This window comes from Euprymna scolopes, chromosome 12, assembly GCF_053919585.1.
Source record: "Euprymna scolopes isolate OS-2025 chromosome 12, ASM5391958v1, whole genome shotgun sequence".
Taxonomy (NCBI): domain Eukaryota; kingdom Metazoa; phylum Mollusca; class Cephalopoda; order Sepiida; family Sepiolidae; genus Euprymna; species Euprymna scolopes.
The window spans coordinates 111,244,642-111,303,759 of NC_136493.1; the positions used below are offsets into that span (position 1 = coordinate 111,244,642).

Genomic DNA, 59,118 nt, shown 5'->3' on the forward strand with positions numbered 1-59,118 from the left:
ATGAAAGTAAAAATAAAATAGATAAACCCCATAATTTATTATACCATACCTGTTCACACTGAAACATTTATCACAATATTCTGTGGATCTATATTAAAAAAACTTGTTAAACTTTGTGACATATCTCCATTCTATGGAGATCAGGTGCAAACGAACATATTATACCATACTTCTTCAAACTGAAACATAATTATCAAAGTATACTTACGCAGATAGATATGAAAAGTCTTTATTAAAGTTTGTGCCTATTTCCATTCTATGGAGGCCAGGCGTGAACGCAGCCCCCACAATTTTATTATACGATCCCTATTTAAGTTAAAACATACTTATCAAAGTATTCTTATGTACATCTATATCAAAAACACTTGTAAACGTTTTTTTTTTTTTTTTAAATTTTTTATTTCCATACTGTGTGGACCAGGCGCGAACGCAGACCCCACAATTTTAATGAATCATCATTATGCCAGATCAAACATACCCATTCCTGTGTCTTGATACATCTGCTATCATTATATATGATCAGTTTTCTATAATAGTCAACCATATAGGAGCCTATTCCTGACCAGACACACACAGAGACGTTCAGCTTTATATTATAGATAAGTTACTTTGTGTGTGTAAGGTATGAGTTCCTTCCTCATATGTTTCGAAACGGCTGAGGCTATCTTTTGCAAATTTCGCACAAAAAATTATATGTCTGGCAGTGTTCTTAGGTATATTTTGTACAGAAATTCATTCGATAAGTATCGAAAATTGAAAAAAAACGATCTTAAAAATAGGATTTCTTTGCTTATAGACAAAAAAAAAGAAAAAATAAATTTTGCAGTGGAATATTTTACATTAATATGTTACAGCGGCGAGGGAGATAATAAAACTTCAGCAAATCAATATTTCTTTTAAAAAAAATAAAATAAACAGATTAATTATAATCTGGACATATAGCTTAAGTGGTAGAGCATTCAACTACAGCTCGAATGATCCCCCTATTGAATCCCGGGTGTATCTCACCATTTCATTTTAATTTTTTTCTTATTAATGAGTTCAATTTAAGTTAAAAGAAGAGGCACCATTTAAAATCGACGCAAATCATTTCTTCATTTGTATATTTTAAAACTAAATGTTAATTAAAAGTGACTTTTTCAGAGTATTCATCATAAAGGCCAAATATCAGCTGACGTGATATTGTAAACAAACACAGACTGAATTTGATGAACAACATTATCATTATTATTATTTTATTTATTTATTTATTTATTTATTTATTTATTTTGCGAATTAATCCACCGGTCAAATTATTTCTCACAATATATAATAATCAATACAGGATTAATTCTGTAATAATACATACGCAATCTTCATAAATTAAAATATCATGTTTAAACATATTGTACGACCGGACAACGCCGGGCTTTCAGCTAGTTTATACTATTTCATCCTTCGAAGGATGAATAGATGCGTCATAGGATAATTCGAAACTCGTTTAAATCGTCTCCTATTCTTAAGACTGCGTTTGAATCCAGTTTGGCTATTTTCCACCCTGTGTTTTCTCTGGAATTATCGCTGTATGCTAACACGGACACCACGTGACATAAATATAGGTTTTTGCGTCTGTATTTTTAGCTAGTTTGTTCTTTCTACTCATTCCATATATTTTCAATTTCATATCTTTTTTCTATACACATATATAGTTGAGTTTCTTTTTTCTCGTTCTGACATCAAAGCCTATTTTTTCTATTTAAATATCATTAAACGAACTTCATAATATATTCAGTCATTCTTCTTTTTTGTGTATAGGAGAGAAGAGCTAATTTTAAGATTGGAATTAGATATTTTCGATTTTTGAGACTTACCGGATGAATTTATTTACAAAACATATATAAGAACACTGCCAGATATATAAATTAACTCTGTGTGAAATTTGCAAAAGATAGGCCAAAGGCTCAGCAGTTTTGGAAGAACTCACATACACAAAGTGACTTTCATGTAATAGTAAAGATAACTAATTCTGCCGCTTCAGTATTTGTATTTATTTGCTTCCCCATGAAAACAAAATGTGACACAAGGTCGTTTTTAATTTTGGGGAAACCAGCTCCCCAAAAATGGGCTCTCTGAAAGTATGCAAAAAAATAACATTGCCTTAGTATAGAAGAGTTTCCCTTCTATTAGCTAACGACAAATCAAGTTAAATGTAGTATCAGAACAGATACTACACTCAGATCCTGGCCTGTGCCAGGCTGACATTTTTACATGACTTTATTGCAGAACTCAAATTTTGTGCTGAAGTAAGGTGAACGAATAAAATAAACAATGAAAATTATATCAAAAGTATTTTAATGAACTGAACTTCAGTTTAGCTAGGCTAGAATATAATGAAAAAAAAAATAGAATATTCTTAAATGACAACAAAATGTATTTTCGAATTTCGATATAAAATTGGATATTCTTAGCTACTAATTTTTTTCAAACATTTTAGAATCGATAATGTTTAAAGATCGCAATTAGAGAAAAACACGAGAAATAAATTCTGTATAGTTTACAAATGGTTTTATGTTAGTTTTTTGTTGTATAATAAAAGATTAGGAATCATTTTCGTTTAAAATCCAGTTAGTACTATGGATGTAAAATTAAGAAAAGCACACATAAAATGTGTCAATATTATGTGAATAAGCTAAATCAAAACAAAATGGCCACCAAGCTTGTCTTAATTTTATCTAAAAACGAAACTGAATTTTTACTCGAAATCCTTTCTCATTTAATAATACTTAATATTTAACAAAAATAACAATATAAATCTATTTTAATGCATATACATATTTTTTTTCTCGCAATCTTCTCTAACCGCGACCTTTAAAAATTCTATTAAAATCTGATCTGGACAAACATATTTCTGGATGAGGTCACGTCTGTATAAACGCATATCTGCAATAGCAACTAAAATTGAATGCCACTCACATCGAAAATATCCGCATTCTCACAAGTGAACAACATTGGATCTGGAATAAAAAATATCTAAAGATATAATATCAGGACTGCCAAATATTGGGACGACATATTATCCCAACTGTAACATATTAGTATTATTTCAAATATGCAGTGCTACATCCGGCCAACCTCATATTTGAAGGACTTCATATCCAGATTGCCATATAGGATTAATTCATATCCCAATTGCAATATATACAGGCTATTAAACGTTCAGACAACTTCATATACAAATAACTTCATATTCGGACTACAATATATAAGCGTTATCTTATTATAGTAGATACATGCACTTTAATGGCGGAAACTGATAGTAGTACATGATTTTGAATGTCGGTTTATCATAATTTTTTTGTAGGTTTCCGATAATTTTTTCATTGTATTTGAAAGATTAAAGCCTAAATTAAATCTCCAAAAAATTTTACACGTGAAAAAAGTTATAATGAAAAATGTTTTTACGGCGACGGCGGCGGCGGAAACTGAAAAGTTCAACTAAATTTGGAAGTTAAACAAATCTGGTGCAAAAATCCCTTGAAAAAGAAATATTGGTTTTTATGGGACTATTTCAAAGATAATTAGTAAAGTCTTAAGATATTGACTTGAATAAGTGAAAACCGCTTTATTTGTATAAAATATAACTTAATTAGCCTCCAAAAGAGAGAGTTTAGTAATCGATCTAGCTTCACATAATAAAAACATATGAAAAGGCGTTACACATAAGTTCTACAGAAGCCCAAAATGTCAGAAAGTTAATTTTATTTTAAAACTAGCATTTCAGCCCGGCGTTGCCCGGGTGTTTGGAGGTGTATGTTGAGCAAAAAAAAAGAAAACGGTCAATTTTTTTAATTTTGACCCCTATTATGAACCATTAACATTTATTGTTTTGGACTCAAATCAAGTTATTAAGTTAGATCCATGTCCAAGGAACCTATATCTAAAATTTCAAGTTTTTATACCCAAAATTGGCTGAGGAATTTAGTAGACTTCTCAAAGGTCAAATCGTTGAAGTTTGACCCCGTAACAGCGAAATTTCTGGCCGAAAACCGATTACAAATATTTTTCCAAATCTCAGTACCCTGTATATCAAATTTCGAGTCTGTAGACTGAAAATTGACAGAGTTATTGCGTAGGGAAATGTACACAGACAGACACACACACAGACACTTTCACTTTTATAGATATATAGATTTATAAAGAAATTGAAACATTATTGTACCTTAATTTTTGTATTTTTGAGGATTATAAAAACTATTCATTAATTAAGGTGATCCTATTTCTTTTAATAAAAAGGAAGTGCTTATTTAATTAGATTATTTATTTACTTTTTTACATGATGACTCGATTTATTCTCAAACGTGTTGCAACGATAAATTAAATTAATCCTTTTAAAAATAAAATAAAAGTGCATTTTAAAATTGGGAAAAAATCAATTAAAATCACTAATTACACTGACAATTTATTCATTAAAAAATAAGCAAAAACAGATTAATAACAATTACAGAGAACATGGCGGGTAGGATACAAATCATGCCTGTTTTGGGGTTTTTTTTTTTTTTTTTGTCCATCCGTATTTGTCTAAATTTACCGTTATTTAAAACTAGCCATACCCGGCCACGCGTTGCTGTGGCTCAGTTTGAGTAAACAGAAATTCCTCCCAACATAAAAAACAAAATTCATTTTTTTAGAAGGGATGAGTGTGACAAAGTGGGGGGGGGGGTTCATCATAAAAAAATATCCGTAAGTTAATAAAGAAAATAGTTATGTATGTATTTATTTATTTATCTATTTATTTATTTGTGGACTGTTATTCTAATCGGAGTGATAGAAAAGCAAGTGAAAGCGCAAGAGGGTTAAAGAGAGAGAGTGTGTGTGTATGTGAGAGAGAGAGAGAGAGAGAGAGAAGGAGGGTTGAGAAGAATATATACAGAGGGAGAGAGAAATAGAGAGAGGAGATAAAAACTGTTATAGATAGCGTTGACGCCGTAAAATATTTTTTTTTTTTCGGCATAAAAGGAAATGTGCAAGGTGAGCGAGCGAGTGAATAAAAACGGTTGTAGATAATGTTGATGCCGTAAAATGTTGGGGGGTTGCATGAAAAGAAATGTGAAAAGCGAGAAAGTGAGAGAGAGAACGCCAGAGAGCGAGAGGGAGACTCTACCAAACTCCTCCGCCAATTTTGGGTCTAAACACTTGAAATTTTAGATGTAGGTTACCTGGATATGAGTCAACCTTTTTCATATATATATATATATATATATATATATATATATATATATATATATATATATATATGCAAATAAAGTTATGAACAGTACATAGGATCCGATCAAAGCCGGGCTGAACTGCTAGTTATAAAGATAATTGTCTGTAAGGAAAGTTTGCTTTGCAAAAAAAAGATTTTTTTTTTTCATATTGACCGATGAATTCTATCTTTTAAACATTTCCATCTCCAGCCATCAATTAACTCTGAGTAACGGTTCAATGCGCATGTAAAATTTTAGATTTCACACGTCCAAGAACTGGAATGCTTGGCAATCCATTGAATCCTTTTGAAATTGTTAGACAACTTCATGACATGTTGGAATATTGTTATTTCTTCAGTACGCATCAAATCGGTGTCACAAATATCATTTACAAGATTCGTTGAACGCATTCTACACATCATCCTGCCGATCACTTACCTGGAGAAACTCTTTTGGTGAGTAGACGACAATGTGAAAGGGGTAATTAGTTGTGTGTATGCGTGCGCGTTAGTGCCATTGTGCGTATACTTATGACTGCGTGTGTAAGGGAGGTTAAGAAATGCCTCCCTAATGCCCGACAGAGCGGGGATAGAAGTTGACGAAAAGCAGACGTTAGTTCTTTCGCGGAATTTCCCTCAAACTTTCTGTGAATAAAAATCTGGTTTTATTTTAATTATTGTTGTTCTTGGCCCTCGGGCCGGGATCAAAGTGTAGTATTTGTTCCGGCAGATACTGCAGGGAAAGACCATATCTGGGGGCAACCCCACATATAAGACCTTGGTCAATGTAGGGGCAACCCTTCATACCAATTGTCACTATCCGGCTCCCTTACTCCCCGGGGAGTTGGTCCCAATTTCCCCTTCACTCTTCACTTTAAAAATCGGCCTTGTGCCTTATTTGCTCAGTGGGGGGGGGGGCAAATAAATACCTCAAAGTGTAGTATCTGTTCCGACAGATACTGCAAGGAAAGACCATATGTGGGGACGACCCCACATATAAGACCACATGTGGGGGCGACCCCCACATTTAAGACCTTGGTCAATGTAGGGGCAACCCTTCATACCAATTGTCACTATCCAGCTACCCTACTCCCCGGGAAGTTGGTCCCCATTTTCCCTTCACTTTTCACAATTGACCTTATTAATGGCCGCAAATGTCTGCTGAGCGATTTCACCGACAAAGTTCCTTTTTTATTTTTAATACTGGGCGAATTTGCTTTCCTACTGTCTACAGCATGGTCGTCTTCAAGTCCCATGTTCACAAATAATTGTTTAGACGGATTTTTAGATAATTATATTGTCATTTCAACCAATCGCTTCCAATCCTCTATATGTATTGCTTTTCGTGTAACTGACTATCTCTTTAACCGTTATCCTTTAAATACGTTGGTCTTTTTACATACTAACTCATTAGTATAAAAACACTTTATCATAGACATAACTGGAAGTACATTAGAGCGTATGTGGGTCAAACTTAATTATAAAACTATGATTTTCATATGTGTATACGTTTGTGTATACGTGTTTTAGTGTGTGCTTGTGTTACTTGTATTTGTGTACATGACTGTGTAGTGTGTGTGTGCGCCTGTTTTGAAAGTCAATAAAGAAACGTTCTCTCTCTCTCTCATGTTGAATGAAGTGTTTCATTTCTTTTACTATGACGAATTTGTTTTTAATGAACTCAACGAATGTCTGGCATAAATTCGTCACAGGATTCCACCCGACGCAATTATTTTAATCCGTTCTTTCTTAATTTGTTTGGGTTTTATTTTTTGTGTGTCTTTCTTTTTAATTTCGTCTTTCTTTTTTCTTCTTCCTTTCTACATATTTCCTTTTTGTGTTCTTTCCTAAATAATCTTCTTTTGTCTTTCTGGTTTCTCTTTTCTTTCTTTCTTGTCGGCCTTTCTTTGTTTTTTGTTTTATTTTGTTGTTGTTGTTTTGTTTTTTTTTCTGTTTCGTTATTCTTTTAACCTCTCTTCTTCTTCTTGTTTTTTTGTTTGTATTTTTATTTTTTTTTAGGTTTCCCGTATGTCTTTCTTTCTGCTATTATACTTTGTTTTCTTTATTAAATTTATTTTATCAGTATTTTTGAAAACGTGTTTTTCTTTTTTTTTTTTCTTTTTTTCTGTTTTTGTTTTCCATTTTCTATTCCACAAACATGGTTTCATTTTCTTATTTTACTAGGGTAAAATTAATTTTTTAACGTGGCGTACTACCTTACGATTTTAGTCGGCTTCCTCCCAAGGAGGAAGTTTTAGGGAATATAAAAACCACAAGCGGTCACCAGTTGTATGCATGTCAGGGAAGATAGCGGCATAAGGATTATGCATTTTTTTTTTTAATTATTATTGCGGCATTAACTTTGGGTGGGTTATGCCGACTTCCTCCATGGGAGGAAGTTTCTAGGGAATATCAAAATCACGAGCGATCACAAGTTGCATGTATATCACGGTTAGAGGAGATAATATATTATGGTTTTTGTAGGGATTTTTTTTTTTTTTTTTTAGTGGCTGGTATTTCTATAATTATCACTCATCTGGTTCAACGTCATCAACTTCCATGATCTAACGAGAACCGGTTTGTCAACGTGGTTATACCGTACGATAAGGGTTAATGGGATGGATACATATAAATTTTCAGCTAATATAGATAACCTAGTCTAATTTTTTTCTGACATGCTATGAAATAAAACGAAGCGGCATTCACATCAGACGGGTTAATCTGATATCTTCTGAACGAGGAAGTTTCTAGGGAATATTACATCATAAGCAGTCAACCGATCCATGCATATGCCGGTCATTGTTGCAGTTGTAGTTGTGATGCTGTAGTTGTTGCAGTTATTTCTGCAGCAGTGTATCACTATCGTCTCGCATACAGCGCATTGTACTCCCAAATAATCCCCATCAGACACAACGTTGCTTAACTCCAGTAATTTAACGAAGGCCAATGTGTGAACGTGATTATGTCATGTGCTTCGTAATGTGATTCTAAATAAAACTTAGGCCCAATATAAACAATTGATTAAAGTCAAGATTGTCGGCTCTTTTTGATTTCCTGTTTCTGCTGTCCATATGGATGGATAATTAGACATGGTCAAGTGGACAAGAAGGCTATTCTTAACATGAAAAAGAGGTAGGAATTTAACGTTATCTAAGAGGGGAATAATTATTAATCATAAGGGTATATATCTTGTTTGTCACGGTTGTCCCCATTTGCAGAGCAGAAACCGGAAGTCAAAAATAAGCAGACAATGTTAAACATAACCAAATGATTAGATTTTTCGAAGTCATTCTTAAATGTGTGCAGGTGTGAGATAAATAAATGTTCGTCAACGATGTGTGAAGGGTGAGGATAAGAAAGCTACTCACTTTAAAGAAACGCGACACGTAATACCACTTAGAGGTCGGTAAAGAGAAACACTACAAAGGAAATTAGTCTGGCACACAAAGTTAATAAAAATGTATGGTACATGGAAGAATCAGAAACATTTAAACTATAATGAACTCGTAGTAATTTGGAGTCAGATACACGTGTAGTTTGCTATAAATTCATCAAATTCCGTCTGTGCTTGTTTACAATATCACATCAGCTGACGATGAATGCCCTGAAAAAGTCACTTCTGATTAATATTTAGTTTTAAAATATGCAAACGAATTAATGATTTGCGGTGATTTTAAATGATACCTCTTCTTTTATTGTAAATTGAACTCATTAATAAGAAAAAATAAAGATGGTGAGGTACACCTGTGCTATAACAGGGGATCATTCGATCTGTGGTCGAATGCCCTCCCACTGAGCTACATATCCAGATTATAATAAATCGGAGGGGGGGCGGTTAATAAGAAATGATTTGTTGTGATTTTATTATTTCCCTTAGCCAGTGCAACGTAAAATATTCCCCTGAAAAAAATTCTTTTTTTTATCTATAAGAGAGAAAAACTATTTTTAAGATTAAATTTTCTCGATTTTCTCTGATGAATTTCTGTACAAAACATCGAAGAACACTACCAGACATATAAATTAGCTTTGTGTGAAATTTGCAACAGATAAGGTCGCCGTTTCAGAACCTATGTAGAAGGAACTTACACATACACAAAGTGACTTTTATGTAATAGATAGATAGATAGATAAGTGACCTTTCGTGTGTGTGTGTGTGTGTGTGTGTGTGTGTGTGTGTGCGCACGCGCGTGCGTGCATACGGAGTGGTCTCTACTAAACTACTTTGTCAATGTTTGATCTACAGGCTGTAAACTTGATATATAGAGTATTCGGACGAGTGGAACAAATTCAATTTGGTTTTTTGCCGGAAATAATAGCTGGTAAAGGCTTAGAATGGAAAAATTGGAACTTGGTAGGCATAAGTTAACTTAATGTGTATCTTCTATGCATGCGCAAACATACATTTATACGTTTGATTAAGTACTTTTTTAAGTTTTGATATGCGTGTCTTTAGGTCAGATGGTAGCGAATATTGCTGGAGAGCTAAATGCTTTTGTTTCGATTCTAACTGATGACAACCAAGTAATTTTGTCTTTTTTTTTTTAAACTTTTGAAATCATTATAAGCACAATATGATAATCAATATATAATTAGCTATTCTAATGATTAATGCGAAATCTGTACGAATTAAAATATCATATTTGAGCGAATATTACGACCGGGCAATGCTGGGTGGCCTTATTGTAAAATAAATAAACGAAAACATTTTATATATTTATAGATGCGTGTGCCTGATGTGAATGAGATCTAACAATATTATTGTGAACAAAATACCCATTCAAAAATAATATCAATATTCGATTTCTCATAAAATAAAATCTTATATTTACAAGTAAATGATTTTATTATTATTGCTACTTACTTAGTTCAAATAATGACTTTAGAATATCAATATAATATTTAAATATCCGTCTTCTAAAAAAAAAAAGTAATAATAAACAAATACGTTACTCAAGGGAGACCACTCTCAACTAATAACTAGAAATGGTGTCCCTTAGATCAAAGGTTTGGATCAAAAACGTAATAAACGTTATTTTTAATTAGTCTTAATCTGGCGGTTTTGCATCTGAAGTCATTGATATGAAGGAGATAGTTCTAAAACAATCACAACTTCGAAGAATTACAATTCCTCTGCCACAATCGTCAAATTTTCTTTCATATTTTTATCGTTAAAGATCATTTTTATGGCTATTTATGTCATATAAATTTTATTATAAAACATTCGTCGTTACTTTCTTTTCTTTAGTGTTTTCATTCTTTTTGTAATGTTGAAACCGTAACATGATCACATCTTTTAAATTAAAAGTTTTGTTTAATAAAAATTACAAGACAATTCGAAATAACAACTCATTGTTCTAAGGGAGATAACTCTAGTTTACTAAAATAGTTGAAAAAAAAATATCAGTTTTTCTTACAAGTACTGGAATGTTTTCTTTTGTTTTGTTTTGTTTTTTAAGAAAAATTACGATATCATCGCATTTCCCTTTTTATTTTTGTTGTTGTTATTAATGTCAAAAAAAACAAACTTTGTTACATTAACTGAAGTAGTTAAAAAAGAAAAGTATTTTCCTTACATATTTTAGTAAAATAGAATTATCTCCCTTAGAACAATAAGTTGTTATTCTGATTCCTCTGCAATTCCTCCAAGTAATTAGTTTTTTGTTTTTGTTGTTTTTTAGTAAAATGGTATTTTTTTAGATTAGGTTCACCTCCACAATTTTCTTTTAAATGACACCCTTCATAGGTTTTCGACTATGCTGAATACGAAAATCGCATTGAAATTTTTCAGAAATTATTAGTTATCGAGATATAAAAAGTTGTATTATGCATTGTATTCTTTGGCGGCCATCTTTTTTTACGCACGTGCAGTGTCAGTCAAAGATGAGTAGATTTGTTTATGGCGTGCGTAAAAAAGATGGCCGTCAAAGAATACAATGCATAATACAACTTTTTATATCTCGATAACTAATCATTTCTGAAAAAATTCAATGCGATTTTCGTATTCAGCATAGTCGAAAACCTACAAAAGGTGTCATTTAAAAGAAAATTGTGGAGGTGGACCTAATCTGAAAATTTACCGTAATATTAAGGGCATTTACATTGATATTCTTTTTCTTTCTTTTTTTTTTTTTAATAAAAAGTATAATTCTTCGAAGTTGCGTTGGTTTCAGTGTCCCAAGTTATCTCTGGAAAAAAATGGCTCTTCGTCAAACAGGATTATCTCCCTTACACGCAATATGCTGACGCTCATGTCAGTAGGATGTTAAATGCAAGGTCATATTAAGTGAAATAAGCATATATTAAAGAGAAAATTTGAGACTTTTGAAGCGTATGTCACTTATTGATAGTTTGGGTTTGTTTTACAAGAGACAGCAAACCGAAAAAAAATGATAAATAAACAAATATATAATAAATAAATGGTAAAAAGAGTTACTTTTGTATAGGTACCTCCAAAACAATGTGAAACAAGAAAGCATGATTCCGTGACGTCAGATTTATGTTAACTATACGAACTATGGAAAAGCAGAAGCGACTTAATGATTTTTTAAAACCTTTGTTTATCTTCTTCAAACTGCAATTAATAATTAATCTTTGTTAGAATTTTGTTAGGTTTTAAGATTTACACAGTTTAATGATTAATAATATTATAAACATTTGTATATTAAATATGAAATACGGTTTTACTGAATGTTCATTTGGTTAATTACGGCTTCCATATTTTGTTTGGTAAAAAAAGACAAACAAAATATGAGGGGTGGGACTACAAAATGCTTAATATTTGTGCAATAATATTTTCAAATCGGTTTTAATCTGGAGATAAAATAGCAGACAAGAGCCATGTTTATATGAAAACTTAATATTTAAAAAAAAATTAAACACAATTAATTAAAAATCTATGTTGTAACAGAACATTTTGAAATAATGGAATTTTAATCGTTTTAATCTTTTAAAAATTAATTAATGTTTATGAAGTTTCTTTTTCTTGGCAATTCAACTGATTATAGTATATATTAATTCGAAAACGTTATTTAAAAAAAAAAAAACAATATTAAATTTATATCATTTTTTTAAATTGCAACTTCAAGGTAAATTTTTTTCAATACGTGTATTGAAATTTTAAAAAAATAAATATGTTTTACTTATTTGAACTCTTATGTTTCATAATAAATAGAAATTTTGATAGATTTAAATATATTTTGTTCAAATTTCGAAAAAATATATGGGAGGGGGGCACGTACTCAAAAAAATTTCCCCTTGTATATTTTATGAAAACTGCATTTTATATGTAATTTCATTTTAAAATGGATAAGTACCGAAAATTTCACGAAAATCTGACCATTAGTTGATTTTTTTTTTTTTTGTTAGATTTATTAAACACGGTATGTTTTCACATTCGAAATGCTTACTACATGGGAACGTTATTTTAAAGCGCCAATTATGTAAACACGATTTTCGTCTTGCAATTTCATTATTTTCGTACCATGCAAAAAATTTTTATTTATTTATTTCTAGTTTATTTTGCCCTTCTTTTAAATGGTACAAAAGTTATATTGATAATATAAATTTATAATAAAGTTAAATCGTTTCACATATGGAGGGTGGGGGGGGGGGTAATTCTGTGGTGAATTTTGGAGAGTGCCTACTCTTCTACCTAGCTGGATAATTTTTTTTGTTTGTTTTTTTTTTACGTATTTTACATTGTTTTTTCGGTTCGAAAAACAAGTAGTGCCGAGTTGGTAAGTTAAACCGGCAAAACGGATGACAAGAAAGTCGCCTTTATGAGGTGTCAATAATGGCTCAAAACTCAAAAAAAAAATAAATAAATAAGCAAAATACTAACAGAAATGAACCTAATGTGTGTCACTGTGACATTTATTGGGTGCATTTCCATCAGTATTTTGTTTTATATCGTATTTTGTAAATATGTCACTGCTCTTTTATATGACAGGGGTGCATTTGAAAACTTATATTTTCTTGCTAGAGATGAACAATAAACAGTGAACTTTAAGGTTTTAAGCTTCTGACCTGAAATGGGAGACTTTAATCAACTCTGATGCCAGGATCACTGAAAAAAATGGTTGCATTACTCCCAACACAATCCTCTACCTGAATAAGCCCAAATACTTCTTAAAATGAAGGACTGTTCCCACAATCTGTGAAGGAGCTACTAAGAACATGCTATCATGCTCTGGCAGAATTCAAAACAGGCTCAAAACCTAATAGGTGTTGCCCTTTTCACCTCCATTTTTCCCACAGGAGAGACGTTGCTAGACTGTCACTGCTCTATTTTCACGGCAAGTGCTCATCCGAGCTTCAAGCTATGCTTCCCCTGCAAAACTTTTCTAGCTACGGTTGTAGCAACAATTTCCCCCACTCTTTAACTGTGCCTAAATCAAAACACAAAATTCCATAAACAAAGTTTCATTATTAGAACTGCCTGCCTGTGAAACTATGTTTCGCTGGTCATCTTCAAGTCTAATGTAAACAAGTTCTTGTTGAGCCATCCCCTTAAATAATCAAATTCTTCCCAATTTCTTCCACTAACGATTATTACACTGTTGTCTCTGTGACCACTATACACTTATTAACCCTTATCCTCGAGTGGCTTTTGGGCCTTGATAAATGGTGATTTCCTTGTAAAAAAAAACAAAACAAGTGAAGCATGTATTTTCCCGCTGTGAGTGCACAGTGAATGAGGTATAAAAAACTGACTAAGTTCAGCATTGCCCCCACCACCACCACCATTTCGCCCCTAAAGTCCCCAGGGAACGTCAAATCCTGGTGAAAATGAACAAACGGCGCAGTTTTAAGCCTTAACATATACAAATTTGAGTTCAGCACCATGCAAAAGAAAAAGAAATGACTAAGTCCATTATTGGCACACATACCCTATTTAGTCCCAAAAGTCCACAAGGCCTTAACATATTTAAATTTGAGTTCAGCACTATGCAAAACTGCTAAATAGACATACACAGAAAATTTTGGACAAATATGGTAAAATAGTTCCAAAAATGGAGCGTTTTTATTAGCCCTAAAAGAGCCCCTGGGGCACACCCAAGAGTTATTGTGAAGTATAGCTAAATAAAATTATATAGAAATCAGTTAGTTACAACTTTTCAGAAAGTTTTATAAAAATCCAAGACATCAATTTTTTTAAAGAAGCACAAAAGTGTTAATTTAACCATTTTAACTTGAAAGGCACCTCTAGGGGCGGGGGGGGGGGGTTCACCGGAGTTTTCCTGGAAAATCTGTTCAGTTACTTTTTTTTTTTTTACTCATATCACGTTTAATGTTTGTGCAAAATTTCAAAATATTTCAAGGCGTAGTTATTAAGAAAAGTGCGGACAGACAAATGGACGAAGGGACAAGGGTGAATTTACAGGTCCACCCTCCTTTTGTCAGGGGATCAAAAAACTCTACTCTAAAAAGTGAACAGGTATAGTTTTATTATTTTAAAATGTGCTATTCAATGGAAATAGTAGTTTATCTTCGGATTAAAATTAAAATAGAAAATTAATTCATGGTGCAGCTGACAAATGAGTAAATGATGAGATTCTCATTCGAAAGTTTCTTACACACTTGAATAAAAATAATGTATAAACGCTGATATGTTTCTTTTACTTTTTAAGATCATGACATGATGAACATTTAAAATCAATTTAATATTACGCACATTTGAACGGTTTTTACTGTTTTGTGCAATATGAAAAACAATCGTGGCTCCGTGGGCAATACAAATTAATGTCAAAGTACCATAATTTGGGGTGACTCTGGCCACCTGGGGTAACTTTGAGCCATTAGGAAAAATAAAAATAAAGACAATAATGCGTAAATAATAAATGAGATCTGCATTTTTTAACATCATTTTTAGATCCTATACGATTTCATAATTTTATAGACACATTGTGGTGCAGCAGTAAATATTTACTGCTCATCTATTTTCAATTTGAAATGGTCACTTGACTGCACGATTTTCTCTGCTGAAATTTATATCTTCAAACTTCTGTGAGTACAAAGAATATTTTTCATTGTTTTGTTAAGATTTGGTTATATTAAGCAGCAAGAAAGATAAACACTATGAAAACAAGTTAATTAATATGATAAAACACACTATTAGTGAGATTGGGAGGGTGGTCAAGCTCACCCCACAGTATGCGGACATGTGCGAGGTGACTTTGGCCACCACAGTTTTGCATAAAATTTAAAATTGAATATTTTATTTTGACAAGATATTTAATATTTTAATCTTTATTTGCCTGTTAAAAATGACACTAGTGTTTACACAATGATTATTTCTGCATTTTAGCCAGCAAAATGCCAAGATCATATCAACCAGTACAAGGAAGGAGAAAATACAATTCAACTGCACCTGAAATTTTTGAGAAAGCTGTTGCAGGCTTGCAAGATGGCAAAAAGCAGAGGAAGGTCTGCAAAGAGTATGAAATACCAAAGTCATCACTTCAAAACTTCTGGTGACAGACTGTCTAGAGTGGTAGGTGGTCAGACAGTGCTAAGGCCCGATGAAGGAAAATCCATTGTTCAATATTTAGTCCTGCTGTCAGATTGGGGGTTCCATTTTCAGACCATTAACCTTAGTGAAAAAAGTACCTCGATCAGCAGGGCAAAACTGTCGGGCATTTTTTTTTTTTTATTACATTTTCACCCCATACAAGGCACATTGCCACTTTGGTGTAGGGGGCTACTAACAGGGGCAACAACTACTGGGGTACTATGTAGGGATTTGGGCCAGGTGAATACTGGTATTACAGTTTCATGAAGAGACACAAAGACCAAATCAAAAATCGTCTTTGTCAAAATATTTCAAGGAAGAAAACAGAAATAAGCAGAGAAATTGTGCTAAATTATCTTTATGCAAATTGTTGTTTTTGTAACATCCATTTTTTTTTTTTAATTCCATTTTCACCCCAAACAAGACACAGTGCCACTTTGATGTAGAGGGATATTATTGGGGACATATGTTGCAGGGACACTACGTAGGAAGTTGAGCAGCAAGATGTCTGTTCACATTATACTTGAACTTCTGCATGTCAGTACAGTTTGGAAAGCAAGAACCCGGAAGAGAGTTCCAAAGTCTAGCGGTTCTGAGGAAGAAATTATTAGAGTAGAAGTCTTTCTTACACCTAGAGATCTCGACTGTGTAGAGGTAGGATTTTGCTGATTGTCAGGTTTGTCGGAGTATTTACGTGGAGGGGTACAAGGGATTGTAGTTCGTCAGAGCATCCACCATTAAAATACTTGTAGAACAGGCAGAGGAATGCAACATTTCATCGATGGGACAGAGGCTGAAGCTTAGATGACAGTTCAGTACCTATCAGGTTGGCGACTCTCTTTTGAACCCTGTCCAGGAGCGAGAGACTTGTAGCAGATGCACCAGCCCAAATGCGACAACAATACTCCATACATGGGCGAATGGTGGCCTTATAGAGGTACAGGATACTTTCAAGTGTAAGTAACTTTCTAGCATGGTAGAGGGAGCCCACCTTCCTCGCAGCAGCCCTGGCAATGCTCTCAATGTATCTGATCCAATTCATGTTCTCTGTGAACGTTGTAAGGAGTGTGAAAGGAGTACTTTCAGGTAATGTATATTTAGCCATTAAAAAAAGAAAGTTTTTTTTTTTTAATGTAACAAAGTTGATTAACATTAATAATACAAAATGTAGTCTTTACGCGACTATTAAGAGAATCGTTTCTGCTTTCATATCGTTATTTACGATGCTCAAACCAACAAACGATATTTGCATTAGATAAAAACATTTAAAAAAGAAGCTGCGGCAACTTTATTTTTAAATTAAAAAGTAAATGTTATGATAAGGTTTTTAAAAAATATTCTTTAACCTTAAAAACTAATAGGATGAAACTTAAAGATGCAGCAACTTTTTGGTACTTGTACAGTTTAATCAAGACATTAAAAAATTAAAATATAGAAAAAAAAAAAGTTATATTGTACGTATCTGTTCTGGACTGAAGATCTCAAAAAACAAATTTCATTTAATTTGATCGAGTAGTTTTGTTTTTTTTTTACGGTGGAAAAATACGTTTTTATGAGAGCGTATTGAAGTCAACATCCCACAGAGAGATAACTCAATGTAAAGCGCCAACACTCCCTCTCTATCTTTAATACTAGCTTTCCTTCCTAAAAATCGAACCTTTTGCTCGGTATCATGACAAATTGTTTTTTCGCTGTAAAAAAAAAACAACAAAAAAACTGCTTGATTTAGTGAAATTTTAGAAACGCCACGGGAAGATAACTCCAGTTAAAGAGCCGACAGTCCCTCCCCATGTTTAATACTAGCTTTTCTTACTAAAAATCGAACCTTTTGCTCGGTATCATAACAAATTGTTTTTTCGCTTTAAAAAAAAAAAAAAAACACTTGATGAAATTAAGTGAAATATTTTTTTGGAGAACTTTGTTCCATAACAGATACGCACAATATAACCTTTTTTCGATATTTTCATTTTTAATGTCTTCATTAAACTGTGAAAGTACCACTTTTTTTTACTGTAACAATGAAAATGCACTGATAGTTGTAGAAGAATTGTAAACAAAGTTGATAACATTAATGATACAAAATGTAGTCTTTATGAAACTATTAAGAGAAAACCAATGAATCAACAATATTTTCATTAGATAAAAAAAAATTTAGAAAAGAAGCTGCGGCAACTTTTTTTTTAATTAAAAAGTAAATGTTATGGTAAGATTTTTAAAAAATTAGTCTTTAACTTTAAAAAAATACAAAGAATGAAACTGTAATAACTTTTTTTTTACCATAACAAAGCTTATAATATTAATAACACCAACATCTAGTTTTTAACATGACAAACAATGAAAATGCGGTGATAGTTGTAGAGGAATTGTAATATATTTTTAAACAAAACTGCGATTCATTTTATATGAAAATTTTTTTGAAAAATGTAAACAATATATTGCTCCCTGATACAAATTAATATTCTTGGGAATATTTGACCAATTTCTCGTTTCCACCACAAAAACTCCAACAGGTGGAGGTGGAACATTTCCGCTGTTGTACTCAGCAATTTTCTTTGTGTCTCTTTGCAGGAGACCAAAAACCTACATGAAAAAATATGAAAAAATGTTAATAAATTACAAACGTACTTGAAAATTTAATAACGTTAACATATAAATATTATTGTTAATTATTTTTAAACGTTTTAAAATAAAACTAACCTTCAATGGTTTGGTTATGCACCGTGTCATCATCAGGATTAACAAAGTTCTGCTCGTGGACAACTGTGGCATGCTGATAGATTCCATTTTCATAATTATTCTTATTCCTGGCAATATCCAAGAACGAATTATTGGGAACTAGCGGGGGTACCCGGCGTTGCCCGAGTGTTTGTTTCCGGGACGGGGGGGGGGGAGTTTTAAAAAATGTTATGGTAGGTAAGTAGGAAGGATCAAACCCGGAGTCATGAGTAAAAGTAGGAAAATAAAGTGTGAAAAAAAAAACAAAAAAAAAACATCTGCAACGTTAACAGTTCGGCCACCAAGAAAAGTCCATTCCAGTTGTTTAGGAAAAAAAAAAAAAAAAAAACGACTACGGTAGGTCGGCGCGAACGTGAAAATATAATGTGAATTGTCCAGCACGCTAACCACTACGCCACAGAGCACTGCAGCTTAGTTTAGTGATTTTAAATAACTTCACATGAAAGAACTACGAAGCCAAACCGGTGTTCTCTTCTCAACTGTTCCTTGTGAACGATCCCCAAACGGTGTTAAGTGGTGACAGGGGGAGGAGGAATTTATTAGAGAGAAAATATTTTACCACTTCCATTGATCTTAACCGATTTTGGCCGTGATTTCTCAGCAGAAAAAGTATAGAAATCTAAGATTATCGAGGAATTTGAGAAATAATAAGCCTATAACACACCTCAGATATTGTTCTGCCGTTTGTGCATATTATATTTGCATGAAATATCTTGATTTTTAATCCTATTAAGGTCAAAATCAGACGAGAAAAAATGAGTTCATTTTATTTATATAAAGAAGAGATAACATCTCATGGCCCCTCCTTTCTACCACCGTTATGGTGTATCTGTTATTCCCTCTCTTCACTGCTCCAAAAATCCAAACGACATTTCTAATTCTTCTTCTATTATATTTTCTCCTAAAGAAAAAAGACTCATCTATCTCCACTTCCTTGGCAGTACCATCTTCATGCAAGTGACCAAGTAATATTGGGTTGGCTAACAGGTCTTGCTCACAAATTCCCCTTAAATCCAGCCAATCTATAATTGTGTGTGATGATACACCGATTTCCTCTTTAATTGTGTATTGCTTCATGTCAATGCTCCATGAATATAACAACACTATTATCTATACTATTAATAAAATTCTAAATGTTTATTTATGTGTGTGTGTATATATACCAAAATAACTTGCGAACCGATGTACCAAATTGAAAGATTCTTTTTTTTCTCTGAAATGAGCGTGTCCCTAGATTGTCTTTATCTATATATGGTTTGTAACGAACAACACCGAGTCACACAAAAAGCGAAATAAGGGTTTTGGGGCCATTTTGTGCAATTGACGAAAAAGTTACCTGCCCATATCAACAGAATTTAGCGCTGTCCATATACAGTCGCGGTAACATCTTTCGGCATACAGATAAGACTTGTGACGTAATGGATAACACGTCTGACTACAGATCAGAAGATTCCCGGTTCGAATCCTGGGAAGTTCGTCATAATTTTAACCATCATTTTATCCAACGTTTGCTCATTATCCTTACCCTTAGGGTATTTTTGTTTTTTTAAGTGATTTTGTTTTGTGCATATGGGAATTTCCCATACTCCGAGTTCACAAGGTAAGTGTTGATAGTAAGACAATGTTGAGTGTACTTGATGTTGAGTGTACTCAATTTTGTGTTTGATTCGGTATTGTGTGTGTTGACATGGCGCAGCCGCTAGTTTGCTATATTTGTAGATTACTTCTTCCGAAAAAAGACCCTTTGCATATGGTAATTGTTGACAGACATTGTCTGCATCTCCACTGCAATCATCTGCATGTTTCCGCTTTACCAAAGATCTGTGTATTTCACATATCTCACATCTGCGTGAGTTAGCTATTTAGTCTAGTGAAGCTGCGAAGTGGACATCATTTTCCATTAGCTTTGATAAAATGAAAGTAACATGCAGTTAACATCTTGAATTTCTTATGGCATGAACGCATGATCCACTATATATTCTTGAGTTATAAAAGCATATCCTAAATTTAACATTTTGATTTAAATCTGGAAAATGATTAGTGAAATAGCCGTGAAAGAGTTTAAATATTAAATTCCAATGAAATAGCTGAAAGCCACAAAAATTTCAGTTATTTTTCACAGAAAGGTGTGAAATCATCTTCAACCAATGAAAATCGTCTCAAACCCCGAAGTAACACGTTTATGTTAAAATGATCTGGTCAACCAAGTCAGATTTTCTCCAGAATTCCCAAGCCAGGTTTCACCAAGCACCCAAGGACTTATGATCCCCCACCCTACTGACTTTGGTCAGGAAGACAAAAAGGAATATTTAATGGTTCACAGTTTTGGTTAATAAAAATTACAATTCCTCTGCAATTATCCAGGAAATTGTTGGGTACAACAGCAGAAATGTACCATCTCTACCTGATGGAGTTCTTGTGGCAAAAACGAGAAGCTGGTCAAATATTGCCAAGAATATTAATTTGTATCAGGCAAAAATATCTTAATTTTATTTATTGCAGACTATTATACTCATCTTTTCTTAGTTGTTTCATGACATTTCAGCCAACTATTCCTCTGGCCTTCATCAGGTGATAAGATGAGGATAATAGTCCGCAATAAATAAATAAATTAATAAATAATACTCATCTCAATAATGAATTCCAATTAAAATAATATACAGCAATACCTTGTTTAAATTTTTCATGCAAAAACTTTGTTCCATATAAAATAAATCACAGTTTAATGATAAAAACTAGATGCTGGTGTTATTAATGTTATAAGCTTTATTCAGTAAAAAAAAAAAAAAAAAGCTGCCACAGCCTTTTTTTTTTTTATATTTTCATCTTTGTTTTATTAAAAAGTTTTGTTTGAAAAAAATTTAATTTCCTATTGTCGCATTTAATCTCTTAGTAAATTATAAAAAATGTAGAAAAAAATGTGTAAAGACTACATTTTGTGTTATTAATGGTATCAACTTTGTTTACAATTCCTTTATAACTATCGCCGCATTTTCATTTTTTTTAATGTTAAAAACTAAATTTTGATGTTATTAGTATTATAAGCTTTGTTACAGTAAAAAAAAAAGTTATTACAGTTTCATTCTTTGTATTGTTTTAAGATTAAAGACTAATTTTTTCAAAACCTCACTATAACATTTACTTTTTAATTAAAAAAAAGTTGCCGCAGCTTCTTTTTTAAATGTCTTTATCTAATGAAAATATCGTTGGTTTTCTCTTAAGTTTCATAAAGACTACATTTTGTATTATTAATGTTATCAAATTTGTTACATTAAAAAAAAATTTGTCGCAGCTTTCCTTTTTAATGTTTTGATTTAATGAAAACATATCGCATCCTGAATTATGGGATAAATAAATAAATGGATCTCTTAGTAAACGAGGGTTGTCTCCCTTTGCATAGTGACAAACTGTAAAACTGCTTATATTTTTTTTTCAAGAGATAGAAAAAAAAAGAATGGATTGAAGATGAACGGATTTTAATGGAAATATAGATTTAATTGAAAAACTGCCATAAATAATAGGCCATAAAAGGTGACAATACTGCAGTGAAGAATGCAGAGGTAAAGTTAACGGAATGATTACTGAGCAATGGACGTCCACAGACGGGCTTTACTGAAGGACCTGGAGATTCAACAATCATATGACGCTCGACATCATAACCTGGAAAAAAAAAATTTTATATCAAAGATTACAAATTAATTCGTTATAAAAGAAGCGCAAAATTACAATTTCCTTGAATATTTTGAATATTTGAATTTATGGGTTTTAATCGGCATAAATGACTGAAAAGTAGAAAAGAATGAACGAAAGGAGAGCTTTATAATTTAATAAGGCAAGAAGAGTTACTTCCCTTTAAACAAATATTGTTATATGTACAATCAATATATTCTTTTAATTCTATAAAACTAGCCTGGATGCCCGGCATTGCCCAGTGTTTGGAGGTGTGTGTTGAGCAAAAAAAAAAAAAAAAAGTGGTAGTAGGCAGGCAGGCTTGAACCTGTACTGCGAAGGAGGAAAAGAATGTGAAAAAAAAAAACAAAAAAACTTGACGTTTTTGCCATTGCGTCCATTGCCAAACTGGAAATGGCAAAGGTTTAAATTAAGGCTAGTCAATCGAAAAGCGAGGATGACTTTCGAAAATATCGGCGAAAAAAGCGACCCCTTTTCGCTGATATTTTCTACTGAAGCAGTAGAACTTTAAATATCAAATTGTTTGATTAAAAAGCGCTTAAATCATGTTGAAACCAACTTTTACTAACACATTTGAGAATCACATTTCACCTACAATTAACCTTCAAATGAAAACAGGATGGCGTCAGCAGTGTCATGAATAACGAATGATGTGAACTATGGAATCGGCTAAGTAGATATAAAACTCAGTTCGATTTATCGTGTTCAATTACATTGTCACACCAGTGGGAAAAGTATGAACCCATCTTCCTACTTATAGACAAAAGAGTAGGCTGTGTTTACTCAGTTTACAATGAAGTGAAAAAAGATATGGAGCCTGCAAATGTTGGATGCTGAGGCAGGCAAAAATGAGAATTCAAGTAAAGAAAAACTCCCAGGCAACGCCAGACAGTTACATTGAGTGAATAACAAACGATCAATCTGATTGCTGACCTCTGTTGGCCTCTAAAGCAGACGTAAACGTTATGCAAAGAGAATGGAACAATTGAAAACAGAATTATGAAGAATGCTAATGATGATATTAATTCTGAAGAAGCCTAAATAAAAGCAAATCAAGTGAACAGAGAACTTTGACTACCCAAGAGAGAGAGAGGTGCATGTTGACCACATTCTGCTTGTCTTTCTACTGCTTCATGCCACACGTCCATCTGTCAAATAAAAGCAAGTTTTTATAACCAAAGAATTTGTCATTTATTTGATAAAAACAGCAATACTTACCATATGTGATGTGATATCATCAAGAATAAAGTTGAAAGGGAAAACCGAGAGGTATCAAATAAATATATATTTGTATTCAAGTAAAGGGATTTGCTACTTATTTACAGCAAATCAAGCATTTATGAGTTACATGCGATGTTTGGAAAATTGATAGCATATAACTTAACGATTATGTTCTATATGTGAAAAAAAAAAAAAAGTGTCCATAAACATAAGAGGCTCAGCTCATAATGCCACGAAAAATGTTTTTTCTGTACAAGAAATATTACAAATTCTTTTTGTGACGATTATTTGTACACCAATGTCCTGCATACCAAACAAAAACACTCTTTCATTACAAATATGACAAATAGTCCTCCCATCATCACCTCAGCTACAAAACTCCCACTCCACTTAATCACTTGTGTGAAAAATGTAATGGATATAGTATTAGGTAAAATTCAATTGTAAGTGGCGCTTTACTGTAGGTTGAAGGTTCAATCTTCAGTATAGGCAATACGAAGAATACAATCGCAAATCATTTAATACTTCTACCTGGTCATGGCTGACAGAAGAAGAGCATGGATTAAAGAAAGGGTTCTGTTCAAAATTTTATGCAGATTTTTGAGTTAGACAAGATACAACTCAATAAGGTCGGAGGTTACATTAGCCAAAATATGCAAATAAGATTCAAGATGAGAACAGTAGTTTGACTAATACAAATAATCCAAACCATCATCAAAACAGAAATGTTCTACATCAAGTGGGTCATTATGAACTTCAGGGTTACAGAGTCAAAATGTATGAGGTGTGACTGACTCTTAACATTCTGAAAATTCTAACTCCAACTCCTTATTTTAAAAATCTTTGAATATTCAGACTGTCTGTCGATTCTTCAGAGATTAAAAATTCAAACTCCTAAGCATTCTTACAAGTCCAAGTCCAACTTTGACTTCTAAAATTTCCAACTGACTAACTCTGCAACCTTGGTGAACTCTTTCCAGGTTGTTTGCAAAACAAATTGGCTTACCTGAAAACTGGACAGTTGCTCCGAGGAAAGAGTCAATGAGTGATCCAATAAAGCCACAGCAAATCCCTTGCAAGACAATCGGCCATTGTGGGGGGCTTTCATATAAGAGTCTATGGTTTACTGTCAGCAATAATGTTAAGTAGTATGTGACACCTACAACAAAACCACCAAGGGCACTTGCAACAAGGCCAGCTACAGAAACTCCACCATTCGTTCCTGGAAAAAAAAAAAAAAAAAAAAAAAAAAAGCAATTATTATTACAAGTACACAGATGCTTTTTTTTTTTTTTTTTTTCAAATATTATTGAATGGGATGATTATTTTGAGTAAAATATTAACTTTTAGCGGGGTTTTTTTTTTCTCAACAAATTGAAAGAATATTTTACTCAAAGTCAGCAGCAAACAGTGTTTGGTCAGATTTGGTTCCTGATATTAAAGGCTTCCTGTTTTGGGTCGCTTACTCTTCTGGTTTGGCAAGTTTTGTACTAATTTTTATTTAATATATTTAAATAGTTAACAACCCACCCTTAATGTAAAGAATAGCTTTTTAAATAATGTTCTGCAGTTTACGGACCATTCTAAGATAATAACGTTATTTAGAATGTCATTCTTAACATGGGGAGGGGGATTTGTTAACTATTCTGTACTTTCACCTAACAATTTAATAAATAAATTGACAAATTAGGGAAACTGAGAACTCTTGTTGGAAGTTCTATTGCAGATGAAGTTTAACCCTTTACCACAAGAAAATTTTTCATGATCAAAAAATAAATTTTTTGATCATGAAATCCTAATGTGATGCACAAACAAACCCCTTATTCAATTGTTGAACAATGCACAGATCTGTGCTTTGAAGACCAGCCATAAGAGTAAGAAATATTTCCTATACAGAGGTTTTTTTGGAATGCGACTTGAAAGTACAATTTGGCAGTAAAGGGTTAATATCAGAAGTAAATCTGATCGAGCATCGTTTGTTGTTGATGGAGTTGGTTACTTTTCCAGGTTGCTCATAACTTATAAATTTAAATAAATAGCAGAGCTACCCAATGTAAATAAGGTTCCCTGTGTGTCCAGTGTTGTTTTCTTATATTAGCAGTTTTATTTTTTCATTTCTATAATTTTCAATTTTGATTAGTTCAAAGGAAATAACTTTTGAACCCATTACAGGGTTACTTTGATTTCTAGAACTGCAGGCTTGGAACAAAGTGTAGTGTTTTATTTTATCCTCGTTCAGTAAAAGAGAGGTCCTAATGACTAATGTTTGTGCAAAATCTTTTTAAAATCCAAGGACTAGTTATTGAGAAAAGTGCAAACAAACAAATGGATGAAAGATTTGGGGGCAATTTCACCTATAATGACCCCTAGCAGGGCGACCAGAGTTATCCCGGAAAATCTGTTCTGGCAAAAATTTAATTTCACCATGAATAATGTTTGTGCAAAATTTTGAAAAAATCCAAATCGTGACTAATGAGAAAAGTGCAAACGAATGAACAGAATAAATAAAAATAAAGTAAATTTAAAAAATATGCCTCATCAAAAACAGGGGGTGAGCAAAAACAAAAATACAGGAGAGGTAATCTCTTTCTTTTCTTTGTTGCTTAGGAAACAAAAAATTAAATACAAAAACAAGCAACGGTTCAAAAATAAAAAAAAATGCTTATATAATGCTAAAAAAATAACAATAGATCTTGTATAATATATATATATTAGTAAATAAACAACAGCTACGGATCAGCTGCTACTGATACATCACCATCTTTATCATATTCTGTTTAACATCTATTTCACATACTGGCATGTGTTAGATTGCTTTAAAAAATTGAGTTTCAAACTAACCTATCATTGACCAGATCTTTATTTATCCCTCTCTCTCTCTTTTAAGGAAATTCTTATCACTTCCTCTCATGTTTTCCTTGGTCTTCCTCTGAGAACTGAACTTGTTCCCTCAACTGTTCTACATCTACTAACCCAAGCACTCTCATCCACTCTTTCCGTATGGCTCTACCATCAAAGTTTACTTTTCTGCACACATCTCACTATGTTGACAAGATTTGATTTTCCTCTAAGATTATCAGAACTTAGCCCATCTTTAATACTCACCTTACACATCATATCATTTTCATAGAATTTCACTCCATGCAATATACGACATAATCACACTGACACACCGATTCCAGTTAAACCAGCAAAGTTAAGCAACGCTAAGCATGGTCAATACTAAAATGGGTGATCATTTGGGAATTCCAGGTGCTGTATGTGCTCTCTACTTATCTTGGCACGGTTTCCAGTCGTCCTGGACCTCTCCTTGCCACCGGACTCAATCAGTGCGGATTAAGGAGAAGTGTGGTATAAGATTGTGCAGCCCTTGCCTCATAATTACACACACAGCTACCCTAACAAGGGGTATCCATTCATTGTCTTTCAAGACTGAACGTAGGGTTCCATTTCTACTCTCCATGCAATGCATGTCCTCAACCTTTATTGGCAAGGTTGCACTTCAATACATCATTACACTGCGTACACACGTGTCTTGGTTATTAAAATGTTATGTTAAATGTTGTGCAAGAATTAACTAACCTTTTTCAACTTTCTTGAAGGTTGTGATAAGCCTTGGTTGGCTACAGCAGAGGACAGGACCCAGTTCTGATGCAAATGTATCACCACACGAACATGCCAAAGCACCCAGAGCGGACATCGAAAGCCAAGACGCATTATAGTTGTTCATAAAATTCACAGGAACTTCTTTTAATCCAACATCAAATGCATAAATCATGCCAATTTGAGCTGCTATACCACCATTGCAGATCACCTGAATCCATGTTCTTTGTCCACCTGAAATCAAAAAGAAAATACAAAAAAAACATTAGTTTATAGCATGGAGTAGTGTTTCTCTTTAATTCAGGGATGTGTGAGTATGTACATTGATCTATATATATATATATATATATATGATGGACCCTCCCGTCAATTTCAACATGAACTCTGCCACAACAACTAAGTTGTTTGGAAATACACAGATGATTTGTTTATAGTGGTGATGGCTTTGTGCGAACCAATTTTGGCACAACTACTAATCTTTGTTGGTGCAATAGCTGCAATAAGACAGAGCAGACAGCCATGAAGCGATCCCCTCCCAGGGGATCTCTTTGTCACATACCAAATATGACCCGTGCTTCCTTCGCAAGGTATCTCAGTGTGGCAGGACCCATCAATCGATTTGGTTAGTCTCAACTTCCAGATCGGTTGATATGTCGCCTCTTCATCGATCTGTCGTGCTGGAAAGGAAGCAATCTCATGCACACAAAAGAAAGAAACAACTCAAATCGCTACTGATTAAATTCACGATAAGATATACAGTATATATAGTTATATACAATTGTTTGTAATTCAATGTTAATTTTGACAGACTCCGTTGAGTCCCAAATAGATTAATTTCTCTCTCTGTATAGCGGTAGAATGATGCGGGAAGAGAAGGGTGTGAAGACTCTTTGATTGTGATTGATTCTGCTCCAAAACTCAGCTCGATTCTGACAGTTTCAACGCTGTGGACCTGTTCATATAGTGAGGTGGACTAAACGCAACTAATTACATAACTTCTAGGGGAGGCTACATCTTCCCCAGTTGCACCTGCGAATCTACAAGCGCTCTCATGCTCAGAAAAGGCCACTTCCGCAATCTCTGAGTCACAGGCATTGTACTCAAACTATAAACATTCTTAGTCTCAATGTTTAATCATTCCATTTTCGAAATACAACTTATGAAAAAAATGATATCAACGAATTTCACAACAATGAAAATCACAATCCAATCTTTCTCTCAGCAAGGTTTTTTGCTGTCATCTGGGCACACCAACAATAATTAAAGAATAAAGAAATCATATCTGCCCGGCTTCTCCTGCATTTCGGGAGTCTTGATCTCCCCTCTGTGGGAAGCCCAATCGTCCCCTGGGACGGTCACGTCACAAGTAGATCTCAGATTTTACATTTGAGTTTTTCTTTCTCTCTTCCAGGAACTGTTGTGTCAACATAATTATATGATATATATATATATATATATATATATATATATACTATATATATTTTTTATTACTGTTTTTAGTCTGCTTAGTTATACATGTTTCCACTACCGGAGTCAAATTAACAATCCGATAGTTTCGTTGGACCTTACAGATTTAAAAGTTTATTATGAGGAAGAAGAAATAAAAAAGTACAAATTCAAAATCAATAGCACCAACTGTAAAATCATGAAAAGTAAAAAAAAATAGAAAAAAAAAAATGTGGTAAATGACAAAAGAGGATTCAATCACAAAACCAGAGGCCGAGAAGAAGAGAAAGAAGGGGAGAGAGAGAGGAGGAAAGGGGAAGCAGGAGAGGGGTAAGTTATTAATGGAGAAGGAAAGAGACAAGCAACAAATAGATGCACGGAGCTGGATATGATCCCGTAATAACTATGAAGGTCACAATATGGATTATAAAGGATATAAAAAATAATTAAAAATTAAAACTAATGAAAAATAAATAGACGATAAACAAATGAGAAGTAAATAAAAATAAAAATAACAAAAATAAAAAAAGTTGCCTTCTCGGAACTCACCAAACACTTTTGAATTAAACAAATAAAATCACTGACCTTCTTTGAAATCGTCCTCAAAAAGCCGTTTCTTGTGACTGCGGAACTTAGTTGCTGACGAAGCAGTGGAAAAGAATGCAATCAAAGATGCTAAAAAACAGTAATTGCTAATTGTCAGCATGAAGCCAACAACAACAGCTGAAAAAGAATAAGAGCGAAAGAGGCAGGTTATTTAGTGCATTGGTATCCTTTTTTAACAATTGGACTATCAAAGACTATGATATCATTTGATACTAATAATAATTTTATCATTGCTAATTGGGTAACAAGTCTATCTAGAAAATAATACTTTTACCTACAGGGTGGAATGATAAATTTGTCGCCCTAAAGAAAATAACACTGCAGCTTTATTTTTAAATTTTTATTGAAAAAAAAAATCAATTTAGTTAACTTGATTATGTAGTAGAGCTGACATCTATTCAATATAACTGCCTTTAACCTCAATACTGGGAGCATGTCTTTCCACAAGTGCCAGTGGGATCTCAGCGAATATTTGGTAGATGGCGGCAATCAGGCTGGATTTGGTGTTGTGGGAGGTCATGTTGGTGATGTTCTTGATGTATGACCAAACAAAATAATTCAGCAGGTTCAGGTCTAGGGAGGAGGGGGAGGTCTATGAGAGAAGGATACAAAGTCATACTCCTTCTGAAGCCAACCCTAAGTCTCTTTGAACTGGCTGGCTGGCTGGCGCAGAGTCCTGATGCCACACCCAGAGTCTGCCAGCGGCCACCTGATTGCATCAAGGAATCATCACACTCTTCAGCACATCCAGGTACACTTTGGTGTTGACTTTAAAGCCGACTTCAAAGATGTGAGGTGGCATGATGTGGTCCTGACTTGAAACCACACCAAAAACCATAACCATGGCTGGAAACTTCATTGAGCTGTACTCTCAAGTGTTGAGTCATCCGAATTTGCATTTTGAGGGTGCTGGCAATGGTACCGTTGTCATAACTTGGATCGGTAGAGAGCATGAGTATATCTCCGATCTCACTTGTTGAACATTGTGTCACTTTCAGACAGGATAGAAGGCTCCTACTGCTCTTGGGATTTGTACATAACTGGCCAACTAATAGATAGTCTGCCGGAAAAAAAAAAAAAAAAAAAAAACGGTCTTTATCGAACGGAAATGGAATTATGTCTTTTCCAGGGCGACAATTTTATTGTTCCACCTTGTACTTTCTATTAACAAGGGAAGTAACTCATTACCCTTAAGTTATCTCCCTTGCACAGCAGCTTGAAAAGCAGTAAGAATTGGACCAAACGATGAATGAACATTCACTCAGTGGCAGACAATTACATATGTCCTCATTTCAAAGTAATTCCTTTTCAGTTATATTTATATAATAAATACTTATTGTTGATCTAGACAGAATCGTTTTCATTCAAATTATTTCTACAGATTCAGGTCTTACCACTCACAAAATTCCACTTTATTTCAGTCAACAAATAAATTATTTGAGGTTCTGAATTTTTGAGATGAGGATTGATAATTCTGATTATTTGGACTACTGTTCTCATCTTGAGTGTTATTTTCATGTAACCTATAACCTTGTTCAGATGTATCTTGTCGAGCTTGGGAATCTTTCTGTCAAACTTGGGAATCTTTCCGTCAAACTTGGGAATCTTTCCGTCAAACTTGGGAATCTTTCTGTCGAACTTGGGAATCTTTCTGCTGAACTTGAGAATCTGCATGAAATTTTATTTTGAGTGTTGCCCACACTGAGAACTGAACCTTTAATTTCTAGAAGAGTGTAACTTACAACTAGATTGTACCAAGTGCTTTATTTATTATGCCATAGCTCCATACAGATTTCCGAGTTCAACAAGATAAATCTGAAGAAGATCGGAGATTACATTGACCAAAACACTGAAAATAACACTCAAGATGAGAGCAGTAGTCTGAAGAATCTAAATAATAAAAATTGAGCTTTTATTAAAAGCAGACATTTTGGAAGAATTCTTGAAAAAAAAGGAAAAATAGTCTAGTATTTATGAAAATGAACATACTAAAATAAACATCAGTACCTGGATGTAAGTCTCACAAGAATAAGAAGAATTATTTCCCTTGAGAACTTTGAAACATATTCTAAAAATAGATTAAAACAAAGGACTTAATTTCATGCATTGTTGGCAGATGGGGAATACAATACACATATCACTTCCGGTCAATGCATTTTTGGACATTAAGAGTTAAGTACTTCAGATTTGAAGACAAACCTGCAAAAAGGCCAGAATAATCCAAAGACTTCTTCCGGTAACCCATGCCTGCAAAAATTAATGGCAAGAAAATTGCGACTCCATACCTCATAGGAGATGCAGTGTTTTCTGAAAAATAAAACAAAAAATAAATGTGTTCTTTAGTAGTAACCAGCAGGGATATCTGGTATTGTCAGGGAATAAAAGAGGACACTTGTTCACTCCTGTTACAATTCCTGCAATCCCATATTACAATTCTGTATTCATTTTTCTGTAATTTAAATAAAAACTAAAACATTTTTAATGGCTGTTGACGTCTTTTGAAATCTACAACTCTCATTGGCCAGGTCTCCTTCTCTACAGCTGTGAAACCTGGCCAATGAGAGCTACAGATTTCAAAAGATTGATAATGTTTGACCTATATTGTCTCCACTGATAATCCCATTTATCCAAGCTATTTTAAAAAGGAGATTTTGTTGGTTTGGTCATGTTGCACACCGAAAATACAGGAGAGTTCATCCACGAAGCAATAGCTGTAAAACCACTCTAAGATTAGTAAAGACATCATGTACACACACACACACACACACATTAGGTGGTGCTCTTTCTGAGACACAGATTCGAATCCTGTATGAATTTCATTTTTTACTTTGTGGTTATCTTTGTTTAATTTTACAGATAACTAATGCTTGCATGGGTAATATCATTAAATAAATATTTAAATTAATCCACAGGGATGAAGATAAACAAAAAAGCCCATAAAGTGAAAAGGACGTAAAAATAAGATAAAATTGTATTTTTTTTATTTTTCTTAAATATTGAAGGCAGATGATTCTTTATTTTTAAATGGTTATGATTGATTGGTTAATTTGAGTCACGTGAGATAAATCCTTGATTGTGATTGGTAATATCTAATAGCAATCAGAGGTGGACATAAAAAATGCTGCTGCTCTAATAGTTGTTGTTTTTTTTTTGGACATTAAATCATTCTTTTATATTCTCCTACTCCATTCTCAGGCAATGCTGAAACACTGTAAAAAAGAAAAAATAGAAAAAGAAAAATTACAAAATTATAAATATTTTAGCTTTTAAAATGTGGGATCACTTTCTTACATAAATCTAATGTAAAATGTGCACCCACTTCCGGTCCGGGTCATAATATATAGATGTGAAACATCTCCCCCACCCCCACCCCAATATTTTAAGAAAATCAAAATGTATGCTAGCTGGAGATATGTATGCATTTGGTGCTGACTTTGTGTTGCTTATTCCCCTGTATCAATATTTTTTTCATTTTGAAATTGCTATGAAACGCAGAAAAATTAAATTTGGTATAACACTGGAAGAGCATAACAAGGTGCCTTATTTCCCTGATTTTGTGTGGAATTTAAACAAATATTTTGAAAGTTATGCTAATTTTTCTATTTTCTGGTAATTTTAAATGTGTATCACTTTAATGCAAGTGTCTAAAAATATATATTTTTTGTAATAAAACAATATTTTAACTTCATATTTTTATTTATATGACATATAGAACATATCCAGTAACAATATTAACCAAAAACAAGAACGAATTTCACATTATTTTGTTTAAGGAAATATTTATCACTTTGAATAGTCTCTTGTCAACTGATGATGTCAATTAGCAGATTTGAGATGATGTGATGCTATAGGAAACTTCCAAAATCTTCCTCCAAAGTTCATCCTTTGACGAAAATTGAACACATCCTTCATAAACTTTCATTTTTATTATTGACCAGAGCTGCTCAATTAGAGATCTGGAGAACATAGTGGCCATCTCATCCAATTTTCTCCACTAATGCCTAACGACTTAAGGTAGGATGTTGTAGCCTTGGTTGAGTGGGATGATGCATTGTCATGCATAAAAATCAATTTGCAGTGACGCGCCAATAGAAGGTCATCAAGCCATGGTGACAAATGCTCATTTAAAAATAAAATATAAGACTGGCTTGTCAGTTTGACACCTTATGGCACTCAAAATGGTCCAATTAGTTCAACCCCAAACATGACACCTCTACTGACTGAATCGATGAGGGGTAGGAAATCCAAGAGAACTCCAAACTTTGGTCCACCAATCTGGTCCATCAAGGGTTGCTCAGGCCTCATCGGTGAAAATAACAATTTCAAAGCTGGTTTTCATGTATTTCTGAGCCCAATCCAAACGTTTTTCCTTATGAGTTTGGTTTAAAACAGGTCTTGCTATGGGCTTAATGTTTCTTGCAATTTTGTTTAAGACATTGCAGCGTGTCTTTTTGGACAAGGAAGGTATTCCAGCCTTGTCAAATATAGCAGCACTGTTGCTGCCCATAAGTTGACAGCGAATTTTTCTAACATCACGAGCAAAAACTGACTTTCTTGTGTTTTTGTCTTTCCTTGGTTTGATGTTTGGATTTTCAACGAATGAAGACAATATTCTTTGATCTCTTCCAAATAAACCTTCTGCAAGGCCGCCAAGAACACATTCCTTTTCACTAGCTGTCAATCAACCGTTTCTGAGCATTTTGGGAGACCTGCAATAAAGTGATACACATTTAAAATTACCAGAAAATAGAAAAATTAGCATAATTTTCAAAATATTTGTTTAAATTCCACAAAAATCAGGGAAATAAGGCACCTTGTTATGCTCTTCCAGTGTTATACCAAATTTCATTTCTCTGCATTTCATAGCAATTTCAAAATTAAAAAAATATTGACCTGCAATAAAGCGATACAAAAAAAAAGAAAAGTACCAAAAAAAAAAAAAGTTAATAAAAATTAAACTACGGTTGTTGTTGATGGCCAATCCCCAACGTCTTAATGTTAAGAATGGGTTTCAGAATAGACACCCCTAACCTCCCCATGTTAAGAACATCGAATGGAATAGATACAACCAACCTCGCCATGGTAAGAACGGCTTTTGGAATAGACACTCCATTTTATGAGGGGGGGGGGTACTGTCCAAGTATTTGCCCCAAGTTCAACCTTGATATATGTTGACAGCCTACCCACCCACAAAACTATAAACCAAACAAAATTGGGGATGGGTGGCAGTGTCATGCGGAGAGAAGTACACTTTTTTATCGCATGTGTGTAGAACAGTGAATTACCATGCATAATGCATGTCATTATATCTCGAAAACTACTTGTCTCCACCAAATTTAAAATAGATTGTCATATTCAGCATAGTTTAAAACCTATAGAAGTTGTCCATTTAAAAGAAATAGCGTAGTTGGTGGTAAGGTAAAAAAGTACCTAAAAAAAAAAATTAATGTCAGAGCAGTGTGGAAAAGAAGTCCGGAAAAGAGAACGAAACGAAAAAACAACTATAGCAAAAACAAAACAAAAGCCAATATATAACAGATAAGTATATCTGTAGGCAGAAAAGTAATGAAAATGATAATTTATCTGGACATAATTCAAGCTTAGAGAGTGAAAATGTGTTTTATAGAAAAAGAAGCAATTTTTATGATTTCGAAAGTGAAAAATAATTAATTTATTTTTTTTTTTTTTTTTTTGCCTAATCACCCCAATCTAGGCTTGATGCCACTTTGATGTAGAGGACTACTACAATTCTCTTTTATTGAAAGATTCGGCGGACGTTTATGAAATCCCGCCCCCCTGTAAACTCCACAATTTTAATTTTTTGTTCTTTTTTCATGTTAATCTCATCGATAACAAACCTAACTTTCAGATAAGAAAAAAGTAAAATTGAAAAAAAAAAAAAATTTTTTAATTTTATCGTTAGGGATCAGTTTTCAATTATAACATTCATCACCGAGAAAAATATTCCCACAATATTTTTCTCAGTGATGGTCACAAAGTACATGTTCAATTTAGTAGAACGTTAATGTGTAAACAATGTTGATCAAAATAATGCATAATGACATGTGTAAAATAATGCATAATGACATGTGTAAAAACTAACCATAACTAAATGTTATGGTTAATTTTTATGAACATCAGTCTGTAAAATAAAGCAAAAGCGACGATAGTAAAGTATAAATGATTTAAAAAGAGACCAGTTCATTGTAGCATTGGTTAATTTAGGACACTGAAATCGGATATAATATAAAGAAAGCTGCAACATATTTTTTTTAATGTAATAATATGTAAAAAAATGTTAATCGAAAAATAATGCATAATGGCATGTGTAACTTGTAAGTAAATGTAAAAATCAGTTTGTAAAATAAAGGAAAAGCCATGATAGTAAAGTATAAATGATTTAAAACAATGCATAGCAATTGATCGGCCATATTGATTAAGGGCTGCAGTGTTCGTTTTTTGTATGTTTGTGTACAATCCAGAATAATAGTCCATGGTCACAGCCAATGAGAATAGGCAGAATATTATTGGGAGAAATCATTATTTTTGAAGTACAATGGTAGTTGTAGGTGTCTGAGTGTTTAATCCAGTTAATAAGAGTGTCAGGTCGATATAGTTATAATGGTTATATATTTATCCGGTCCTTACTGGGAGAGTGGGAGGACTTTTTAGGTAGAGAGGAAAATACGAACTACTTTGTCTCTAGATCTTGTCAATCATGATGATGTCGCTCGTAGGAAGTAAGGTAGGATTTCATTATAATGAATAAATGTGTCTGTAAGGGCGTTAAAAGTTACATAAGATAGTGGGTAAAAGTTTAGACATAATAAATTTGTATGTGGCATCTGTTATTGCAAACCTACCATAATTTGGTCCAGAGGGGAATTTCTGCAATCAAATTATTATATAATAGGAGGTTATAGCCTTAGCGTGATGTCATGTATTTTTGATTTATGTCACGTTTCAAAACATGAATTGAAACCTAAACAATAATGTTTTTAGTTCTCTCTCGCTGCAAGAACTTAGACTCTAAGGTCAGAAAGTGGAATTGAGTAGTCAGCGCCCCCAAAGGAGGGCACTCTAATCTGTAAAAAGTGCTTGGCCAGCCCCATCGGCATTCCCTGGTAAGGGCACCTCAAACAAATAACAATAAACTAACCTCTTCTCAAAGAGAGAAGACAAAGCTTGGAAGAGTGGACCTTCTAGACATGCACAGAATTATCATTACACCGCAATTGACAGGGACCATAATGATATTACAGGAATGCTTTAATCCCTGTTGATTTTGAAAATTCACTATGTCTGTTTGTCTCCATTTTTTCAAACTGTATCTCCTCCAAGACAGAAGGTTGTAGAGTGGGGCAAGGTTACTCAAATGATTGCATTTTTTGTGGACCGTTTTGCTATGGGTCTTTATTTGGTTAAAATCGTTACTAAGGAGTCAAAATGTAAAAAAAAAATGAGAACTTAGCAAGCATAAGTCGACTTCAACTGCTCCTCTATACATGCGCAAATATATTTACATTTGTACGTTAATCTTTGTTTATTTTTAATTATTTCTTATTCAACTGACGATGGCTGATCTGGTAACATCTGAGGCTGGAGGACTATAAATTTTGGTTTCAGTTTTGATTCTAGCTGATAACACTTAAGTCATATTTTTTTATTTTTGAAATCATAATTATATATTAGGTACAATATGAAATAATCAATAGAGAATAATAATAAATACGAAATCTGCATGCATTAAAATATCATATTTAAGCATATTTTATGACCTGACAATGCCGGGCGCCTCCTGCTAGTAAAAACTAAATTTATTAACAGCATTGGAAATTATTTTAATAGTTGAAAAAAATGTATTTTGCTTTAACTATGCTTTTACTTAGCAAGCGTAAGTCAACTTCAACTGCTCCTCTATGTATGCACAAATATATTTACATTTGTACGTTAATTTTTGTTTATTTTTAATTATTTTTTATCCAACTGACAGTTTGCTCAGAATGCTGTGATCCTCTAAGCTCAGCAAAGATAAATAATTACATTGGCCACATATTTGATAGTTATTACTTTTTTTTTAACTAAATTACAATAATAATATGCCCGTCATGAAGTAGGCCCCAAAATGGTGCATATTCTCTCCTGATGACCCAATATCATCTGGAGACTGAAACGGATTACCCCACAAATGAGAAACAGCCAATAAACTTTATTATATACAAGTCTACAGGAAAAGGTAAGCCCCCAAAGGGTACATATTCTCTTTTGATTACCTGACATTATCTGGAGACGAGAATAAAATATCCCACAAATTAAAATAGCTAATAAACTTGATTATAAAATACATTCTACAAAGTAAGCCGTTTCTTCTAAACAATATATTCTGTTGGTTGCTTGTTTCATTACCAGTTTCTGCTGCTGTTCTGGTAGCAAATATAATTCTTCAATAATAATAAACAAGACTAGAATATCTGTGGAGATTTTTTGTTTCTCAGACTAGGGAACCCTACTAATTGTTATTAACAAAAAATCACTGCGAATGACGTTGGTGATAAATCCAAGTGAGTTATCACTGTTATATTCAGTTTGACGTCCATTTTACATGCTGGCATGTGTTTGATGGCTTTTAGAAATTGACTTCAAAACTAAAATATCTCGAACTATTATCTCTCTTTTAAATCAATTCTTATCACATTCTCTAATGTTTTCATTAGCCTTCTCCTGCCAACTGAGTCTGCTGCCTCAACTTTTCTGCAACTAATAACCCAAGAACTCTCATCCATCCTTTCAACATGGTCATGCAATTCATACCATCAAACTTTATTCTTCTGCACATGTATCCCAATACTAACTAAGCCTCATCATATCGTTCTTATAAGATTTCTCTCCATGCAACACATTGTATACATGTCTGATAGACTGTTCTCTTGCTCGACAGTAGTAATGCTCTGTTGGTTACTAATGGCAGAGGTTGCTTGGACTTATCCCATCCACTTGTAACTCTTACACTCACATGAACACCGGTTCTTCCTTGTGCTTCAATGATATCACCAAGATAAAAACAAAAAACAACTTCAAAACAACATCGGTTGCCAAGATCGCTGGGAAGATGGTTAGATCACTCTACTGCTCTCGTAAGTATCTCACTGTCGATGCGATCCTATATCTGTATAAGAACCAGATGCACCTTACAATGGTGTACTGTTGCCACATCTGGGCAAGAGCTGCTCAGCATCCCTACCCTGCCTTGAGTTCAAAACCTGCTTCAAAACCTAGTAGTTGATGCCCTTTTTTCTTCCCTGCAACTTCTTTCGCACAGAAGAGACATCGCAAGTTTGTCTCTGCTCTATCACTATTTTCATGGTAAGTGCTCATCTGTACTCCAATGTATGCCCCCCCTTGCTAAATTTTCACAAAAAACACTCAACTAGCTAAAACCACTACATATGATTTTCCCCACTCTCTCTTTTTTTTTTTTAACAAGGAAAAGAAACGGTTATGGTATATATATTTTTTTTTCTAAAAAAGCGAAAAAGAAAAGGATTTTTTTATTTTTTTGGTAAAACTTGCCGTTCTTAACATGGGGAGGTAGGAGGTGTCTATTCTGACAGCCATTCTTAACATGGGGAGGTTGGGGGTGTCTATTCTGTCTGCTACAATAACTGCAATTTTCAGTGCATGCGTACCCACTTCAACGTCGAACATACAAGTTTTTTTTTGTTTTTTTTTTTAAATGGCGGCCAGACATAACTATGCTAGTAACCACAGGCTAGTGAATGTGTTACTTGTGCAAATAATTTGTGTCAGCGACAAAATAAAAACTGTGATATTTGTTCGCGGCAGACCCGAATACAATTGAATAAACAATTGACTATAAAAAAAAATCAACTTCTTAAAGATAAATCTTCGGGTGGTCCCCCAGTGCACTTTCACCAAAATTTGTTATGAATCTGAAAGGGAAAAATGTTGAAAAACGAATCCTAAATAGCTAAACATAGCTTTTAATATTCTTTTCCTTTAAATTTATATTAAGAATTAAAATTCATTTGAGCTCTAGAAACTTTCTTTTTAGAGAATAATCCGAAACAATCTTCTTGCTTCATTCTCTTATATTTAGGTACAGGAAATTTAATGGCTGCTTTTTTTTTTTTTTTTTTATATATAGGGATCACCACTTATCAAGGCCCAGAGACCACTCAAGGATAAGGATCAAGAGTGTACAGTAGTCAATTGGACAATATAGTAATCGTTAGTAATGGAAATTCGATAAATTTGTTAACTTGAGTGGAACGGCTCATCAAGAACTTGTTTACATTGGACTTGAAGACAATCAGATTTTAGTCAGCTAGAAAGCAGAAAAACAGAAAACAGTTCCACAGGCGTGCAGTTCTAAGAAAGAAGCTTTGTTCATGGAATCTATGTTTAGGTTTAAGCACAGATAAAGAGTGGGGGAATTATTGATAGTGTTTTCAGCTAGACGAGTGTTTCTTGTGAAAGTTTGGCGAGGGGGGACCATAGATTGAAGCTCAGTCAAGCATTTGCCATGAAAATAACGATAAAGCAGAGACAAACTCGTTGTTTGTGAGATAGAGGTTTCAGGGAAGAGAAAAGGACATCTCCTACGAGGCTACGAAGTCTATTTTGAACTCTATCAAGGCAGGATAAGTCCTTTCTAGTAGCTCCTGCCCAGATGTGGCAACAGTACTCCATCCTTGGACATACTTGGCTCTTATATAGATAGAGAATAGCATCAGCAGTGAGATATCTACTGAATCGATAGAAGGATCCCACCATTTTTCCAGCGGTCTTGGCAACAGATTTGATGTACGTACGTGTTCCATTTCAGATCAGGAGTAAAGATCAAGCCCAGAATGGAAACCATATTGTGTGTCACTAAGAAGGTTATTTTTGCTGAGATGGTTGATTACTTCTCTATTTAACACAGATTCAAGCAACTTACTGACGCACAGGAGACTTATTGGTCTGCACTGAAAGGGAGATGAGCAATCACCTGAATTCTTAAATACAGGGCATACTGATGAGATTTTCCAGGGTGATGGGAAGCAATTCTCCTTAAGACAACGTTCAAACAGTTTTGTAAGTATGGGTGCTAGTTCTGGTTGAAGTTTTTTGAGTACTATAATTGGAATACCGTCAGGGCCGGTTGCTTTACTGGAATCAAGGTTTTTGATTAGCTTAGCAACATCACGTACAGATATTTGTAGATCACATAGCATGTTTTCTGATACAGGAGGAAATATTGGAGGTTGGCAGCCTTGGTCGCAAAGGGTAGAATTAGCTGCAAAGTCCTTGGCAAAGAATTTGGCTTTGTCTGAGGCTGACGAGATTACCTCAGGTCCATTGATGATAGTTGGGATAGAGCACATGCTTCTGTTCAGGATTCTGTTTGCTATTTACTAAAACTGGTGGGAACCAAGCCGCTGCTCAGCTACTTTGGACTTGACGGACTGAGCATACAACTCTCTTGCATTCTTTATTACTTTCGTACAATCGTTGCTGGCATACCTTAAAGCAGCTTTAGTCTCCATATATCTATTACGTTGGAAGCAATGGAAAAAGTGATTTCTGTGCACAATGGCAGCAACATATTCCGAAGAGAACCATGGCTAGCTGTTAGGTTTTGGCTGGGACTTTTTTAAGGGTATGAAACGGTCATTTTTATCTTAACTGATACAACAGAGTAGTCAGAAGATCCAAGAGGAGACAGAGCGGAAACTGAATATAGTTCAGGGCAAGTTGTGAGAAAAAGGTCTAGGAGACTTGCATACTGGCCATCAGTGTCGGGCACACGGGTGGGTTCGTGAACAATCTGAGTGAGGTCATAAGCAATGAAGAAATCATGACAGAACCTCCCCTTATCATCGGTTTTGTTTGAGTGGGTCAACCATTTCACATTGTGAACATTGAAGTCTCCACAAACATGAATGTTAGCTGAAGGATAAGCAGATAGGACTTGGTCAATTTTCTCAAATATACTTTTAAAGATAGTAACTTCGCTGTTATGGGGGCGATAGAGAGTAAATATAAATGCAGTAGTGTGAGCAATTGCAACCCGGAAGCACATATAGGGTAAGTTAGGATCTTCTCTGGAGATGTCCCTACCACATGGAAAGCCATCTTTAATATAGGCAGATATTCCATGCCCATGGCAATTTGGGGGTCAGATTTGGAAGTTTAGTTAGAGTATCCTTTAATTATGAACTCCATAAGGAAATCGTCTGTCCAATGCCAGTTTCACTTAGAAATAATAGGTCTGGTTTAATCTTCTGTAATTGGGTTTCAACCTCTGGAAGGTTAGAACGTAGACCCCTGATGTTGGAGAAGGAGACATGGTAGTTGGAGGCATGATTTTGAACGCCGGCTAATCATAATTTTTTTAATTTTCGATTACCTTTTTATTGTGTTTAAAAGATTATAGTTTAAAGTTAATTTCTCCAAGAAAAAAAAGTGTGTGAAATAAAAATGCATGAAATAATTTTATCTCAAATCTGAAAAAGCCTACATTTCATGTAAAAATTCATTATGACAAAGATCGTGGTTACATTTTTCTGGCAAGAAAAATATAAGTTTTCTGGAATTATTTCCAAGTTAAGTATTAAATTAAAGTCTTAAGATAATGAATTAATACAATAAATGTACTTAACTTTACCTAAAAAAAGTAATAATTATCCAAAAAATGTGACACTGGTAAGAACAAGACTTGTTTATCGTATCAAAAAAAGAAAACTCTGGCGGCAAAATTCAAATACCTATGAAAGGACAAATTAGACAATTTATTTCTTTATTTATTCCAGCATACTGAGTGTCTTTTTTTCTTTCTTTTTTGAGTCGCAGACCCCCTTTCTCCATTTAAAAATGCATAAAAGTTAATTAAATACATTAATTATACTACTGACAATTTATTCATTGAAAAAAAGTTAGCACCATTATTCATTAATATTAATACAGAATTACAATTGGTTAAGAAAACAATTTATAATTAATAAAAAAATTACACACTAAAAAAATACAGACTTACGTTAAAATTTATCAGAATATCTACGTGAAATTTAAAGTTGATAAACACAAACAGGCAGGTAGTTGAAGAGAGGAGGAGGGTGGCCAAAACAGACTGGTTTTCTTTTCAAGTCTGTGCATCCATACTTACCGACATGGAACGTTCGTATAATTTTTACCATTCTTTTATTAAATTATTTTTCTATGTTCCTCCTTTTCAATTTAATTTTTTTTACTTTATTTTCCAAGATTATATGACCATTATCTTACATTGATGATTATATGTTCATGCGTGCAATGGAAATATTAAAATCTTACATATAAAGATTACATTAAAAATGTAAGCATAAAAAAGTAGAAATAATTTCTGCAATTATAATTTTTTTGTGTGAAAATATTAAATAAACAATGCTAATTCAATGATAATATTGGTAGTTCGAGAAATTAATTTTTCTTTGAGTTATATCGATTTCGTTAATACGGAATTTAGGGGCTTTTTTCGTAATGTTCCTGTAAAAATTATTTTTTTTTTTTTATTGTTACAAATTACAATGCTTTATTTATATAAAAAAACAAAAATAAATTCTTGTGTTTTTTATTTACTATTGAAAACCATAACTTTAGTAAAGGTATTTTTTGTTTAAACAAAATAATACATTTCCACTAAGATTTTTTTTTTTTACACGGTGGTCACCACTTATCAAGGCCCGGAAGCCACTCGGGGATAAGGGTTATTACAAGTACAGTACGTTAGTGTGGAGATTTGATGAAGTGTTTCCTTAAGAGGGTGGTTCATTAGGAATTTGTTAACGTTGGACTTAAAGACATCCAAGTTGTAGTCAGGTGGGAAGCAGGCAGAGGGGACAAAGTTCCACAGGCGTGAAGTTCTAAGAAAGAAGCTTTATTCATGGAATCCACGTTTTGATTTAGGCACAGATAAAGAGTGGGGGAAATTTTTCACAGTGGATTCAGCTAGACGGGTGTTTTTCATGAAAGATTTAAATAAAAATAATTAGTTTATTATATTCCGCGATTATTTGATAAATACTGAAAATTTCATTAAAATTGGTTAATTTCCTGATTTTTGGTGAATTTTTAAGTAAAGGCGGGGAATCAAAATATTTATACATTTTGAGCATCGGCATTCATTTTGCACGTACCTACATATTCTTTTTTGTTTTTATTATTATTTGGTAATCTCCAAAAATACCGTTAGGGCTTACAACATGGCCGCCAGAAGAGTCACGTGATCCGGTTGATCCAAAACATGAATCGTGCAAATGGAAAACGCAGCCTTGAAGGCAAACTTTGACAAACAATCACAATTTGTTTGTATTTAATTTTTTGTTGATATAATGTTGTTAAAAAAATAGGCAAACTTTGAGAAACAATCTTAGGTTGTTTTTAGTTAAAACAGTGTTTATAAAAAGTATTTTATTCAGAACAAACAAGTGGTCGGTCGACGGAACGCAATTGAACCATGACAATTCCTGGAATTGAACCACGACGATTCCTGAAATTGGAACTGCTACCTACCTCAGAGAATTACAAAAATATCAATGGCCCTTAATGTATCACCCTTGTTCCTCGTTCCTCGTGTTCATGACAATAACGCTATACTTGGCGAAACTATGACATTGTCCCGGCTAATGTTAGCAATGCCAGATGACGTGCACATATTGACATGGCTTGCACAGAGACGTCTGATAGCCAATTCATGCAATTGTCAAATTTGTGGGTCACCATGCGTGTTGGCTCGATATTCCGAATCCAAGGATGGTTGGAGATGGCGTTGCCAAAACGATGGATATCGTAATACAATTAGAACGAACTCTTTTTTTCAAAGAAGCAACCTCAATCTAAGAACCATTGTAATAATTATGTATATGTGGAGCATGGATTTTCCACAAAAAACTATGGCAACAGAAAGTGAGGTGAGTGCCAACACAGTGAGCGACTGGTGCAACTTTTTGAGGGAAGTGTGCACTCAGTACATTGAACAAAACCCAATTCAATTGGGGGGTGTAGATGAGACCTGGACCCCAAAAGAGGTTAAAATTGATGAAAGCCATTTTTACCCTCGGAAATATCACAGAGGAACTGTCCAACGTAGCCATTGGGTGTTCGGCACCATCGAACGAGGCTCTAAGAATTGCCTTTTGATCGAGGTTCCAGACAGAAAACGTGAAACTCTGGTCCCTATAATTCGCCAATGGATCTTACCCGGGACTCGTATAATAAGCGATGGGTGGAGCGCTTATGCAACCGTAGCAGACATTGACTTTGGTATTTACAGCCACGATGTTGTTGTCCACGAAAGAAATTTTGTGGAGCCTAACGATGCGACTATAAATACTCAACTTATTGAAAATACGTGGATGCGAGCGAAGAAAAAACTTCGTCGTCAATTCGGTACATCAAGGGCTCTCTTCACTTCATATTTAAATGAATTTATGTGGCGTGAAAGAGTCGGCCCAAATAAATTTTGTGAGCTAATTTGTTGCATCGCCTCCATCTATTCTGTCTAAATTTATAAAATGAAAATTAAAAATATAAACTGTTTTTTTACATCATATTTTTATAACATTACATCTTAAGAAAAATGAACACCTTGTTTTAAATACCATTTTTATGAAAAACTCTGAATAAAATATTTTTTATAAACACTGTTTTAAAAAACAAACAAACTGTGATTGTTTCTCAACAAAAAATTAAATGACCGTTCTAAATAAATTATTTATTATTATGATATTGAAAAACTGTTTTTGTACTTAATTATTATGCTTGTTTGTCAAAGTTTGCTTTAAATTTGCGTTTTCCGGTTTCGTAATACAGCGATTCATGTTTTGGATCAACCGGATCACGTAACTCTTCTGGCGGCCATGTTGTAAGCCCTAACGGTATTTTTGGAGATTGCCTATTATTTATGCTAACAATAAATAATTAATATTCCTTTTAACAATTTAGCCTTACAGACTACAAAATATCAGACTTCTGTTCGAAAGATAGTTCCCTCTGGGAACCTCCATTCAAAGTTTACTGAAAATATTTTAATATTTTGGATATCTTCCAAAATATTTTAAAACAAATATTGCAATTCTTAATATTTTCACAGAGTCAAAATATTTAATTCTTTGCCCAGGTCATTTTCCAGGTAGAAAGTTTTTTCTTTACAAAAGGATATCATAGCCCAAATGAATCAATTTTGAGATCAATAGGGTCTGCCAAAACAATGTGAAACAAGAAAGCATGATTCATGACGTCAGACTTGTGTTAACTATGCGAACTATGGAAAAGCAGAAGCGATTTTTTTAAACCTTTGTTTATCTTCTTCAAACTGCAATTAATAATTAATCTTTGTTATAATTTTGTTTGGTTTTAAGTTTTACAGTTTAATGATTAGTAATATTATAAACATTTGTATATTAAATATGAAATACGGTTTTACTGAATGTTCATTTGATTAACTACGGCTTCCATATTTTGTTTGGTAAAAAGAAACAAACAAAATATGAGGGGGGGGGGGCTACAAAATGCTTAATATTGTGCAATATTTTCAAATCGGTTTTAATCTGGTGATAAAATAGCTGACAAGAGTCATGTTTATATCAAAACTTAACATTTTAAAAAAAAATTGAACACAATTAATTAAAAATCTATGTTGTAACAGTACATTTTGAAATAATGGAATTTTAATTGTTTTAATATTTTAAAAATTAATTAATGTTTACGAAGTTTCTTTTTCTTGGCAATTCAACTAATCAAAAAATAAAAAGTCACCTCCACCCCCTTAATATCACCTTATCTATCTATATATCTATAAAAGTGAATGTGCGGGGTGTGTGTGTGTGTGTGTCTGTGTACATTTCCCTATGCAATAACTCTGTCAATTTTTAGTCTACAGACTCGAAACTTAATATACAGGGTACTGAGATTTGGGAAAATTGATATGATCGGTTTTCGGCCAGAAATTTGGCTGTTAAGGGGTCAAAGTTAAACGATTTGACCTTTGAGAACTCTACCAAACTCCTCCGACAATTTTAGGTCTAAACACTTGACATTTTAGATATTGGTTCCTTGGACATGGATCTAACTTAATAACTTGATTTGAAACAATAAATTTTAAGGGGTCTTAATAGGAGTCAAAGTTTTAAAAAATTGACCGCTTTTTTTTTTTTTTTTGCTTAACATACACCTCCAAATACCCGGGCAACGCCGGGCTGAAATGCTAGTAAATTACTAAAAACATAACAGAAAAAAAAAAAATTAAATTAATAAAATAAAAAATCGAGTTAGCGTTTCAACATTTGAACAACACTCGCTCGGCTGACACCGATGATTTCCGGTCTCGCCCGATCCATGTTTGACGGGAATTCACGAGAATCCGGGTCAAATTATGCAAGAGTACCTTTCATTGTTCTACGAGGATAAGGGTTAAGAGTAGTCAATTGAACAATATAGTAATCGTTAATAACAGAAATTAGAAAAACACCCGTCTAGCTGAATCCACTGTGAAAAATTTCCCCCACTCTATATCTGTGCCTAAATCAAAACGCGGATTCCATGAACAAAGCTTCTTTCTTAGAACTGCACGCCTGTGGAACTCGGTTCCGTCTGCCTGCTTCCCTCCGGACTACAAATTGGATGTCTTCAAGTCCAATGTTAACAAATTCCTAATGAACCGCCCCCCTAATTAAACACTTCATCAAATCTCCACACTAACGTAATGTACTTGCAATAACGCTTATCCCTGCGTGGCTTCCGGGCCTTGATAAGTGGTGATCACTGTGTAAAAAAAAAAAAAAGGTAAATTTGTTAACTAAGTGGAAGAATAGCTCATAAAGAACTTGTTTACGTTGGACTTGAAAACAACCAGATTGTAGTCAGCTGGAAAGCAGGAGAACGGAAGACAGTTCCACAGGCGTGCAGTTCTAGCAGTATCAGAATTTTGGGGGAATTTTTGACACCCCTAACAGAAAACTGCGAATAAAATATAGAAAACTCGTAATTTCTCTTTCTAAAGTGGGTTATTTATTTTCTTTATAGAATATGCTTCCAAAATAAACTATTTAAGTTGTTTAAAAAATAATAGAAATATTATTTTTCATTTTTTAAAAAACAGTGTTTACAAAGTGCGTGCGTGCGCTCAGGGAGCCATTTTGTTACGTAGTGAAATCAATTGATTTTTATGAGATGAATATTTTTCAATTTTTAAACTTTAAAAATCTATCAAAATTTTCCTATTCGTTCAATTGTTACGCATTTTTCAGGGTGAATGTAAAATTTTATGCTCTTTCCGATAAACTGAATATAATATTTTAGACAAACGTTGTTTTATAAATTCACCCCCCCCCATTTTGAAATGTCTATGAGAATTTTAATAATTAATTTTGGTCGACACGTTTTATATATCACAAATTGAAGATAAAACATCAATAAATAAAATACTCAAATTTAAAACAACAAAAAAATATCACTTATCTGTAAATTTACCGGTAAAGTCCAAAATGTAAATCCTTCTTTTTTCGATAACCACGTGTTTTTTTTTTGTTTTTGTTTTTTTTTACGTGGAAGCTTAATTTTTGTTTAGAATTTTCCAGTCAATATTTTTCGGTCAGTGTATATTTTTATATTTAATTCCTGGTTTCCTTTTTTTTCGATATAAAAAAAAAAAGACGATACCATATAATGCAGATTTATAGTATAATAAATAAAAAATTCAGGTATTTCTTTAAGATATTAAAAAAGAAAAATTTACATTTCATATCTTCGTCATTCGTAATCCGTGTAAATCCAAAAATAAAAAATCCCAGTTTTCATGTACGATAGCGTAAAGGCGCCAACATTAAAAAAAAGTACGATGTTATCTCCCTTTATTCATATAGGGTCAATATGAAGCAACCCTCGAAAATTCCTTTAAAATTACGGCCAAATCTGTTCATTGCAATGTGGCCATAAAGTGGGTGCCCATTTGACGTCACATCATTATAGAAAAGTGACCCCCCACTTTGTGACCATTTGTAAAATTTTTTATCTTGGAAACTACTAGTTTCGTTTGCCGTATATATAAATGGTTATTTCCGTTTTCAGCGCCTCCGAAAACCTTTAAAAGTGGAAAATTTGAAGGAATATAATCCAATATCGAGATTACTAATTAGTGTTTTTTTTACACTTATAGGCTTCTGTAGATAAGAAAGTGATAATCTTAATATCCGGTGTCTTTACAACTTTCTTGAAAGACACGCGTTGTCGCGATATGTGTTGGAAAAATCCTTCCATTTAAAAAATACATGGATTATAATACATAAATATGAATAAATTCTCATACAGGAAGATTAAAAGAAAGCATATCTTACTCATTAACCAGGTAAGTTGTATATTTTGCCGTTAAAATAAATATCGTAAGATTCAAGTAATGTTATTGTTCGACAATCCGTGTAATGTTAAGTGAAGAAATCGAAGGAAAAATAAATAAAATTGTTTATTTCTCTATTAAAGCTTTTATGATATTAAAATTTGGTCTTTGCTCGTTTTATTGAAATAAAATTTACGGGTTTAAATTACGTTTTCATATTGTTATAATCTGATAGAAAGATAGGTGTCTATTCAAAATGGCGACTCGGCTGAAAATTCCCCCAAAATTCTGATACTGCTAGTGCAGTTCTAAGAAAGAAGCTTTTTTTCATGGAATCTACGTTTAGGTTTAGGCACAGATAAAGAGGGGGGTGGGGGGATTATTGATAGTGTTTTCAACTAGACGGGTGTTTATGCCGGTTATCTCCCTTAGATTTAATGACCCGTTGACATAAGCGGCGATTTATTAAACACGGGTATGTTTTCACGTTCGAAATGCTTACATGGGAACGTTATTTTAAAACGTCAATTATGTAAACACGATTTTCGTCTCCCAATTTCATTATTTTCATACGATGAAAAAAATTTTATTTTAATTATTACCAGTTTATTTTGCCCTTCTTTTAAATGGTACAAAAGGTATATTGATAATATTAATTTATGATATAGTTAGATCGTTTTACGGTACTTGTACAGTTTAGTCAAGACATTAAAAAATGAAAATATCGAAAACAGTTTAAATTGTATGTATCCGTTATGGGACGAAGTTCGCTGAAAAAAAATTTCACTTAATTTCATCAAGTAGTTTTTTTTTGTTTTTTTTTTTTACAACGAAAAAACAATTTGGTATGATATCAAGCAAAATGATCGATTTTTAGGAAGAAAAGCTAGTATTTACAGATGGGAAGGGGTGTCAGCGCTTTAACTGGAGTTATCTCCCTTTGTCATTTCTAAAATTCAAACAAATTTTTTTTTTAATCCAAGATGGCCGCCTTCAACGCGCTCTCATAAAAACGTGTTTTTCCACTGTAAAAAAATAAAACTACTTGATGAAATTAAGTGAATTTTTTTTTTTTTCGGAGAACTTCGTTGTATAACGGATACATACAATTTAAACTTTTTTCAATGTTTTCATTTTTTAATGTCTTGACTAAACTGTACAAGTACCAAATTTTATAAAGATTTTAACGAAGAAACATCTTAACAGAGATATAAATGTCTCTCCGGAGACGCAAACAAAAAACACCAAACTAAACAGGCCGGAAACATTTTCTAAAAACTTTGGATCTCCCTTGTTTACATCACGTGACCCAAAACAGCCAATGAGAAAGCCCGAAAAGATCGTCTGCCGATTCAAATAAACCGCCAAAAATATACACATCTTGAAAAAAAAAAAAAAAATCTTAAATCTGTTTAAAAATAAATTTTACAATTTTTTCTTTTTTTGTTGAACCATTTTGTTTTTATTTAAAATAAATTCTGAAAAAAAGTCTATGCTCCGCCCCGCCTCACACACGAAAAAAAAAAAAAATGATATTCAAACGATTCGCTGCGAAAGTGGCTGCCGTTATCTTAGTTTTGTCTACTTGGGTGGGGGTGACCCCTCAATAGTCCACCATGCAAGATATACAAAAAAAAAAAAAAAATCTACAAGGCAAGATTGACTGCTAATGCACTTACTGATCCGCGCTATTTTTTTAATCGTATTTCCAAGTTTAATTAAAGTTTTAGGATATGTTTTTTTTATTCAATTGTAAGGTTAAAGCATAGAATAGGTACAAAACACCCTCCCCATGTTAAGAATGGTTTTTAAATAATAACGTTATTATTTCAGCACGGATCAATAAGTGCACTGCACTAGTACCCAAGATTGTAAATATATCAGTAATTTTTTTTTGGTAAATTTTTACGACGTGCCCCAACGTATTATAAACACCCCACTGGTAAGAACGGCTTTCGAAATAAACACCCCTCAACCTCAAAAGCCGTTCTTAACATGAGGATGTTGGGGGTGGGGGTTATACTATGCTAGGTCAGGTCGTACAAAAATACTTTTTTTTTCTTCTGTTTTACATTTCGGAAATCCGGATTTCATTTTGTGTGTTTGTCTTTTGATGGATTTTAAAAAACTATAGTGCTATTTTTTTTTTTAATAGTATTTGAAAGTTGAATTCAAGTTTTACGATATCTTTTTTATTATTATTAAATTGTTAGGTGAAAGTACAGAATAGTTACAAAACATCCTCCCATGTTAAGAATGGGTTTCTAAATAATAACGTTATTATTTCAGCACGTGCATACCAAAATAGCATGGTCCGTATTCCGCATAAATACCACCACACACACACACACACATTGTATGCATATATAATCGATTGTTATTTACCTGATATTATATTGTCGATGATCCAAAAACAAAAACTGAGGAAGACGGCCAGAAGAAAAGGCAGACAAAAATGGACCAACTTCGGCTTAGAATCGTCATTTATTGCCATCCCGAAAGCGCAAAAGTCAACTTTTAACAACTTCAACTTGTTCGGTGTTTTAACAACAAACTAACCTATCTCGTTATTCTTATAAGTTTACAGAAAACTGCCATAAAAAGTGAAAGCGGGTATTCGTTGCATTTTGATTGACAACGCCTTAGTTCTATTTTGGTGAGGGGGGGGATTGATACTAAAATAAAAGCAATTATTATTATTTAATTGAATTTAATACATTTCAAATACGTTATTACGAGTTTTCAAAAAACAAAGGGAGATAATTCGGAACCGGTGTTTGCATAGATTATCTCCCATTGTCCATATCGTAACTGAAAGCCGACCAGACGAAATTAAATCCGACTTCATGAGAGGGAAAAAATAAAATTTAGTAATTTCTTTCTTTTTGATTTCAAACTGAGGCTTTTTTTTTTTTTTTTTAAATAAATAATGAGTTTCAATGTGTAAATAGTTTCTTAAAGAATTAATTTGTGTGTGTGTGTGTGTGTGTCTCAAGTCTGGGGCACTTTTGAAGAAATATTGGTTTTTAACTTTTTAGTTCATGTGAACAATATACCTGAACTTAATAAAGCTTTGAAATACATAAAGAGTTTTCTTTATAGTCCACATGTTTTCTTTATTGATTTGATGATGCGATAAAGTTTATTTAATTTTGAATTGTCATCAGTTGTTTCTCATACAGGGTGGAACAATAAATTTGTCGCCCTAAAGAAAACAAAACTACAGATTTATTTCAAAACTTTTATTGAAAAAAATCAATTCAGGTAACTTGATTATGTAATAGAGCTAACATCTATTCAATGTAGCCTCAATCACCGGTTTAATACGGGTCTAGAACTGAGAGCATATCTTTTTCACAAGCACCAATGGGAGCTCAGCAGATGGCAGCAATCACACTGGCTTTCGTATTGTGGTAGGTCATGTTTGTGATGTTCTTGATGTATGACCAAACGAAGTAGTCCATTGTCTTCAGATCGAGAGAGGATAGGGCCAGTTAGGGAAGGGCACAAAAGTGTAGCACTCCTGAAGCCAACCCTGGGTCTCTATTGACTTGTGGGCTGGCGCCGAGTCCTGCTGCCACACCCAGAGTCTGCTAGCGGCCACCTGATTGCACCAGGGGATCACCACACTCTTCAGCACATCCAGGTACACTTTGGTGCTGATTTTTAAGCCAACTTTGAAGATGTGAGGTAGTATGAAGTGGCCCTCACTCGAAACCATATTAAAGACCATAACCATACCTGGAAACTTCATTTTCATTACTCTGCACATGTCCCTGTTATTCATGGCAATCCAGCAATGGTTCTGGCCGTTGTGCACCTGGTCCTGGCAGAAGACTGAAAAAATTTGAAAAGAACCAGAGCATGTTTGGCTTCTTAGGATACTTCAGTTTGTTGAGCAACCTGACAAACTTGATTAACCTGAGAGTCTTCTCAGTCAAGACCTGGCTCGTCTGGTGTCTATAGGACCTACACTTCAAGTCCTCTTTCAAACATGCATTCACAGTCATGTATGAGACGCCTAAATCTTTATCAATCTGCCGAATAGGTTGCTGGGAAGTTTCATCAATGAATGGCTGGACCTTTTTTGATAAACCCTTTGGTCCGGGTCTTCCTGGCAGTGTCCTTAGCCATGAGCTTCCACTCCACCACCTCCAAAGGATCGTCCAATGCATTGAGCTGTGCCATCAAGCATTGAACCATTCGGATTTGCATTTTGAGGGTGCTGGCAATGGTCCTATTGTTATAACTTGGATCGGTGGAGAGCATGAGTTGTACAGTGGCACATCTCAGATCTCGCTCATTGAACATCATGTCACTTTCAGACATGATGAAAGGTTCCTATCGCTTTTGAGATTTGTACATAATTGGCCAACTAGTAGAGGATCTGAAACAAAAAAAAGAAAACTGGTTTTTGTCAAATGGAAATGGAATCATGTTGTCTTTTCTAGGACGATTTTATCATTGCATCCTGCATATATATAATATAATCGCATTGAAAGACCGGTTCCTGTCAGAATATTAAGGTTTGTTAAGCCTGGTCATTAATAAATGGATGACCGTTTTTGAATTCCAGGTGCTGTATGTACTCTCCACCTATCTAGACATTGTTTCCAATCAGTCTTGGGCCTCTCTTTGCCACTGGACACAAGCAATAGGTGTAGTTGGGGATTGCACAACCCTGACTTCACAATTATAGTTGCAGCTACCCTTACAAGGGTATCCATTGTCTTGTGAATGAATGAGGGCATTGATCAATATATATATATATATATATACATATAAAGTTAAGTTTTTTCTCGCTCTGACATTGATATTTAAAGCCTGCTTTTTCTTTTTAAAAATTATTAAAAATGCATTTCTTAATATGCTCAGTCATGGCTATGTGAGTGACTACATGATGGAAAATAATTGTAAGAAATAATTATTTTAACTAATATTATGATGAAAAATAATTGTACGGGATAAATATATTAACCAGTAATCTGATTAAAAATATATGTAAAAAAATAGATATTTAAACTAGTAATATGACGAAAAATGTTTAGAAATACAAATATATTTATTAGTATAATGACAAAAATAACTGTAAGAAATAAATATATTAACTAGTATTATTATAAAAATAATTGTAAGAAATAAATATTTTAACTAGAATTATGGTAAAAAAATACCCGGTTCCTGTTGGACCGAGGTATATCACCTAGAAGGTCCATCCTTCCAGCCTTTGCCAACTAGCTTTCGGGTGGAGTAAGTTCATTACTTACTGCCTGAGGCGCTCCTACTGGGGAATGGATTGTCCAGGCAATTTTTTGCTACGTCATAGTTCTTCTTCTTTAGGGATACTAACTTGACATTCCCCATCCACTGATCTTGCATCAGATCATGATCTAGTGGGAAGCACATAACTATCACACCAATTGTACTGACCTGCACTATTTGTTTGACAGTCAGTTGCGATCAGTCTCATGCTAGTTGATGTTTCAATCTATAATCAATCTGGCAGAAACTAGGCCATTTATTTGTCAAGCTGAGACATTCGTTCCGCATAATCCTAGGAGTCGCACCCTCCCAGGCCTTGCATCTCATCTTCAGGTGGAGTAAGTATATTACTGCCTGAGACGCCCTGATTGGAGAATGCTGACGGGCTCTCAAGGCATTTTTTATAGGGCCAAAGATGATCTAGTTTAAGGGTGCTGGCTTGATTCTGCCCACCTTCTGACCTTGTGTCACATCTTTTTGTAGTGGAAGGAGGTACGAGTTGCCTTCAATAAGTTTCCATACTTTTTTGTACAGGCATTTATAATTGTCGTAAACTCTTGAAGATTCTGCTTGTTATTGCTATACATCTTATAAGATGACTGACCAATTTTTATGATTTCAGGTTCAAATGAACAGCTACAGGGAATCGGAATACATCCTATTAAAGCCCGATTTTCACAGCTGGTCAATTTCAAAAATACAATAAAGACACTTTAGAAGAACAATATGCAATAAAATTCTGTTTTAAACTTATAAAAATGCTATAGAACCGTTTGGAATTCTTCAGACTACATTTGGACCATATTGCATGAATCGAGCATTAGTTTTTAAGTAGCAGAAGACATTCAAGGAAAGCAGCGAGTCTGTGAGGGATGATGAGAGGTGTGGGAGAAGTAAGGAAGTCAGAACACCAGAGTTGATTGGCCAAATAAAGAATTTCATGGATAAGGACTATTGTGTGTCTATAGAGACAATAAGTGCACAGTTTAATATCAGTGTAGGAACTGTACACACATTGGCATTTTGTATGTGTTAGTTTACCTTTTTTTGTTAGTGTGTGTGTATGGCTGTGAATAGAAGTTCATTTCTGTTTGTGTGACTATTGCGAGTATGTATACACAATATGAAGAAAGCTAGTATGCAAGTTATTGAGTCCTTTTTACCCTCAGCTCAAAGGCACAGAGTGTGGTGTTGAGCAGATATTCTGGATTCCTGTTCAAAGTGTAGCATCAATAACTTTTGGCTGTTTCTTTTATGGGAGTTCTTAATTTCACTCTAGCTTTCCATTTTCACATAGACTTGTTAGTTTTGGATTTTAAAACGATTTTCATTAGTTGAAAATAATTTTAGTTGACACGTTCCTGTGAAAACTTACTTGGTTTCAGAAGTGGTGAGGAAAGTGAATCGAAATGATGTGATGGAGAAAGTTGCTTTTTTAGCATTTGTAGGACTCACTTTGCAATTCGGTCACCATATATTTATACAAACTTAGTTACTTTTATTTAGTAACTTTTTAAAGACAATGAAAGATAAAATTTGCAAAGAATGAGCATTCAAAGTTGTGGAAAAAAGGAAGGTCTTTTTCTCTAGAAAGAAATTGATTACGCATATTCTTTACAACTTTTGCAACATAGGTTTACATATGCATAAATATAATAGACAGGAAAATGTGTGTCTACATTAGCCCACATTTGTTTTGTTAGTGAGGCAGTAGATGTGTCTATACACTTATATACATGTGCACTCATTGAGCGACATAGGTGTGTGCATGCATATGTTGTTGTTTTTACACAAGGATCACCATTTACCAAGGCCCGGGGGCCACTCGAGGATAAGGGTTAATGGGTATACACTAGTCAATGTGATTATAGCATAGTTTTAGTAAGTGTTATGCTTAGAAGTCTATGAAAGCCTCTTGTTCGTCAAGGCCCTATGCACTCACGTGCATCAGATAAGGATGAAAATACTGGAACAAAAGGAGTTTGGTCAACAGCATAGATATTGCTGAAAGTCGTTCAGCTCCCAAAGTGGACCTGGCTGGATTGTGGTGCAGACACATTTGTTCTCTGTTGAAGAAGAACAGGAAAATAAACAGAAATTTACTGTGTGCAAGTTTTTATACTATTTTCAGCACTGAATATTCTTGCTTCTGATTGGCTGAAAGAAATTTCTGGTTGGAGATTTTATCCAGAGTTGATACATAAATACAACATTCACTGCTACTGCTGCTTTGAACAAGTGTACTTTGAAATTTGCTCATGTGTTTTTTGTTTCTTAGAGGAATTAGTTGAATTTAGAAAAGTCTTTTAAATTAATGTCTGATTGGTTACCAACTTTACTCCGCCTCTCTCTTTCACTGTATTTGCCCAACTGAACAAACAGATTGTTCTGAGGCAAATTCTCCAAGTGTCAGATTTATTTTTATTGGAAACTTTTACTTAAAAGGAATCATTTCTAATTACTACCCAATCATAATAAGTATCTTATTTCCTGTTTTCATATGATTAATTGAGCAATGAAAAACCTTTGTTTTACCTAAAAAATAGTAGTAGCAGTAACGATTACAGATAATCACGACATCAGTAGTAAAAGTTTGCAATTTACGATTTTGAATCTGTATTTGGTTTATAAGCTCTCTATTGATTGGTACATGCATTCAACTTCCTTTCTGGCCTGCCCAATCACATTTTGTTTTCATGGGGAAGCAAATAAATACCATCACAAAGCAAGAGAGTTACCTATCTTTACTATTATGTAAAAGTCACTCTGTGGGAGTTCCTTCCTCATAGGTTCCGAAACGGCTGAGCCTATCTTTTACACATTTTACACAAAGGTAATTTATATATCTGGCAGTGTTCTTAAATGTTTTGTACAGAAATTCATCTAATAAATATCGAAGAAATCCGATCTTAAAAATAGTCTTTCTTCGCTTCGAAAAATATTAGTAGGGATAACTAAATCTGTTGCTTTGTGATAGTATTTATTTGCTTCCCCATGAAAACAAAATGTTTTTAATGTGGGGGAACTAGCTCCCCAAAATGGGCACTCTTGAAGTATGAAAAAAATAAAATGGCCTTAGTATAGAAGGGTTTCCTCCCTCCATTGACTAACGGCAAATCAACTTGAGTGTAGTATCAGAACAGATACTACACTCGTATCCTGGTCTGTGCTAGGTTAACACTTTTTACATGACTTTATTGCAGAAGTAGAATTTTATGTTGAAGTAAGATGGACAAATAAAATAAATAATGAAAATTATATCAAAAGTATTTTAATGAACTCAACTTCAGTTTAGCTGGACTAAAATAGAATGAAAAAAAAATAGAATATTCTTAAATAACAACACAATGTATTTTCAAATTTCGATATAAAATTGGATATCCTTAGCTACTAATTTTTTTCAAACATTTTAGAATCGATAATGTTTAAAGATCGCGATTAGAGAAGAACACGAGAAATAAATTCTGTATAGCTTACAAATGGTTTTATGTTAGTTTTTTGTTGTATACTACTAAATAAGGAATCATTTTCATTTAAAATCCATTCAGTATTATGTATGTAAAATTGGGAAAAGCACACATAAAATGTGTCAATATTATGTGAATAAGCTAAATCAAAACAAAATGGCCACCAAGCTTGTCTTAATTTTATCTAAAAACGAAACTGAATTTTTACTCGAAATCCTTTCTCATTTAATAATACTTAATATTCAACAAAAATAACAATATAAATCTATTTTAATGCATATACATATTTTTTTCTTGCAATCTTCTCTAACTGCAACCTTTAAAAATTCTATTAAAATCTGATCTGGACAAACATATTTCTGGACGAGGTCATGTCTGTATAAACGCTGCAATAGCAACTAAAATTGAATGCCACTCACATCGAAAATATCCGCATTCTCACAAGTGAACAAAATTGGATCTGGAATAAAAAAATATCTAGAAGATATAATATCAGGACTGCCAAATATTGGGATGACATATTATCCCAACTGTAACAGTATTAGTATTATTTCAAATATGCAGTGCTACATCTGGCCAACCTCATATTTGAATGACTTCATATCCAGATTGCCGTATAGGATTAATTCATATCCCAACTGCAATATATACAGGTTATGAAACATTTGTATATGAAGTCATCCGAATAACTTCATATTCGGACTACAATATGTAAGCATGATCTTATAGTAGGTACATGCACTGGCGGAAACTGATAGGGGTACATAATTTTGAATGTCAGATTATCATAATTTTTTGTAGGCTTCCGATAACTTTTTTATTGTATTTGAAAGATTAAAGCCTAAAGTTAATCTCTAAAAGAAAAAAAAAAAATTACACGTGAATAAGTTATAATGAAAAATGTTTTCACAGTGGTAGCAGAAACTGAAAAATTCAACTAAATTTGGAAAGTAAACAAATCTATTGGAAAAATCCCTTGAAAGAGAAATATTAGGATTCTTTTTTATTTATTTATTTAAGTTTCTGTCGGTCTTTCTACTGTCATACTTTTTTTTTTCTTTATTAAATTTATTTTATTCGTATTTTTAATATTTTTTACAATTTTATGTTATCCAAGAGGAGGATAATCATCTATATATATATAAAAGCGAAAATGTGTGTATGTATGTTTGTATGTATGTTTGTGTGTTCGCTAAAAACTTTCGACAGACACGACGAAAATTCACAAACTCGGTATCATATTGAAGCTCCATCCTTCGCTCGAAAAATTAGCCAAAAACGTTCATTTTTTCACCCCGAAATCGACAATTTTCGACAAGGAGGGGGGGTCAACAAAAACGGCCCTCTACGCATGCGTCAGATGACGTCATGACCTGATTTACTTTAAATAGTTGAAAAACTGACTAAATTTCATGTACATCACGTTAGGTCAGTTGGTTAATGCGTTGGTTCGTTATCTAAATGTTTTGGGTTCGAATCGTGGTGAAATGTCTTTTTTTTTTCGATTTTTTAAATTTAAATATTGAACCAGTGTTATTTAAACCATTTTTCACGTAACGTTCATTTTTCTGTTTTTTTTTTTTTACTTTGCTTATCCACCCCCAACCACACTCTCAAAAACACCCGGGTACCCACCGATTTTTTAAATTTTAATATCGAAACAGGCTTATTTAAGCCATTTTTCACGTGTTCATTTTTCTGTTTTCATCGTTCATTTGCCTTACGTCAGTTTTTTTGTGTTTTTTTCGATGTTTTGATTACCCCCCATGCTTAAGTTTTAACGTTGTTTTCTATTTTTACTTCGCTTTTTTTACAACCATTATATATATATATATATATATATATATATATATCATTTTATCCTGAGACAATGACAAGAAACAATTCCTTGTAGTTATAAATAACAGCATTTGCAGAACTTAACAAAAAAAAAAACTAACCACATTTTGCTTTGGTTTACCATTTCTAATAAAAAGAATTG

At 33.5% G+C, this 59,118-nt stretch overlaps 1 protein-coding gene across 2 annotated transcripts; it reads right to left on the bottom strand.

Moving 5' to 3' along the window:
- Nucleotides 1–21,929: 21,929 nt before the first annotated feature.
- LOC145291451 (transmembrane protein 19-like) lies at nt 21,930–51,172 on the bottom strand. Of its 2 annotated transcripts, none has more exons than XM_080137309.1 (6): nt 50,794–51,172; nt 31,236–31,343; nt 29,016–29,153; nt 26,964–27,218; nt 24,388–24,603; nt 21,930–22,130 (listed from the first exon to the last, which is right to left on the bottom strand). In XM_080137309.1, exons 1-6 carry the CDS (start codon nt 50,900–50,902, stop codon nt 21,964–21,966), a joined length of 993 nt encoding a protein of 330 aa, XP_079993435.1. In that variant the 5' UTR covers nt 50,903–51,172; the 3' UTR covers nt 21,930–21,963. The 2 variants fall into 2 exon arrangements, with proteins under 2 accessions (XP_079993435.1, XP_079993436.1); XM_080137310.1 differs by lacking the exon at nt 50,794–51,172 and adding an exon at nt 49,011–49,032.
- Nucleotides 51,173–59,118: the final 7,946 nt, after the last annotated feature.

Bases quoted from the DNA above. Each gene is read 5' to 3' on its own strand.
- LOC145291451 (XM_080137309.1), bottom strand. From the start codon at position 50,902: ATGGCAATAAATGACGATTCTAAGCCGAAGTTGGTCCATTTTTGTCTG. The intron at 27,219-29,015 runs GTCAGTGATTTT...TTTTGATTTCAG, and splicing joins TGAGGACGATTTCAAAGAAG to GTGGACAAAGAACATGGATT. The intron at 22,131-24,387 runs GTAAGCCAATTT...TTTTTTTTCCAG, and splicing joins AGCAACTGTCCAGTTTTCAG to GTTATGATGTCGAGCGTCAT.